General features: G+C 41.3%; 3 protein-coding genes, 1 long non-coding RNA gene and 1 pseudogene across 4 annotated transcripts; 4 read left to right on the top strand and 1 right to left on the bottom strand.

Annotated features, from left to right (window-relative positions):
- Positions 1–7396, top strand: part of LOC143121420 (succinate receptor 1-like) — a 24524-nt pseudogene extending 17128 nt beyond the window's left edge.
- An 836-nt stretch (positions 7397–8232) lies between these two features.
- On the top strand, positions 8233–19637 carry LOC143121419 (succinate receptor 1-like). Its single transcript, XM_076281779.1, has 2 exons — positions 8233–8265; positions 18687–19637. Exons 1-2 carry the CDS (start codon positions 8233–8235, stop codon positions 19635–19637), a joined length of 984 nt encoding a protein of 327 aa, XP_076137894.1.
- Positions 19638–31719: 12082 nt separating this feature from the next.
- On the bottom strand, positions 31720–33596 carry LOC143121288 (uncharacterized). Its single transcript, XR_012986465.1, has 6 exons — positions 33089–33596; positions 32809–32996; positions 32602–32663; positions 32402–32497; positions 32181–32299; positions 31720–32094 (listed from the first exon to the last, which is right to left on the bottom strand). It is a non-coding gene; the product is annotated as an uncharacterized LOC143121288 (long non-coding RNA).
- A 1108-nt stretch (positions 33597–34704) lies between these two features.
- On the top strand, positions 34705–45379 carry LOC143122145 (succinate receptor 1-like). Its single transcript, XM_076282966.1, has 2 exons — positions 34705–34742; positions 43291–45379. The coding sequence occupies exons 1-2, from the start codon at positions 34740–34742 to the stop codon at positions 44242–44244; spliced, it is 957 nt and encodes a 318-aa protein (XP_076139081.1). The 5' UTR covers positions 34705–34739; the 3' UTR covers positions 44245–45379.
- A 12543-nt stretch (positions 45380–57922) lies between these two features.
- Positions 57923–59325, top strand: LOC143121287 (succinate receptor 1-like). Its single transcript, XM_076281648.1, has one exon. It carries the CDS (start codon positions 57934–57936, stop codon positions 58852–58854), a length of 921 nt encoding a protein of 306 aa, XP_076137763.1. The 5' UTR covers positions 57923–57933; the 3' UTR covers positions 58855–59325.
- Positions 59326–72089: the final 12764 nt, after the last annotated feature.

Raw genomic sequence — 72089 nt, 5'->3', positions numbered from 1 at the left:
TGTTTCTTTAGTTAAGGAAAAACGTTAAGAGATACTGCATTGAAAAGGATTTAGCCTACCGTCACGACAATTCTATTGAGATTGTTCAACAGCTGTAACTAGCTGGCTAGTAGGTGATGTCGTTAGTTAGCAACCCACCGAACACAGTGAAGTTTAATTATCATTCATCTCACCTTAAGAATATTCGCTGAAATTATCCAGGTAGCAAGTAAAGCATGTTATAGAGGTGCACTGAGCAATACTAACTGGCTAGTTAGAAATGATCCTGACTGTCATCAGTGCACCAAAACTAACGTTTTTGTTAATGTTTTGCCTAGCGAACCGAACCGAAGCTCATGGCAGGCTAACAAGACATCCATCCACATGAAGTTAACGTTAGCCTACCACTAACGTCATGTTATCCACACAATAACAATACATTTCTGATAGGCCTATTTGACAGAGTAAGCATATTAACAGAGAGGTTTTATTTTAAATTGTATCATTTTCAAAAAAGTATAATTATTGCAAGTTGCACTACTTTTTGTATTGGTTTTATACAAGATGTTTGTGAAATTTGCACAGTAAAAGTTCTGTATTTTGACTGCAATTGTCTTTGCATTCTGATTAGATTCTTCATTAGAATCATGAGTGGCTCTTTGTAAACAGCATCATTTTCTGGGGCCATGCAAAACTGCATTACCACTAGTGTGGAGTTATTCTACATCATGACAGTAAAATAGACCATCCTTAGTCAATGTACTGCAGCAATTCCTCTCTCAACCTGTAGAAAATGCTGTGAACATCTGATTATGCATGGTAAAAAAATACCATCATATACCATGAAACCGTAAGAATTTAGAAAAATAACGTGATATACATTTTTGGTCATACCGCCCAGCACTATGTTAGGACAATTCTAAGAGCCCAGCACTGACAGGGGGCCCCCAGACAGCCCCCCTGATAATACTATATATATGCCCCTGATAATACTATATATATGGGGGGGGACAGCCCCCCTGATAATACTATATATATGGGGGGGGGGGGGGATGTATAATGTTATTGCTATCTTACTGTAGACTATCCTCCATAGTCAACTGTACATATCTGTCTATACGGTTTATACTGCACAAACACTTATTATTTGTACTACTATTATCATGACTTATACAACTAACTACTCTTACTATTAATACTACTGTAACTACTCTTACTGTTAATAATACTGTAACTATTAATATTACTGTAACTACTCTTACTTTTAATGCTACTGTACTCTTACTGTTAATACACTGTAACTGTAAAAAAAAAAAAAAACTTGAATTTCCCTTGGGGATCAATAAAGTATCTATCTATCTATCTATCTATCTATCTGTAACTACTCTTACTGTTATTATTGTGCAAAAATAACACCAATGTAGAATGGCATTAAAGGGAATTAGCTCTTGTAGCTGTACTGTTCTAAAATGTACCAGCAATGTAGGTAGGTAGCCTATAGGAATACAAAAATACTTCCACCAATAGGCAACAAAGTTGCCCTGTTTATTTTCTGTTCTTTCAGTTGCCCTATAGCGATGATAACTGATATAAATTGCAATAAGGTCTACCACTATGTAGGTAACTTAGTTCTTTACACAGGCTTCAGTAATGTTTTGGTAATGCTCTCAATTGAACATTGTATAATTTAAATGTAGCCTATTGAATAATTTGAAATGACACTTTGAATTCAAGCAGAAACTCTTCTTTGATAATTGCTTGTTAGCCTACTTGAATATGGAGATCATGTGCTCCATGGCTACCTCTGATCAGTCAGAGTGATAGTGTAGGCTACACAGAGGACAAAAGGTCAAGATTGTACTTTCTGTAGAGAAGGGCCATCTGAACACAGCAAGTGTTTGTGGTCAGAGAAACGTTAGCCTGTCCATCAGCTATTTATTCTTCATAACTCAGGTTTTTAATAACCTCAGTCTGTCAGTCAGCTCTTCATTTGGCTGATTGCAATCTGCCATCTGAAGAATATGGAAGTTGCAGACAGTTATTGGGGTGTGACCATAGCTTTACGTGTATACTTGGTTAACAAGACAATTAAAAGGAAAGTAAAAGGACAAAAGGTTATCTGAGGATAGAAAAGTTTCCCCCCCAAAAATGCTTTGTAAGGTGGATTGATGTCATATCCCTTATTGGTTTGCCAAGACTTCAGTAATCTACTGAGAAGGTGGACACCAAATTCTGATTGGATTGTTGCATATAGGAAATAGGAGGACCTTTGACCCCTTTGTGAGCATAAAGTATGGAGCACAGCTGATCCAGACTCAGATTTGGCTCAGATCTCAAATTGGGTTAAATATTCTGCAGAATATACATTCACTCTACTGCTCAGTGTTGCATGGGCTTAGACTTAGTCAGGCTGTGTCACTTTGTATTATTGTGATTAAAATGTTGACAGTTCAACGGCTACTTTTGTCTCAGTGGATCGAGGTTTACCTGAGTGCTAATTTGGTCTTGAATTGAACGGGTTTTTTCCACCACACAGGCCTACATTTGTCCATTTTCAGTGATCAACGACACTTAGTTTTAAATAATATGCATATTTAACGGCAATGCAAGGATTTTGTATCTAATTAGGTGTTCCTGACCGATCTGAGGGCCACTTGGGCCAAATATGCCAGGGCCGTTTTTTTGTCCCAGTCTGCCCCTGTATATGTCCATAGTGTTCATGCTGCATATGCATATTTATTCTGCTCTTATAATGTTACTGTTAATACACTGCACATATCCCTGATGTAAACAATACCACTTGCTTAACTGCATAGTTACTACTGTCTGCACTATATTGCATAAACTGTTTATACTGTACTGTCTATCTATACTGTTCACATTGCACTTTTCTGCCTTTTTGCACTTCTGGTTAGACGCTAACTGCATTTTGTTGACTCAACCTCTCTGTACTTGTACTTTGCACAGTGACAATAAAGTTGAATCTAATCTAATCTCATCTAATGTAATGTATGTGGATGATGTTATGCTCATACCCTGAATGTGAACCTACCCATTTCCTGGTTTGCATAGGAAAAACCCATTTTGGGTTGGGGTAGTATGACGATGTATATAGGAAGTCTTAGAAGTCGTCTCTTCTAGCCACAGCCTAACACAGGAATAAAACAGCCTTCAAAATAACCTCACAGCATACATCCACAGTACAATGGTAAGAACACATTTCTTTCAGAAACGAGTCCAATGTGAAAGCTCATTGACTGATTCACTGTTGCAAATGTAAGATGACTGCATGGATATAGAAATACAAAAAATGAATACAGTATGTGTATATAGTTGTATAAAACATGTCATTGACTAAACATAAATTGAGATGAGATGTGTAATTGTTTTGGGCTAACAATGCTCTGTGATAGAATGTCCTGGTAACCAAATTATGGCATCCTATTCTCTCAACAGCAGTTAGGACCAATTGAAATGTCATAGGCATACAAGTACAATAATACACTCTTTTGATTTACTTCATGCAGGTTTTATTGCTCTTTGAGTTCTTGGTTAGTGGACTCAGTTTGCCAACACTCCTTTTTAGCTTGTTACATGAGTAACACGTAGTAGGACTGTCAAATTATTATTACTTTCTTAATCACGATTAATCACTGAATTTCTATAGTTAATCGCAATTAATCTATTATATTAATATATTAATTCTATTATTCTGCATTTCTGAACTTTTTATAAGTCCATATTAAGAATGTAAAGTCTTTCTTACCAGTGTGTCTTGATTGGGAATCAAACGAAAGCAAAGAAAATTACTTTATGAAGTTCAAGTTCAATAATTTATTGCCATGTCAACAAAGTTGATTGGAATTTGTCTTGGTGCCATTCCAGTTAAAAAAAATACAAGACAATACACAGGACAAACACAGGAACATACAGAACATGAAAGACAATCACATAGACAAGCATTCAAATCAGTAAAAAGCAGTAAAAAAAAACTTCCCATAAGGTGTCGAGCAGTAGGCCTAGGCTACATCCATTGCGATACATTGAGATAGCAGAGTTCTATCGAAATGGCTGGCATCATATGTTATGGGTCATCCTAAAAAATTTTTTTAGGATTTTGGTTACTTAAGACATTTCTGTATTACACCTTTCCTACTGTATCTGAAGTTACGAGAACACTGACTTAGGAGCGGCTATTCTGTAATGAATTTCTAAACATACTAAGGTTAACAAACAGATAAGATATGATTTGCGAGTTAGGAAGTTTGTATAATACGCCCCGCAGTAAGTATTAGCATTCTTTTTAGCAGTAAATAATCAGATAATGCATTGGGATTTGGGTAAATATAAAGAAAACACTTTATAAGAACATATTATGACAATTATATACTGTCCTGAGAATGACCAATCTGTCTCTAAAATATATCTCCATACGATACGGGAGGTCACTGCCGCTTATCATCAACCCACTCCGTAGAGTTGAATAGCCTTGTGTGGCGAAGTACAATACTGCCATCTGACCTCCTGCTAGTCTTTTTCGTTTCCTACCAAGTTAGCCTCTCTATCCTCTTCTGCCGTGTTATCCCAATTAAGCTAATTAGCCGGAACTAGCCAACTGGAAGTTTGCGCACAAGGCGGAAGAACATATATTTCAAAATGGGCGTGGCGAAATAAGGAAGTGTATGCTGCCCTCGTACTGTGTTGCCAGCAGGCACAACTAGACAGCTAACTAACTCTGTTGGTCAGAAGTTTCCAATAAATCGAAGGCTTGACTTTTCTTGTCTTTACTGAAGTTACCAACAATACTTCACTTTCAGTCACTCAAAGTACAGACACTCATTGTAAAACTGTAAAAGAATGCAGAAAACATATCTAAGAAATCAACATTACACGTGAAATACAACACAATTAGCTATGCTGCAAACCACATAACTTCAAAGAACAGAGGTAGCTACTAATTAGCATTTTAAACCTGACTTGGAATATCTACGAGAGCTAGCATAGCTTAGCTAACTAAAGTATGCACAAAAGACATAAGTAGTACGAAACTCAAAGATATTTTGTGAGAAATATTCCTCCAACACACATGGTCTACTTACAGATAAGTATAAGTATATAGTATAAGTATAATTATACCATGGTCTAGGTTGAAAAGGGTGTCGTTTAAAAAGTGATATACTACATCTATAAAAAGACATTCCGTTGCTTGACAACACCTGAGTTAGTCTGCTCAGCCGTGACTTCAACATTACACAGCGTTGTGATAAACAGCTGAAAAAACTAACTATTTTAGCTCTAAAACTCATTTAGTATTAATAATTGATTTCATATTTATTTATTATACAGTGACCATGGTATAAACGGGATAATGCCCTTCGATGCGTCCCTTATCAGAAATAAATAGACTTTGCGGTTCACGCCTCCGCGTCGTCCATTTATTTCTGATAATGGACACCTCGTCGGGCATTATCCCTTACGTATATATACTCTTTTGATCCTGTGAGGGAAATTTGGTCTCTGCATTTATCCCAATCCGTGAATTAGTGAAACACACTCAGCACACAGTGAAGTGAAGCACACACTAATCCTGGCGCAGTGAGCTGCCTGCAACAACAGCGGCGCTCGGGGAGTAGTGAGGGGTTAGGTTTTCGTATATGTGTATGTATGTACTGTGCGCATGCATATATGTGTCTCTGTATATATATATATGTGGATATGTAGATGTATGCTTGTTGTATATACGTGTATATGTATGTATTATTAGGGAATGGGAGCTGTTGGGTTGGGGTTGGGGGAAGGGGGCTGTATGTGAGTGAATGTGTATGTTGTACTGTACTGTACTGTAGTATCTTGTCCCTTTGTCTTTGTCCAGTCCTATCGAGGACCCTCTCGAAAATGAGATGCCACATCTCAAGAGGCATTCCTCTTTAAATAAATAAATAAAAAAAAAAAAAGGTGCCTTGCTCAAGGGCACTTCAGCCGTGCCTACTGGTCAGGGTTCGAACCGGCAACCCTCCGGTTACAAGTCCGAAGCGCTAACCAGTAGGCCACGGCTGCCCCAAAATTTTAAAGATAAAATAAAAAATAATATTCAAGGCTTGAAGGTAATAATAAGGTAATTTCTGAAACCGTGTTTATCCAAATTAACCCATGGTAAACTGAACCATAGATATTAGAAAGCTAGATAACGCATTGTCCGTCGAGTTCTATTAGGTGGCATACGTGAATGCGGCCGCCATATTGCTGGGGGCAAACAACTTACTGTCTATGGGCGATACTTGCTGGCAATCAGAGACACTTGTCTGATTTCCAATCAGAGACACCTGTTTCTCCATTGACCTCTAGTGACCAAGAGTAGACCAAGACAGACCAAGATATGTGAAATAAGGCAATAAGAGAAATACAAATAAGATGCATTCCAGTAAGATCTACATTCCAATGCAATAATTCGCTAAGCCTGAAAGAAGTCTCCTGTTCTATGCTGACACAGTTCAAATCCTGGCTTTTGTGTTTTTTGCCTTCTAGGTTGATAGTTGCACTGAACTTACCGTCACCCTCAGGAAGTACTACCTCTGCCCTATGTACGCCCTGGAGTTTACCTTGGGTTTCCTGGGCAACCTAGTGGTCGTCCTGGGTTACCCGCTGTGCCTGCAGGAATGGCGGAGTACCAACGTCTACCTGTACAACCTGGCGGTGTCCGACATCATCTGTGTGTGCGCTCTGCCGCGCCTCTCCTACCTGTACGCCAACGACATGACGGAGACATCGCCGGTCAACTGCGCGCTTAACCGCTACATCCTCTTCGTCAACATGTACGCCAGCGTCCTCTTCATGGCTCTGGTCAGCCTGGACCGCTACCTGCTGCTCCTCCATCCGCAGCGCACCAACACACTGCTCTCTCTCCGAGGAGCTGTCTCGGCCTGTCTGGTCACCTGGGTCGCCGTCCATCTCATGATTAGCCCCCTTCTCCACTACACGGTCAAGAGCCTGGCAGACAACAACTACACGGTGTGCACAGACTTCGCGAGCATGTCGAAGACCTGGGGGTTCCTGGGCTACAGTCTGAGTCTGACGTGTTGTGGGTACGTCCTGCCCCTGGTGTCTCTCTTTGTGTCTACGCACAAGATCGCCTCGTTGCTGAGGACGCAGGAGGGGGTGTTTGCGCAACGAGTGACGTCTTTCAGGAGGCCCTTGCGTATCGTGCAGGTGGCAGCGTATATGTTCCTGCTGCTAAACCTGCCCTACTACGTCATGAAGAATGTGAGGATTTGTGACGAGGCCAATGGCTTACATGCACACTGTCATCGACCCTGTGTTCTACTTTCTTATGACGGAGCGTTTCCGTGAGCTGTTGCTGGCCAGGTTTCACCTGCTGAGAAGAATCATAAGGTCATCCATCCAGACCACGGAACAGTAGAGAATGTACAGAAAGATCTGTGATTCTATATCCTGAACATCAACACATCAACATCAACAATTATTTTAAAGTTTCATAATAGGTGCTACAAATACTTGAACTGCGCATTCTGACACCAAAGTCCAGCCTTGAAAGGGGTTGTGTGGAGTACTGGGAAGTCACGGAATACATGTGACAGGATTACATATTTAAAATACATCATTTAAGTTACTGTATTTGAATACATTTACAAATGAAATGGGTGGTATTCTGAATACAATTTCATACGAATCAATTTAAGGGAATGCATTTTAAATTGTCATAACATCTCGGCCAAGGCTTTTCAAACTCAAATGAAAATACTTCTAAAACAAACCATGTAGCCTAAGTATATCCCAGGTGGTTCTTTTCTCTTTCTCTTTCTGTTTGAGAGTCTAAATGAAAAACCTTGCAGGGAATGCGAAATTAGTTTTGTAGTAGGCCAATCCAGCCAGCATGTTTTAGGCCTGTATAAGTTCTGATTTCTTGACCGAGAATTGAGCAAAAAAAAATCATATAACTCCCATTGTGCTGTTAAAATTAATTAAAAAAATATCTGTTTATACCTTGTTTGGGTTTGGGTCTTTTAGCCTATACTCAGAAAAAACGAATCTGTTAGGCTCTTTGACATGATGACATTAACTAACTAATCTGTTAGGCTCTTTGACATGATGACATTAAATCTGTTAGGCTCTTTGATATAATGACATTAACTAACTAATCTGTTTGGCTCTTTGACATAATTACATTAAGGGCCCTTTCGTGCACCTGGCGATGCGAGTTTTATTCATATCGTACACAGTCAGTGATTTGTCGCCATGCGCTCCACTTTTATGAAACCCTGCGCCCAGGTGTGTGCTAATTAACAACATAAAGTGTGGTCTGGGGCATGATCCAAAAATTACTATCTTACATCTCCTAAAAATCATTACGCCAGTGACCAAGTCTATATAGTGAAATGCACATATAAAGCACAGCTGAAGACGCACTGTCGCAAGATGTAAGCAGCCCATAGCAACCTGTCCCAAACCACACCTCTGCAGGACAAATATCCTTAGGATTTTTATTCAGTCATTCGAACATTATTGGGGTAAGTCTTGATTTTTTCAGGGTACGTTTTCATAACCCCTTGTCAGTCGATAAAGTAAATAACTGTGTAGAACTGTTATGCTGTTGACTATGAGACGTTAGTTTCACTTTGCCTAAGAACAACCCTTTAAACCCAGCACCCAGCGTTTGATCACAAAATCACACCACTAAATTAGCAAATGTGAACTGGACACGCTTTAAATGTCTTAAAACTTTGCACCTCTGACCAGACGTTTCAGAACGGCAAAATAGGGCCCGAAGTGTTTCATAGCACATAGTCTTATATATCAATCCATCCTCACTGTAAACCAGGTTGTGGGCTGCTGTTAATATTAACTAACGTCACATAAGCTTACATGTCTCATCCAATTCTTTTTTTTAAGTATATTTTTGGGGCTTTTTATGCCTTTAATCAGACAGGACAGTGGAGAATGACAGGAAGTGAGTGGGAGAGAGAGTGGGGGTGGGATTCCAGACTATACATTTCAATGATATAGGATGGCCCGCCAGGCTAGAGAATGACAGGAAGTGAGTGGGAGAGAGAGTGGGGGTGGACAGGAAGTGAGTGGGAGAGAGAGTGGGGGTGGGATCCGGAAAGCACCACGGGGTGGGAATGCCCAGCCAGTCGTGCCATTGGCCGGGGCCGTCTCATCCAATTCTAATCAAATATAACACAATGCTGATGTATTCCAAAGAATTCAGAATATGTTACTCACTTTGGGTAATCTATTGGAATACATTACAAAATACATTTTAGGGTATGTATTCTGTAATCTGTAGTGGAATACATTTTAAAAGTAACCTACTCAACACTGGATGTGTGTAAAATATGATATAGTGTTGTCAAGGTAAGAATTTCAATGGATCAAAAAATAAATTATATCTTATATTAAATAAATTATATCTTATCTAATCTTAATGATGGCCATAGCGGTGGCTTTATTAATATATTTAAATAAATTCATTAACATTTGTAAGACATTAGTATATTTTTTTACACTACAGGAATCACATACTACAACATATATTCATACCAACACGATCAATTTGTGACTGGGATGTTTACATATCAGTTCAGATAGTTACCACTTGGGGTCGCTATTTACATGACATGGAATTCCGTATGTGGTGATCAGAGCCAGGAAGTCTGCACGAATGTAACTTTAGTAGTTGAATGCAATTGAGTCTGGGCATTTTTGATGACATTGTGTCAGAAGTGGCCCATTGAACTCACTGTCTGCAAACAGAAGTTGTTGAAACAACGACATGGCGTAGTTTCATGCGCCAGAGCAGTTTGACTTCACCCAGCCGTCAACATGGCCGGTCTGGAAGCAACGTTTTTCTCGTTATCGAATTGGTATGAAGCTCGACAAAGAACAGGGTGCACATTTACCTTTGTTGAGGATGAGGAGGATTGCTATGGAAAAGTTATAAAGAAGTTCGATTAACATTTTGTGCCGAAGCGGAATATTATCCACGATCTTGCTGCTTTCACAGACACTCGCAACGACGGGGAGACTGTTGTATGAAAGAATATTAGACTTAAATGTTTTGTACGTGTGTATCACGTTTTGAAACTGTAGAAATTATTTGTAACTGAAAAAATTATCTGTATAAGTAATTGTCAATATTACAAATATTCCAAAAAGCGGTCCTTACAAATATTTTCTGCAGGTGCACAGACTTTTGCACCACCTTAGGGATGACAAGCGTCTCATATGTATTGTGTGTGTGTATCAGGATTTGTAACTGTACAGTAAAACTGATTTGTGATTTAACAAAAAAAAACATTTTAAGTATTACTCATACTGTATGTCCTTTACTTACAAATATATTCCACAGGTACTATTGTTAAAAATCTAGGAGTTTCCTTATATTTCAAAGATAAGGAAGTCCTTATCCTTACCAGACGCTGATAAATTAATCCATGCTTTTGTCACCTCAAGGATTGATTATTGCAATGCTCTATATGCTGGTTGCAATAACACCTGTCTAAAGAGCTTACAGCTTATACAAAATGCAGCTGCTCGCACACTCACTAGAACTAAAAAAATATGAACATATTTCCCCTATCCTGGCTGCCTGTTAAAAGTCGCATTGACTTCAAAATATTGGGACCACCTATATTCATACCACAAATAAGGTTTCTAACATACAAAGCCAATAATGGCCAGGCACCAGAATATTGTGACGTTCTAAGGTTCAGAGTCAGAGCTTTGTTCAACGCAAGCTTTATTCGTCAGGAAACGAGGGCAGGGACTGTGTAAATGTTAATGATGATTCGAGAAATGCTCCAAAGCAACTGAGAAAAACTGTACACTTTTGTGCAAAAAACTTTATATTTTGACCAAGGCTCAAAGAAAACATGCCAGAGAGGTAGCCCACCCCTCCCTTCAGTATTCCCAGAGAGGTGACTCAGCCCCTCCCTTCAGTATTCCCAGAGAGGTAGCCCACCCCTCCCTTCAGTATTCCCAGAGAGGTAGCTACCCCTCCCTTCAGTATTCCCAGAGAAACTCCATGCAGGGTTTTGTTTTTGTTTGGGGGACAGGCTGCCCCCACTTTGATTGTTTCCAGATTTCGGAGCCTGGACTGTCTACAGAGGGGGGGTTTTTTCACAGTGACTTGGATTGAAGCTGTATGTAAAACAGGAACATCATATTACTAGACTACTATATTTAGCAGCGCTAAGCTATCACTAAAGATGACCTGCAGCACCATCTTGATTTTTTTTTGTGAGCAAAAGGGATAATGGATTTTTCATAGTGAAGCACATTTATTTGGGGGTCTACAGCTCTCAAGATCACGTCGCATCACTCCGAACCCATTTGTATAGTCCGATTTGTGTGAATGACACCAGGTGCTTCAAGCTCGTAATTGTATTTGAGTTAAAGTATAACCTGCCTCATAAATCCCCAGATCGTAAAAACTCAAGAAGTAAAAGACAAAGCAGCTTTTACCATGGCCACCAATCACAAAGCTCCTGCTTTTACCATGGCCACCAATCACAAAGCACCATGGCGCCAGACTGGCTAGAACAATAGCAACAAACAATGTTTATTGGGGGAGCCGTTGGAAATCCCCAAACCTGTATATCAAGGAATTTAACATCTGTGCATAAATACAGTTGAAACTGTTATCAGAGCAAACAAGCTGCAAGAAGAGGAAAAAATGGAAGAAAAAATGGATGTCTCTCCCTCCATGCAGCATGTTTTGTCAACCCAGCAAGTTATGAGTGCCCGCGTGTAGCCTTGCCTTCCACTACTGCGGTCTCCTTCTCTACTCCAGCTAATCAACCCTCCCCTATGGCAAGCCGATTGAGCATTTATTCAGATATCTTGATATCAGGCATAATTGTCATGGACATGCAAGCCATTTCTGTCCACTAGTTAACTAGTGTGCATATTTTGGCCCTCACTAGTTAAAGGAAAATTCCGTTTTTTAGCACTTTAAGGCCCTTTTCTGGTTTGTTTTGGATGAACTAGAGTGGTGGACACCGAGATTTTGACGTTTGGTCCTGTCTCGACTTTTCTTCAACACTTACATCTCGACGGGCACTGCACTTGATATCATTGGTCCAGCCTTCACTTGTTATCATTGGTCCAACCAATCACATTGATAAGAGATTCCTAGCATTACTTCCTACTTCGCCTAAACATTACAAACTGACAATAAACAGCATCAACAGTCAGGAAATAATGTATGTGGGTCTACCTTTGTTATAAATACATTTCAGCATTTTTCCAACTGCATTTTTTGACGTTTGCATGTGTTGCTGCTACTGTTTCATGTTTGAGGGAAACGGTTAGAACTATGGTATTAGAACTATGGAATTCCAGACTAGATCTTTCAGGAAACGGTTAGAACTATGGTGTTCCAGACTAGATCTCCCAGAAAGAAGATGTAGGTGGGCGGGGCCAGGCTAGACAGGATGACATTACAGATTAGATATGAAAAGTGGCAGTGGAAGCAATAAAACGGTAGTAACGGCTCCCACACACAGCTGCGTGCATCGCGTTGCTGGAGACGCATCCCATTCACTTTACATGGGCTCACGTCATCCGTTGCCCAACTGAATTGTGGGTCCGTTGGGTCGCGTTTCTCCCGCCGCTCGCGTTGAGGAGTTCAGCTGTTGCTGCACCGACAGACGGCACCGGCCAGTCAAGCCAATCTACGGACGGCACCAACCACATTACGGTTTTACTTCAAGTCATTTGCATAGCTACCGTCGGGAACACCCACTGGTATGCGTTGACGGAACGCAGCTGTGTGTGGGAGCCGTAACGCCAGCAAGCATTAAACAAGTGCAGCTGGAGGAATGTGCAAATTTATACAGCAATATATATATATATATATATATATATATAAATATATCTGTGTATAGTGGTAGGCCTTTGTGTTTCCTGGTTCATATGCAAACAGACCCGGGGCCAGACCATGGTGTGACTGAAATGTGAGGAGGGGGCGTTGCCAAAAACCCAATAACTTAGGCATGCAGCGTACATTTGTAGCCTACAAGCAATACCTGATGTAGTGCTATCAAAACACACGCCCACAGAGCCGACATAACCCAATGAACCGCTATGATTCTAGCTCCCCTGTACCTCAAATGAAATGGACTGTCACGTTGGATCCAAGAACTTGTGTTAAATTGAGTAGGGCCATTAATGTTTTGAAATAAGATAAATTGTTATTTTGTACATAAAATAACTAAGGGGGCGTGGTTGTTTTTAACTAATTGAGCGCCAAAAACATAATATTACGTTTTTCCTTCCCATGTGTTGAGTGCCAAAAACGTAATATTACGTTTTTAGCTTTTTTTAAAAAAATTACGAAACTAGACACTCTAACACACCTTATATGTGATTTTGGGAACTCTGTGATGAAATATATGACGATCGAAAACTCATGAAAATGCACAATCTGGACATTTTATCTGGACATTTTATCATAACTCGGTTGCCGCTTTGGGTCGAATCAGTGACACATGCACGTCAGGTCAAAACCAGGCCATTTTCGTGGGTCTATCACTAGGTGGCAGTCTCGCCAGGTCTCGCTAGGTCACTTCCCGGAAACTTTACAGGCAACAAAATCAGCGATTTTGATGAAAACTAGCCACTGTTTAGCTTGCGATTTCTCAGGAACAGAAGCATGTAGAAATACACGGTTTTCACCCACTGAGAGCTTAAAGTCTCACCTTTCAAACGAGCCATTGTATGTGTTCATTGCTATAACACAGAATATGCTGTGGCTGTACAAAAATCATCAACAATGGTCTATATTGCTGGCACTCAAAGCTTCCAAAAACAGCTTGGCATTCAATGAGTTAAGGGGGCGACGCCCCCTCGTGATGTCGGGCCTGTATGCAAACTAACTGCTTCATGATGCAGGAGGACTACAAAGCAAGAGACACAGGACACTCACTGGGAGCAATACACAACATTTGAGAGCAATGGTAAGAACACATTTCAGAGATATGCTTGATGATATTAGCCTACTTTTAATTCTGCTGTTTATGTAAAGGTGAATGAATGACAGAGTACTATTTTCGTAGTATTTTATTGTCATATGGTCATCTGGCCCAGGCTCTGAAAAGTGAAAACCCATAAAATATCAGATTACAGGTAATTGCATTGTGGCAAAATGTGTGATAATTCATCAAGGACTGTGCGATGGTCTCATAGCTAAGAACAGCTGGAATGCCATGATATCCGCAATTAATGTGCAAGCTAGGCTTACCCCTTCTAATGCGTCAAAAATTGGTCATTCATTTCCTATGGTAACTCATGCATAGTTGTCTGTTTATTTGCAATATTTTAGCAAATATATGTATTTCATCCTTCAATATGTCAGATATCCATTAAATAACTTGTTTGTGAACACTGCAAATCATTTTTTTTCCCTCTTTAACATTATAAGCAAACATTTGTATAAACGTTTTTGCATTATTATATCCAGTTTTCAGACATGGGTCAAACAAATCCTATGCTATTTCATACTGTACATTTTTGTGTGTTCCTTTCCTATATTTATTGAAAGTAATTTATTTTATCATTCAATAGTGCTTGTATTTATCATATAGCTGATTTTTTATTGCTACATGTAGTTATTTTTACTTTTCCTGTCTTATTTTCTGAATAAACATAGTTGTTCTATTACTACATCAAGTGTGTGGGCGAAAAAGACCCATTCAAGTATGTTTTGTTTTTAATAAAAACAAACTATAACAAAATTGTTTTGTTAAAACAATAATCTTAGAATAATATTCTTAGACTTGATCTAGTGTTTTAATCCAAATAGTAATATTTCACAAATTTACTTGCACCTACTAATGAAAGCAGGGATAGAGATGGCCCATGCCAGGGCTCGAATTATCTTTATCAAATTATCTATCTCATAAAAAGTTGGCACACCCCGTGCATAGCCTAACAAGGCGATACAATTAAATAGCCTAGGCACAAGTGGTGCTTTTGTGCAGTAGGCCTATATGCGCACAGTAGGACTAGGCTTTACCTTGACACACGCACACAACAGACAGAGATTTTTCCATAGAAATGGATTCCTTTTAATTAATTTCAACATATTATTGATTGTAATAGTCCACATGTCAGTTAGTTGCCTTGCTCAAGCTCTGAATGGCAGAGGATAGCTACAGAACAGTTCACACAATCATTGAAGTAGGCTGCATTATGGGCCATAATGTATGGCTTTGTCAATCAGCATAGAAGAGGTGAAGTGCAAGTTCAACAGCAAACAGGACTTTTCAGCACATATCAAACCATGTAGGCTAGCCCAATGAACGCCTATGTAAATAGACAAAACACTCGCATCAAAGCAGGGTGACTCCTTCAGACTTGCAAGTGCTGTCAAATCGATCGTATACGGTTTGCTCATATAGTCTAGTGGTGTGGTGGTGAAGTGCAGTCATGCTGCGTTCAAAAACGTAGGGTAGACTAGGTCTATGTCCCGTAGTAGCCTATATTTTAATTTAAAGCAACACCAAAGAGTTTTTTGTACCTTAAAATAATGTTTCCAAAATCGTTTCAGTGGTTAATCAACTCGTAACAGGGTGAACGGCACTTCTGCATTCGCTTCGCGGCCCTCTATCGGCTATAACCGAACTATGTAAGTTTGCCAGATCAGGTAGCGGATCTGTAGTTCCATGGAATGAGACATAAGAAACTACAAATTTGACTTGCATCTGATGTCGCAATACATCGTACTTTCATAAAATCATGCAGCATATTCTACCTTGTCTGACATTGTTATTTGCAAAGCCAGTGCTGGACAAACAAATAGCGTGCGTTAGAGATGCGCGGTTCGCGGTTACAGCCGCGGACTCCGCGGTTAAACTGCGGATTGGGCGGATGACGTGAAGAAATATAATATTTTAATTAAATTCGGGTGGCGGTTGAACCAATCAAATGAAAAAAATATAGCCTATACATTGTTAAATTGTGTTACCTACATCCGAAAAAAACGAGCACACTTTGAAATAGTCAAATTTCCATCAGGCAGTTTGGCCTAGTTGCTTCTATGCATGCTGCTTTGTTTATCTATCAGAGACGGTGTTGCGGAATTGGTGTATTCCGATGTTTTACTGAGCAACCCCTCACGCACGCACACACACACACACACACACACACACACTAAAGGTAACAAAGTTTAAATTAAGTAGCCTATCGTAGCCTACCAGCATGTTTTTCTCTCCAGTGTGCAATAAGAAAGTAGAATAGGCTACAGTGCAAGTTGACAGATGATTCATCTCCCATGTCGCGTCTCGTTGCAGAGCCTTGGTAGGCCACTAAGCAAATCTGCAACCTAGCTGCCAGTATTGGAGGAGGCCTAAACATCTCGTAGATGAGACTGACTGGGTTATTTTGTTTCGATATTATATATAAAACACATAGTCATTTTAGCCTACCATTCAGGGAATAGGCATTTAAAAGGGAGACAGATTATGGTGTGATATGACTCAGAACTGACATCGGGCAATGGCAGTGCGAGATGTTCAGAACGTAAGAGCTAAAACTTCTACAAGCTCAGTAACATCCACAGCGGAAAAAAGAAGGTAAGAAAAATAGTCGGAAAACTTAGATGTGTAAGGCAAGGAAGCAAGTTGTTACTAAAAATGTAAACATGCACGTTGCACTGCTGTGCGGTGGGTTACAGTGCGTAAAGTAGCCTATAATGTGAATGACTTGTTATTTTATTAAGGATTTCTTTCTTTTTGCAAAAAATAAAGTACAATAGGCATTAATTAGTAGGCTAAATAGCAGCATGTTGAAATGATGTGCTAAATTGCTTTTTTTATTACAATGATACAATTGTAGGCTACAGGCTGCGTTTTATTTGGAGACTTTTGCGAGACAGAGACTGAGTTTGCTGCTGATATTCTGGGGATAGGCTACAACATAGCCAATGTAGGACTTCAGCCTTTTAATATATTTGCTGCATTGGATCAGTCTTTCTAGAACAGGCAAGAGCTTTCTAGCCTCACGTCAGCAGCACCGCATCACCCATATACATTAAAACAACCAGCGGATGGCGGGCGGGTGCGGATTTGAAAATTGGTCAAAAAACGTTGGTGCGGATGGATGGCGGATGGATGATAAGTTTTGCTATGCGGTTACGGTTGAAATAATAGCCCATCCGCGCATCTCTAGCGTGCGTGCGACAGAGGAAACCTTCTTTGGTGTTGCTTTAACGTCTTTAATGGTTAGAGATCGCACAGGGATGGATAATGATCGGTTGTTTAAGATTAAATGCCAGACACCTTCAGATATGAGAGACCCCCTCAGGTTTTTGACTTTGTTGCTTTCATGGGAGCCAGTCCTCACTCTATGGGAGCTCGGCTCCCTCTGGCTCCCACGTAATTCGAGCCCTGGCCCATGCGTCCATAGGGCTCTTGTCCAATGTACTGGATGTTACTACCTTTGATGCCTACACTAACTGCACAATACATTGATAATGAGCTGGGAAAATAACTTGTCATGCCACACAGGAAGAGCAGTATGGAGGTCACTTCCTTCTTCCAAACCCATATAGGCTAAATCCCAAGACTCCCTAAGCCGTGAACCCTCAAAAACAGAACTGACATTAAATCAATTTCATGTTTGGCCTGATGACAGTTAAGTCTTTGAGGGTTCAGGGCTGAGGTGGGAATATTGAGATTCAGCCATTATTATATTGAAATATGTGGAAAAAGGAAACCAAACAGTCACAAAAGGGCATCAGAGAGGAAGGACAAGTGAAGTGGAGGAGGAGCTGGAGCTGCACAGAAACCAAGAATACTAAAAGTTGGAAGCTGTGTTTCCAATGCACTAAGGCTGTGTACAAGGGCAAACATGTAATGGTAATTTGCATGTGTCATGTAGTACTAAAATGGCTATTTATTGTACTTAATCAGCTTCAATTTATTTAGACCAAATTCCTTGTATACACAAGTATACTTGGCCTAGAAACCTGATTTACGATTTACATTTACATTAAAGGGTTGTCAACAGAGATCACGTTTTTTTACAGTGTGTTGAGGACACAGGCAGCTAGCCGATGGTGAAGTGACGTTTGCTGTAAGTGACAAAAAATGTTTCAGCCTAAAAAATTTATGCCATCGCTTAGAGTACCTTTAAAGGAACCGTATGTAAGAAAAATATTTCAATTAATCATAAAATGGCCCTGATATGTCACTAGACATTAAGAAATCATGTTCATTTCAAATACTTATATCACTGACAACAGTTGTCCGGCCAGGATATTGCCTTTTAAAAAGTGAAGTTGCAGCCCTCAACTGATGTCGATGTTGTGTTTTGTCATGTCATGTTGTGTTTTGGCCTGATGCGCCACCCTCCACCTATCTACTAATCACGAAGTCAGTAGTGTTTCGCCATCAGGGTTGGCAACCTCGAGTCGAGGGGGAGGGGATACACCGCTCTTCAGTATTTTGAAAGTGATTGCAGTACCAGTTTTGGCCACAATCTTACATATGGTTCCTTTAATGTAAATGTAAACTAACCTGGAGTGAGCTGCCTTGCTACAACGGCGCTTTGGGAGCAGTGAGGGGTTGCCTTGCTCAAGGGCACTTCAGCCGATCCCACTGGTCAGGGATTGAACCGGCAACCCTTCGGTTACAAGTCCGTTGAAGCCTCTGTCCAAATTCTGACTTTTGTCTTTTTTTGCCTTCTAGGATGATAGTTACACTGAACTGACCTTCACCCTCAGGAAGTACTACCTCTGTCCTATGTACGCCCTGGAGTTTACCTTGGGTTTCCTGGGTAACCTAGTGGTCGTCCTGGGTTACCCGCTCTGCCTGCAGGAATGGCGGAGTACCAACGTCTACCTGTACAACCTGGCGGTGTCCGACATCATCTGTGTGTGCGCTCTGCCGCGCCTCTCCTACCTGTACGCCAACGACATGACGGAGACATCGCCAGTCAGCTGTGTGCTCAACCGCTACATCCTCTTCGTCAACATGTACGCCAGCGTCCTCTTCATGGCTCTGGTCAGTCTGGACCGCTACATGCTGCTGCGTTACCCATTCCACAACCACATCCTCCTGAGGGCACGTGTTGCTGTCCTCGCCTCCATCTTCACCTGGGTCCTTGTCAACATCGAGATGACCCCTCTGGTCTACTACGCCATCAGGGACAGCATCCGCATGAACGGCACCGTGTGCCATGACTTTGCCAGCCTCTCGAGGTCCTGGGACTTCCTGGGCTACAGCTTGGGTCTGACGGTCGTGGGGTACATCCTGCCCCTGGTGGTCCTTTTCTGGAGCTCTCAGAAGATCGCCGCCATGCTGAAGACTCAGGAGGAGGCCTTCCAGCAGCAGTTGGCAACCTCATTCAGGAGGCCACTGCGTGTCGTGAGGGCAGCTGCATACATGTTTCTGCTCCTCTACTTGCCATACCACATCATGAGGAACGTGGAGATCCTGTCACCAATGTTGGCTGGACTGTCAGACTGCACCCGCATCCATATTGAGGCGGTGTACATCGTGACGAGGCCAATGGCTTACGCGCACAGCGTCATCAACCCCATCTTCTATGTTCTTATGACGGTGCGTTTCCGTGACCTCCTGTTGGCCAGGTTTCAACAGTTGAAAAGAGTCACAAGGTCATTCATCCAGACATCATGACAGTAGAAATCATTAACAATGTATGTGACCTGTACTTGCATCCATAATTCTGCTTTGGGATCTTTCTAAGAAAAAACAAATATATGTATACTGTACTTTTATAAATCTGTTTATTGATGGAAATTACACAGTAAATACATAATAATACTGATAATAATAACCTTAGTAAATCATAGTTATCATTTGTAATTGCCCCAAGTTGCCCCAAGGCTCTCGAACTCTATCCCACCACACATCAAGTCCTGTCCCACAGTTTTAAATCCAATTTAAAGAGCTACCTCTTCTCTCTCGCTTTTACTTCCTCCTGAGACTTCCTCTCTCTCATGTACTTTACTTGCTTTTTTAAGTTATTTTATTACTTTTATGTTTTTCATTTGCATGTTTTACTGTTTTTATTGTATTTTTTTATTATCATTATTACTTTTATGTTTTTCATTTGCACGCAGGGACAGACTGGCCATCTGGGATACGGGGTATTTTCCCGGTGGGCCGACGCACCTTTTGGGCCCATAAAATAGTATAGGTATCGAAGCCCGTTTCCGCCACAAAAAACCTGCCAGATACTAAGTCAAAATTATGAGATTTAAAGTCATAATTATGAGATTTAAAGTCATAATTATGAGATTTAATGCAGTTTGGGAGGGAAAGAGCAAGCAGCGCCTCTCATCTGTGTGGCTCATGTGACATGTAGGCCTACATGATCTACCTGCTATCACTTCACTGCTTGACACTACCCTATATGGAGACATATCTCATGTTATCAATGAAGAAAACATTTCAGAAATTATGTTTTGTGCAAATTTGTTAGCAGGCTACAATAAATTCCCTAACAGACAACAGCCTAATTTCGAGGTATCACTGGACTATTAAAGACAGATTCAGAATTTGTTACTCAGTGCAGTTAGGAGAAGGCATCTGAGAACAGTTTTAAGTCTAAATTTAAAACTGGTTTAGTTTAGTTCTAACAGCAGGTTTTACTTACAGGTTCTTCTCCTATAAATAAGCATTGCTTTAAAGTCAATTCTGTTACTTACTGGAAGCCAATGCAGGGACTTAAGAATTGGAGTAATGTGGTCAGTTCTTTTAGTTTTCGTGAGAATCCTAGCTGCTATGTTTTGTATCACCTGATGCTGTTTGATAGTCTTTTTAGGAAGGCCTGAAAAGCCTATTGCAGTAATCAACCCTGCTGGAGATAAAGGCATCACTTAGTTTTTCTAAATCATGTTTTGACATTCAGCCCTCTAAGCCTCCTTCTTTTTACCAGATATATGATAACTAGATGTACCGCAGAGCGGTACAAAATATGACCGCCGCCCAGTCCAGCACATTTTTTCCACAAAAATAAATCACGCTGAAAGGCCTATATGATTCTAACTGTCTCACTAAATTGCATTATCCACACTCAATTCTCACTGGTATCTGCTAGACAACAAGTACCAAAACATGATTAGTTCATAGATTTCACATGTAAAATTCATTTTATACAACCCCACCCCCATCTTGCCTGTTCATAATTCTGAGAAATTCTTGAATTGTGTGCATGTGTGCGTGTACACGTTTATGTTTATGTGTGTGGGTGTGTGTGTGTGTGTGTGCGTGCTTGTGTGTTTGCCTGCGTATGTGTGTTTGTGCATGTGCATCTTGCCTGTTCATAATTCTGAGAAATTCTTGAATTGTGTGCATGTGTGCGTGTACACGTTTATGTTTATGTGTGTGGGTGTGGGTGTGTGTGTGTGTGTGTGTGTGTGTGCGTGCGTGTTTGCCTGCGTATGTGTGTTTGTGCATGTGCATGCATGCGTACATATGTCTACTGTGTGAGTATGTGTCATACGTATGATTACTGTGAATGTATGTGTGTGCGTGTGTATCTGTTTATGCACATGTGTGCACAAGGAATGGGTTAACATGACCCCTGGAGGCAAACATACGGAAAAAATTGGTCATCCTAGGCCCTACGGTTCTCAAGATATTCACAGAAAACTGTGTCTGCCCTACCCTCCTTTCGGGGGGTCCAGTACAGCGGGGGGACTACAGATCAAAACGAAAAACGACAGTTCCATGCTATCCATGTGGGGTTACATGCCCACCAAGTTTCATGTACCCCGGTCTTTCAGTGTCCCGGGAATCCTTGTTGGTGTACGGTCACTAAATGTACACATAAATTATTTTATTGTAAGGCCCCCCATGAACGAAAGTTCACAAAACTTGGCATGCATTTGGAGGGTGTCATAATGATCCTACACTTTCAATTTCGTGCAGTTTTGACCATGTCAGCCAGAGATATTGTGATGAAAACACCTAATTTTTGCTTTTTAATTTTTAACTAGGTGGCGCTATACATGAAATAAGTGGTAATGGGATGGGTTGACATGCCCCCTTAAGACCAACATACAAAAAAAAGGTGGACCTCCTAGGCCCTACGGTTCTCGAGATATTCACAGAAAACTGTCTCCGGCCACCTACAGGCCAGTTGGTGTATAGTAACATAAATTAATTTATTGTGTGGTCCCCCATGAACGGAATTCCACGAAACTTGGCGTGCATTCAGAGGGTGTCATAATGATCCTACACTTCCAATTTCGTGCAGTTTTGACTATGTAAGGTCACAGATACCTGCGATTACAACACCTCATTTTTACTTTTTTGTGTTTAACTAGGTGGCGCTATACATGAAATGAGTGGTTATGGAATGGGTTGACATGGCCCCTTGAGATCAACATACAAAAAAAAATGGTCCTCCTAAACCTTACGGTTCTCGAGATATTCACAGAAAACTGTGTCTGCCCTACCCTCCTTTCGGGGGGTGCAGTCCAGCGGGGGGGCTACAGATCAAAACGAAAAACGATGGTTCCATGCTATCCATATGGGTTTACATGCCCACCAAGTTTCCCCGGTCTTTCAGTGTCCCGGGAATCATTGACGGAAATTTGGACATGCGAAAAAATCTGACTAAACCTATATGACCGCCGCTTCGCTGCGCGGCGGTCATAATTACTTCATTTTCTTCTTTGTTCAGCTGAAGACAATTTTGAGACATCCAGTTCTTGATTTGGACAATACACTGACAATGGGGACCATAGTCATTTGATGACAGAGCTAAGTAAATTTGGGTGTCATCTGCAAAGCTATGATATGAAATCAAATTATTTTTGATTTGTCCAGCATATAGAGGTTGAAAAATAACTTATAGAGGTTTAATAATAGTGGCCCTAAGATCGACCCCCGGTGCCTATGGCAACAAAGAAGCTCCTTTCTTGTAGATATGATTTGAGCCAGTTGATAACTATACTGTAAATCCAACCCCATGAGCTAATCTGTGTAGTAATATGATTTGAGCAAGTTGATAACTATACTGTAAATCCAACCCAGTGTTCTAGTATGAGTAGTAATATGCTGTGATCAGTAGTGTCAAATGCTGCTCTAAGGTCCAGTAGCACTAGGACTGATGTTTTGCCTGCATCTGTATTGAGGTGTATGTCATTTAAAACCTTAATAAGAGCTGTTGCAGTGCTGTGATTTGTCTGAAAACCAGACTGAAAGTAATCAAAAGTACCCATTGATGATAGGTAGGTGGTTAGTTGATTAAATACTACTTTTTCAATAATTTTGCCAATGAAAGGTAGATTGCATATGGGCCTGTAATTGTTTAGCATGGAGGCATCCAGGTTATTTTTCTTGAGAAGGGGCTTTGCAACAGCTGTTTTCAGAGACTTAGGAAAAGTGTCAGACAGCAGCGACACATTCACAATGTGAAGAACATCTGCCGCTATATGGTGAAAATGTGAAGACATTGGTGTTATTTGTACTTCTACTGATGATGTTAGAGAAGAAAGTCTGTCTTGCTTTGCATATTTCAGAGTGCAGATGTATACTTATAGAGTGCAGAGTAGAGTGTGCAAATCATCTCTTTATGGATTTCATAGTGGATCTGAAGTTTTATTTGCACCATTTTCTTTCGCCCTTCCTACACTCTCTTTTTAGGATGTTAACCGCTGGATTTTGCATCCATGGTGCTTTCTGTTTGTCCTTAACTTTCTTGAATTTTAATGGAGCAATTTAGGTCTGAAATATTCCATACGATTCCAAAAAAGTTCATCCCAGCTGAAAAGCATATTTTTGTGGGCCAAGTGTTTAAACCAAATTGTCTGGTAAATACAAAGTTTACCTCTGCTGGGAGTGGACCACTGATGAAAATGTCTATTCCAAGCTCATATAGGCCCGAGAAAAGTTCCTGAAATTTTTTTGGACATACAGCTGTTCTTTGTAAATGTAATTTGCTCCAACCTGCACAATGATTCAAAGTTTGTTTTTTGTGTCAGACACTAAAGCATTTGGAAGACAGCATACAATCATCCTTTCCCCATTTAAATGTCTCACAGCAGAGTCGCCTAGAACGTGGGTTGTGGGATGAACAGGTGCCGAGTGCTGCTTCTTGTCTGTGCCCATCTTTCTGTTGTTGTGGTTTGATTGCTGCCTGCTTTGGGTCTGTTCCCTGGGAAATTCCTCTCTCACGTCCCAGAGGCATTCAAATCTGTTCCATAGTGTTAGGGGCTGTGGGCTTCCCTTAGGACCACAAGCTCTGTAGTAGTTTGCTGATCTGTCTGTGTTTCTGATACAAAAAATACATTTGTATGTGTGTATGTTGAATAAACATACGCACATACAAATAAGGGATACATACGCACATACAAATAAGGGATACATACGCACATACAAGTAAGGGATACATACGCACATACAAGTAAGGGGAAATGATTGCATGGGGAGTGCATCGAGTGGTGTTCAGATTGTTCTTTCTCTCAAAGAAATCTTCATTGAATTAATCTGGCATGTGTGCAGCTTCTCAATGTTGAAGTTAGAATGCAACATGAGTGTTAGTCATTTTGGATCAATTAAATAAGATGACTTGAAAGTATATTTGATCACATTTTGTGTATTCTAAACAACACAATCATGCCCCACAGTATTGGGAAATGCATTTTAAAGATTGCCATTTTCCTTTGCAAGCAATAGCCACAGGGTGGTGACAAAGCACGCTTTATTTAAATATATGTCTTCCTTAATCTCGTATCCTTCCTGCACAGACGGCATTCTCCTCTACGGTGCTATTCTTTTATACTGCAGTTTATATTCAGTTCTCTCTTTATTCATCAGGTCAGGGGCGCCTGCAGGAATTAATGCTATGGTACGCACGTTCTGACAAGCACACCGATTGCCTACCTTGTTCTTGTCCATCTGGAATAACTCCTAGCTTTGCTGCCTCCATCCTTTCTGTTTTCGTTGTTTAAAACTTGTGATATCCATGATGAGTATTGAGTTAGTGAATTAGCTCAACATTGTCTGCTGATAACCATATATAGATAGCCGAGTAAAAGAAAACTAGTAGCCTATTGCGTGCCTGCGTGCGTATTCTCTCTCCTGAAAACAAAATGTGTGCACGTTAATTTTGATAACGTGTTCACTAACTTTATGTAATAGAAAATGGTAAATAGCCTGATGGCATGCAGCTAATGGGATACTGTGCATAGTTGGGAAGGTATGGTAGGCCAATTTGGTGTCAATACACACACACACAAGGGAAATTTTCTCTCGCTGTTGAGCCTGATGGTACGCACAGTGCGTACGGACAGCTGCAGGCCCGCCTGCATCAGGTTAATAAAGGCACTTGTTATTATGTAGACTATTAATCCTTTATGGGCAATTATGCATTTTAAGAATTCTAAATGAAAAACAATTCAGCAAATAATTATCCTGCCGAGGCTACGAGCCCACAATAACGACTGAGTACAATAAGAGTGAGTGAGCACTGTTGAGGAAAGAAATTGGCTCGTGTAGATGTCCGATATTCATGGATAGACGAGCATGGAATCTCACTTTCAGTTTCACTTTGCAGCTCAACGTCAATCGCATGTAAATATGAACAGCAACACCTGTTCAGACGTATGCAAATAATTGCGGCGGCGATGCTAGCAAGCGTGTCCCGAGGTGACCTTTTTCCACCAGGCCTGCTGGCACCAGCTTTACCTCCGGTGGGCGTGGGCCACAGCATTTTCTATTTAGGGAGGCAGGTAGCTGTGTTTAGCACAGCCTCAGGGGGATTTTGTAATGCTTTTGAAACCCAAAATGTTCAAATAAATCATATATGTGTTTGTTAGTAATACATTGTGCAAAGCAAACGAACCAAATATGCAGAGGTAGCATTACCTAGAAACTTGCAGTGATGTTTGTAGAACAATTCTACAGTGTGTTGTGCTCTTTGGTCATGTGTGTCTTTGAAATTGAGGTTGGACGTCAAGCAAAGCATGAGTTTCCATGGTTACAGACAGTACACTATTTTTGACAGTGGCTTGGGAAGAGAGACAGAAGCCCATCAAAAGACAACTCTGATCAGTTATTGGTTAGTAGGTTTGTATACCCTGGTACAGCACAGCGGGCAAAGATATAAGTATAAGTATATATATTCTTTTGATCCCGTGAGGGAAATTTGGTCTAGCATTTATCCCAATCCGTGAATTAGTGAAACACACTCAGCACACAGTGAGGTGAAGCACACACTAATCCCGGCACAGTGAGCTGCCTGCAACAACAGCGGCACTCAGGGAGCAGTGAGGGGTTAGGTGCCTTGCTCAAGGGCACTTCAGCCGTGCCTACTGGTCGGAGTTCAAACCGGCAACCCTCCGGTTCCAAGTCTGAAGCGCTAACCAGTAGGCCACGGCTGCCCCGGTTACAAGTCCGAAGCGCTAACCAGTAGGCCACGGCTGCAACTTGACCTCCTACTTTAGAGCATAACTCACACTATCTCAGCTCATGGCTCATATGATTCGCTGGCATTAACTTGAACAGGTTTTACACCAACATAAGGGTGAAAAGACAGTTATCAACAGAAATCATCCCGTGCCTATTTGCACAGAATTCTGGTTATGTTACATCAAGAGTCACTCGGCTGGCATGTTACAGTATCGAGGTGGGCCAAGCAAGGCCTGGTTCTCATTCACTCTCGGAAAGAAACACCTGAGAGAGGCAGTTCAATTTACTTTAGTGTGTTTCTCCTCATTTGGTACACCTCCTGTGGCCTCACAAGCAAATTTATAAAAGATCAGATAAACAAAGACTGATCCTGACAGTAAAACAACTGCAGAATACCATCTCATCGCTTGGGCGACTGCAACTTTCCCATGAGTGCGCAATATCCTGTATTACATGACATTTCATTGATAAAATCTGTGACATGAGTAGAAGCGTCAGATAAAACATTGTGAAATGCTTCAGTGACCTTGTTGCCATACAACCTCTCAAAAACAGCCCTGGACTTTGTCCCTGAGATTGTTTTCTTTTTTTTCTTTCTTGTACTGTATATCGGGAGAATGTTCACTCACTTTTTTTAAATTGTGCACTCATTTCACTAAACTGTGCACTCGTTTTCCTAAATCATGCTCTCATTTTAATAGATTGTGTGCTCATTTCAGTCATTTTAATCAAGGCAGTAATCATAATATAGTTTGATGGGGACATGTCCCCCCGATCAAAAATGCTCAAAATGCCCCCCAAAATCAAAATATAAATTGTTAGGCTACAATAGTATCACTCACTGTTGTACAAAAATGGTATGCTAAATGGTTAAATAGGCTAAACCCAGAAATGACATGTAATGTTGCACAACCAAGTTCACAACCATATTTGCTACTTTGACCACAATATCTGCACATGGAACCATGGTAACAAAGCCACACAAAGGCATACCCAGAAAGGACATGCAGATGTTGCTCAAAGTTTTTGAATATTTGCTACTTATTTTCTATGCCAATGCACAGATTTATGTTCATATGATTGCAGTTTTGGTTGTTATTTGTTCAACCCTCAATAGCTTAAAATAGAATGGAGCACAACATCAGAAAAACAGTATTATTATTATTGTTTAAAAGAGAACATGTAAACATATCACCCCATGTGTTTGTGAATTTGTACATATACTAGGGACATGGCAGGAACTGATTTAACCCACCATGCACATTTCCTCCCCCCAATATTGACTCCATGGATACAGCTTTGGTGTTGGTGAAGTAAGACAAGCTCACGATTTTGTAAAATAAGCGCACACTCTAAATATATATAAATATCTTGAAATAGATTATGCTTTATTTCTGGAAACAAAATGGTGTCATCACTGATAGTTTCTCTGCATCCTCCCACAGCCTACTTCGTTTGTGTCCTTTTCTTTCCAACTTGACTGAAGTCATACAGTTGCGCAGACGCCTCCCATATTGTGGAACAGACATTATCGTTTATATTGTCCTGTCTCTGATTAGTTTCTAATGGTGGCTGGTATGTTATGCCAGTCTCTCTACTGTATTCAAAACTGCAGGTGTCAGTTTACAGCTTTGTTAGCATAACATAAATTAATATTATGAGAAGCAGCAGCTTTGCGATGACACATCATTTCACTGTAGGCCGTTCAGTCCACATTCAACGTTTTCATATCAAGTTGGTTGATCAGTCTGGTTCTATTTTAATTAAATCACCCCTCTTTCATAAGGCCGCCTTGATTTCAAACTTGCACGGATGTGACAGAAAGGGGAATGGGAGAATGCGCGTAACTGAAAGGTGCATAAAAAAGGACTTACGCGCTTCTGGGAGAATTTGGTCCTAAGTGCCTTGCACAATAGTTGGGTCATCTATAGCAGTTCTGTGACCGTGGAGAGCGAAGGTTCGTTTCTCACTAGATTTGTCATCTATAAAGGTTAAAGAAAAAAATTAGCCAGGGTGCCCCTTACAAAAATGTGGGGAAATTTTGTGAGAGCTCTATATCCAAAATGGCTGCCGTAAGCCAAGCTGGATATTAACTTTTTAATGGTTTTGCCCACAGTGCTGCATAACGCATGGTTTCTGAGACTATTTGGGTCAAGAAATTCATAAATTATGTAGATTTATTGATTTGACCTATTTCTGACCTTCAAATTCAAGATGGCCGCCAATTTTTGGCTCTTTAAATGTCAATTTTTCAAAATCGTCATAGAGCTGTAATATTAGGCTCAAATGGAAGCTCTGCTCAAACTAATTATTTATTTGAATTAACTAAAAAGACTCTCCATCTGAATCTGTTGAATCTCCACATTGACTCACTACATTACATTACATTACATTTGGCAGACGCTTTTTTACCCAAAGCGCCTTACAACATGGTAAACAGTTTAAAGCTTTAGAACAATTCTCTCAACAATACTAGAACAATTTAAAAGAATGTAAAAAGGTAGAGCACAATAAGAAAAAGTGCATCAGTGAGTGCTGTTTTTATACAGTCAAGTGTCAGTTCTAGTCCAGTGGTAAGTGCTATAATTAGCTAGTTGTAAGTAGTGCTACGAGAGGAGATATTCTCTGAAGAACTGGGTCTTCAGGAGTTTTTTAAAGATGGAGAGGGATATCCCTGCTCTTGTAGGAACTGGTAGTGCGTTCCACCAACAAGGAACAACAAATGAAAAAAGTTTGGATTGACCTGAGCGTACTGGTGGCAGAGCTAGACGTCGTAAGTCTGAGGAGTACAGCGGTCGGGAGGTAGCATATGCCTATATGAGGGCATTCAAGTAGGTGGAAGCAGAACCGGAGACTACTTTGTAGAGACGAATTTGATGTGGGCGGTCATAGGTAGCCAGTGTAGCTGGATGAGCAGCGGGAAACATGTGCCCTTTTGGGATGTTTGTAGACCAGGCGCGCCGCCGCGTTCTGGATCATCTGAAGTGGTTTCACTATGCAGGCTGGGAGACCTGTCAGGAGGGCGTTACAGTAGTCGAGTCGTGAGATGACTAGCTACCCAACGAGAGTTGGGTAGCATCTTGAGTCAAGTAAGTCTTGACTTTCCGTATGTTGTAGAGTGCGAAACGGCTAATTGGTTGTTGAGAACGACTCCTACATTTCTTGCAGCCCTGGTAGGTGTAACAGACAGGGAGTCAATTTTGATGTTGATGCCATGGTTTAGCTGGGAGGACCAGTAGTTTGGTTTTTGAGAGGTTTAGCTGGAGGTGGTTTGCCTTCATCCATGTAGATATGTCTGAGAGGCAATCCAAGATCCATGCCGAGACCAAGGGGTCATATGCACTGCATGAAAAGTGTGATTTTCGTCCCCGTAAACGACCGGAGATCTCCTCATTTTCGGTAGTTGACGACAATTTGCAACCCGCGCTTGTCGCCGTTTGTCTGTGCCACAAATTGTCGGAACCGAACAATGACGTATGTGGAGAGCTCGCAGAGTGCTAATGGCCCTAATTAGCATATGAATGCAGCGAAACCGCGGCTGGCCAGGTCTGGCTTGAATATCCTTACTCAGTATTGGATGAAACCACTACTTTCAAACAAGTAAAATCACTCCTGATTGGCAGCAAAACCAAACCTGGCCAGGCTTGAATTTCCTTACTCAGTATTGGATGAAACCACAACTTTCAAACAAGTAAAATCACTCGTGATTGGTTGGCAGATCTGTCACTATTCGTCACCCTGCCTCATAATAAATGTATATATATATATATATAAATATATATTAATTTATTGGTAACGCTTTAGAATAACATGTGCTTATTAGGTATTAACAGTGCATAATAAGCAGTTAACAATTCATTACTAACAGTTAGTTAACTGTTGTTATCCTTTAATAACATTAACTAACTGTTAACATGCAGCTTGTAAGTGAAAATAAGCAGCCTTTTAAGTTACTTACAAGCATATTTGTTAACAGTTGTAAGTGTGTATAAGCAGCTTGTTAATGCTTGTTAATGGTGTATAAGACAAACAGGTGGATAACTAATACGCTTATAAGACCTTTCTTACCTATTTGTAGTAAATTTTGCAGCCCCCCAATCTAAAGCGAGGACCATGTAGCCTAAAGTTCCACAAGCCCAACCTTCTATCTCTCTTTAGGCCTACTGTATCTCTCTATCTAGCTTGGTTTAGCTGTGAGAAATACACCTTCAAAATTGTTGCAGTGAGCAGGAATAGAACCCCGGTCTCCCGCGTCAAAGAGTGCATTGCTACTTATTGAGCTACACTACTGTTCCTAATTGACTGATGGAAAATATTCTGATGTTCTATATCATACTAGCTATGCTTTTTAGAAATATGTTTCTGATGGAAAAGTGGTGTTTAATTTCCATAATCTTTGTTCAGCGAACGCATAAAACAGTTTGTCAGTTTGTCAGCAGTCTAAAGATATGCCAGCTTTGTATATAGTTTGGTTACCTAGCAACCGAGGCTTAAAGACGATAAGTGGGTGCGTTCAAAGCTCTGGTTTAAAGTTGCAAACATAGGTGAACGTTCGTGATCGATTTGAAACATGTTTCAGTTTGCCTTGAACAGAGGCGAACATTCGTGGTCTGTTTCTGCATTAATTAAACACCACTTTTCCATCAGAAACATATTTGTAAAAAGCATAGCTAGTGTGATATAGCACTTCGGAATATAGAATCAAAATAAACAATTTCATCAGCTGTACAAAAAAAGTAGTGTAGCTCAATAAGTAGCGATGCACTCTTTGATGCAGGAGACTGGGGTTCAATTCCTGTTCACTGCAACAATTTTAAAGGTGCATTTCTCACAGCTAAACCAAGCTAGATAGCGAGATATAGTATAGAGAGATAGAAGGTTGGGCTTGTGGAACTTTAGGCTACATGGTCCTCGCTTTAGATTGGGGGGCTGCAAAATTTACTACAAATAGGTAAGAAAGCTCTTAGAAGCGTATTAGTTATCCACCTCTTTGTCTTATACACCATTAACAAGCATTAACAAGCTGCTTGTTAACACTTACAACTGTTAACAAATATGCTTGTAAGTAACCTAAAAGGCTGCTTATTAACACTTACAAGATGCATGTTAACAGTTAGTTAATGTTATTAAAGGATAACAACAGTTAACTAACTGTTAGTAATGAATTGTTAACTGCTTATTATGCACTGTTAATACCTAATAAGCACATGTTATTCTAAAGCGTTACCAATTTATTTATTCATATTAAGCTGTATATTCATGTCATTGTTATCCTATGTAGGCTACCATCAAGGACATGAATGAATTTATAGAGGAAATGAACATTTGCCAGGAACATGTTTATGCAAAGAAAGAGCTTTATTAAAACAAACACAACTATATACAAAGCGAGGATCTGCCCACACATGGGTGGAGGATGATCCAAAAACTACAACTCAGTGAACTGTCCGTTTGCCTCCTCTGGGTTGTCGGTAACTGGCGCTGTTCTTTCCGAGGCAGGTCCGTTGTGCAGACGCCTATTGTGCGTGGCTCTGTACTTCGGAGTCGCCTCTTACCGGGACTGCAGCTTCGCACAGAGTTCAGAGAGCTCCAGCCTACGAAATGACGGCGACCGTACAATCCATCCAGAGACCCCACCAACAACGCCATCTTCTTCGTCAGACAGTTCCACCTCGTCATCTGCTAGCACACTCTGTCTCCATTCCAGCAGCTGTAAAAAAAAAACAATGAATCAGTACTGTGCGATGATGCACTGCGTATGGACACAACACTATCAATGCACCAATAAAGTCTTACCCTCTTTCTTCTCGCTCGACTCCGAGCTGAACTCTTCGCAGCTTCCGCCCGCAATGAGTTTTCTGGCTGGGTATACCTAAAACTCCTGCGTACCGTCTCGTAATATGTCTTACAGGCGGCTGGAAAACAATTAAATGAGAGTGGTATGAATAAAAATCAAACGCAAGTCACAGTAACATTAAACAAGGAAGGAGAAACAGTAAAAAAAAAAAGTCACTTACACACAATGTCGTCTTTCAACATCGTGTAAATCTGGACTTGCAGATATTGCTCCGAGCAAATAGGAGGCCACCGCCTCATTGTGAGGCGAGATTAGTCTGTGAAAAAAAAATGTACAGTTATGATCGATATTGATCCTATGGTATCTATACGTATCTATTTCCTTATACCGCAGAATGAAAGCATATTCTTTAAATCTTACCCTTGCTCCGGTTCGTAGCGCCTGCAATTTGTCTCCGAGTTGTGAAGACGGCGTACTGCTTCCTGTAAATGACGACACAAAAAAATACACTTTAATAAAGCTGGTTCTGCTCACTTGTTCTTTTGCAAGGCTACTAGGCTACTCTTAGCTTTGGTTTTAGGCTAGGGTACTTTTAGCTTAGCTAGCAGTCATCGAACATATTCTTACCGCAAGCTTGGGATTGTACACCAGTCTTCTCTTCTTAAAGTTTGTCTCTCCCGCACAGTTTTTCGACTCCAGAGCAGCCAACCGGTCCTCTATGGACAGCAACCTAGAGTTTACCTAATTGCTTGAATGACTTGCAGACAGCTCCGAGCAAAGAGGAAGTCACGACCCCATTAGGAGGCAAAGTTAGTCTGTGAAAACAAAATGTACACTTAAGATCGGTATCTATCAATTTCATTCTAGCCTACAGCAGAATGAAAGCATAGTATTCTTTAAATCTTACCATTGCTCCGGTAGCGCCTATGTGTCTCCGAGTGAACCCTGGTAGGCTACGGCTGGCTGATTTCCCGAAAGCAGATGTCCATTCTCCTGGCGAGACAAGTAACCACTCATCTGGCACTAGATCCAATGCTCTCCATTCTTCCAAGCAAAAAGGGAAGTGCTCGTTTAAAGGTCCCCTCTTCTAGAAGGAATGAGCGCAGACGATCGCGGGCGCATTGTTTATGATTCACATCCACATACATCCAAATAACGTGAAGTAGTAGCCTAATGAAACTGTAGGCTAGCCTTTCTGTTCTGCTGAACCCAAGTACAGCTCGCTGCAGCCTGTGGGAAGGCGAGGCTTGGAGATGCTCCTCTCTGAATTTGCCGCCGCACACTGACTGTTGTTTATCCTATCAGCTGTTCTGGTGGAAGCGCGACCACAGTGCAACCACTGCTCACTAGAGGAAGTGTCTCCCCTGCTGGCGTGGGGGCGTAACGGTTGGACTTAGTGGTTTATTGAAGTGACCCTGCTGTGGCGTAGAGACTGAGAATGTTTTGGACTGTGTAAATAGTCTACTACCAGGGAAACAGCCAATCTATTTCCCTGGTAGTAGACTATTTACACAGTCCAAAACATTGCCTATTTCCCTGGTAGACTATTTACACAGTCCAAAACATTCTCAGTCTATACGCCACAGCAGGGTCACTTATATAGGTATATATTTTTTATTCAACAAAAATATATGCCATTGGTGGGATCTAGTGAACGGAAAGTGTCGACCAGTGCGTCACACCCCCTTGCCCCAGCAGCTCACACCTCATGAAAGCTCAGATGAGAGTAGCAGTGATTATGAGAGGAGTCAGTGTGGAGATTCAACAGATTCAGATGGAGAGTGTTTTTAGTTAATTCAATAAATAAATCATAATAAATAAATAATAAAAAAATGACAGACATCTGATGACCTATGTGTATGTTGTAATTTTGCTGCCCATAACTGAACTCAGTTTGAGCAGAGCTTCCATTTGAGCCTAATATTACAACTCTATGACTATTTTGAAACATCAACATTTAAAGAGCCAAAAATTGGCGGCCATCTTGAATTTGAAGGTCAGAAATAGGTCAAATCAATAAATTTACATCATTTATGAATTTCTTGACCCAAATAGTCTCAGAAACCATGTGTTATGCAGCACTGTGGGCAAGGCCATTAAAAAGTTTATATCCAGCTTGGCTTACGGCAGCCATTTTGGATATAGGGCTCTCACAAAATTTCCCCACATTTTTGTAAGGGGCACCCCGGCTATTTTTTTTCTTTAACCTTTATAGATGACAAATCTAGTGAGAAACGAACCTTCGCTCTCCACGGTCACAGAACTGCTATAGATGACCCAACTACAAGGGCACAACAGTGAGAGCCAGAAATTGAACCCACAATTCTTCAGAGAACTGCATGCTAGCCCAGATCCTTAGCCACTAGCTACCACCAACCCCATTTAATCTGTCTCTGCCTTCTGATAGTCTGGCTTTAGGATCTGCCTTCTGCTAGTCTGGCCTTTGGACACATTCCTAAACACTGCAACTTTCACCCAATGACAACCAGCATATTTCTCACTCTTGAGTATGTTTGCAGAAAACATTACCTTCCATTGCAACACCAACGACAAGCGCAATGGTAAGATCAGTTTCTCTGAGACTAAAGATATGTTTGAAAAAAACCAACAACAAAATCAGTCACATTCAATGTTGTTTGTTAACTGAACTTGATTTAATTTAGATTTAGACTACTTTACTTAGACTGGATCTTAACATATGTTTACAACACAGTAAGCAGACAATCAAGCTTTTAAGTCATAACAATGATTGGTTTTCTATGGAAATACACTTGTCTCTGTGTGGTAGTCAGTCATGTGAACTGTTTTCACTGTATCATCATATATTTTCATTCATTCAAAGATTTATATCATAGACAATATTCATGCTGATTATTGAACGTGTTATTGCAATGTTTCAAAGATGTCCAGATAATGTACACAAATTAAACATGGTTTAGATGTCTGTGAGGACAATTCCTACAAAATTGTGTTTTAGTATTGTTAAAGTATATAAAAACACATACAGTACAAACTACTAAATCAAGACTTTACTAATATACTTTTACTCATGGAGTAAAATTAAAAAAGGAAACAGTTTTCTTCTATGCTGGTATTGACAAAGTCAGTAGGAAGGGCCAGTTGCAAGTGGACAAGACAGTAAAGTAGGCTCCAGGGCCTCATGTTGATGATAATTATTAAGTACAAATGGCCAGCTATGTGCAGACATCCCAACCTGCAAAAAGTCATTTCAGGGAGGTATCACAAAGCCCGCCTACACTGAAAACTGATCGGTTGATTTAGCGAGACAGGCCCAGGATGCTCTATCTTGGATGCGCTCAGGCACACACGCACCACCCCTCTCTCTCTCCTGTTGTCTACCATAACTTCCCAATTCTGCACTGTATCCTATAAACTGCATGACCAGTGTTGGGCAAGTTACTTCAAAATCGTAATGTACTATGCATTACTTATTATTGTCATTTCAAAGTAATTTGTTACATTATAATATTACTGTCTCTGAATTGTAAGGCATTACACTACTATTGCATTACTTTTAAGTTACTTTCACCAAAATATCTAGAAATATGGATTTGCCATTCTAAATGCAGTTTATTACGCTCAATGCAGCTCATTGCTCTTCCAATGGAGGGAGATGTGGTATAGCATAATGACTGAGCTAGGCTTAAGGCTAACAACATACAGTAAGAATGCAATAGGCGCAGTGCTCATGATTCAAAACAAGGAACAATCATAGTCAGAATTTTGTTAAAAACCAACAAAAGGTCAAAGTCTGGTAAATTGTGATATAAATAAGGCCTAGGCCTGCTCAATAGAGAGCCTATTGTAAATCAAAGCTTAATAAAGACATGTCAAGATGGTGGCCTACTGGCCATTTCGGTGCCCTAAGTGAGTGGCTTTGAGTGAGTGACATTTCAATGATAACTCAAACACCTAAAGTAAAATAAAAGGCCTATTATACAGACCATTACTGTGTGTTTTTTAACATTAATTTCTGAAGAAATGCTGTTTTCTTATAAATGGTGCACGGTCACTTTAAGAGCATTGATCTTTACGTTCTCATAATGCCCTTTTGCCAGCTCTTGTTTACAAGCCTTGTTTGTTGAGTTACATTGATAGCACAATATTAACAATAATATGCACAATGTTAAGTTGTTTTAAGCAGCCTTCATTGCTTTGGAAAGTATGCAATGACATGTTGCTTCACATTTCGTTTTGCAAATAAAAATGAATTATGAGCCTGGTATCCACCTAGCTATCTGAATGGATTTTTTTGTCGACTTGGCATATCATGTGCTTCATGTAGCCTAAATGCTTGGAAAACGAATTATTGAAGACCCACCAATTCCATTCTACTACGTGGTGGAGATTGAGAGAACCCAAAAAGTATCAAACTTCCATGTACCATGGTGTTAGTGCATTCTGACATTGTAAACGTTATTGATGAAGAGTGAAACGCAGTTTGCAGTAAAGCTACCATTCATTGGTACATTTGGGTGCCCCCTCTGTCCTTTGGTGCCCTCCGCAAAGTGCGTGATGCGCGTGGTGGGAGCGGTGGCACTGCCAGGCAACACAATCTTTTTCTGCATTTCTATCCCTTTATTCTCTTTAATTCAAGTTCACAGCTCAAAGCTGACATGCACTGGAAGAACATAGTTTGTGTTTTATCAAGAATAAAAAAGATTAGCGTGGCACCACTTTAGATGTTTCATTAAATGACTTGTGCTATTTCGCGAGGTGAGATCTTTCGGTTTCGCACACAAAGTGCACTAACTATTATGTTCTTCATATCCTTGTCTCTGACAAGCTGAAAATAATGAGCGTAGGCTTATGTCCATCCCGCAAATAGAGTCCGACTTTGAGTCTGCTGCAGCCACAGTCATCTTCAACCAGTATCAGGAGATACGTTCTACTATTTTGCGCCGATTTTTTCTCGTCTGTTGTTCTCGCGGTGGTGTTTGCGAATATGTATCAAAACAAAACAAGCGCTTCATTTTGGCTTAAAATGCATTGTAACGCGCGTTACTGAAGTTTGTACCGAGTAAATATTACCCAATTTTCTTTTTGTAATGCCTTACATTACCGCGTTACCGCAAACAGCAATATATTACAGTAATTACATTACTTTTGTAACGCATTACTCCCAACACTGTGCATGACAGTAGGCTAATTTCATACTGTATTTCTGTAAAATACCCAAATGGATTTGATCAACTTTATAAAGCAGAATTATGCACTAGGCTACTTGGAACACACACATTTTGTTAGCGCAGGATAGAGAATGGCAGTGCACATAGGCAGCAATTACAGAACTTGTAGCCTACTTGTTGCTGCTTACTAGCAAACAATGTTAGGCAATTCCAAGGAATTACCAGTGCATGAAAATGCAAAGCATATAATGTAAAATATAGTGTTAACAGATAACTTAGCTAATGTTTACTAGCAGTTATGCTAACAATGTTAACAATGTTAACCATGTTACCTAGCTAACTTAGCTAATGTTTGCTAGCAATTATGTTAACTAGATGTACCGCAGAGCGGTACAAAAATAAATCACGCTGAAAGGCCTATGATTCTAACTGTCTCACTAAATTGCATTATCCACACTCAATTCTCACTGATATCTGCTAGACAACAAGTACCAAAACATGATTAGTTCATAGATTTCACATGTAAAATTCATTTTATACAACCCCACCTCCATCTTGCCTGTTCATAATTCTGAGAAATTCTTGAATTGTGTGCATGTACATGTTTATGTTATGTGTGTGTGTGTGTGTGTGTGTGTGTGCGTGCGTGCTTGTGTGTGTGCCTGCGTATGTGCCTGTGCATGCAAGCATACATATGCCTACTGTGTGAGTATGTGTCATACGTATGATTACTGTGAATGTATGTGTGTGTGTATACTGTATCTGTTTGTGCATATGTGTGCACATGAAATGGGTTAACCCTTAGAACCCTAAGCTGTTTTTAGGGCATTTTCACTACCTTTATTCATAAGGATTTATTCTGGTCATTGTAAGTGCCACACACATATATTATATATTGTTTTTTTCAGGAGAGTTTAGGCTATTCAGATCTGCCATCATTTCATGTATTAATACTAGCATTGATTTTATTTTGATTTTTAAAGAATTAAAATATAAAAAGTGTATTATAAAAATTCTTATATTTCGACATGTATCTCACCACTGCAAGCTCACAGCTCTACATGCATTTCATGTGTGTGTAGGGCAGACTGTCCTGAATCGGGCAATATAATTGCCATGTTGGAGGGATACTCTGGGGCTGAGCAATTTACAGAAATATTTGCTATGTGATTTACGGAAATAAATGCCATTTTTTATTTAGTGATGAAAAATGACCTTTCTGCGCTCCATATCTGTGACACGAACTGATCTGACCTGACTTGACCCGAGGTTGCGTGTTAGCCTGCATGCCTGTGTGTATGCAGTCATAATAATTCTCAAGTCTTAACTGCATTGCCATGAACAAAGTAAAGGCAAAAAAGGTGTTTATTTGTTGAACAAATTGGGATGCAATGTGAGCCTTGAATTGGATGCCATGCAGGAATTTGCTAGGATCTCAAAACCGGAATATGAACATGCTTTGCCATAGAGAAACACATGATAGCATTGGATTATAAACATGCTTTGCCACAAGAACAGACACAAACATGGGGTAAGTCCAGCTATATGAAGTTATTATTTTGCTGTCACTTCGTCTGTTTTATAACCCAGAAGGATGTACTTGGTATCAAATGATAGCTCTGAGTCTCCTCTTTCATCTGACATGCGTGGCATATCTATGCGATCACGGGTCCGCGAGTAATTCAAACGAGAGTAATGAGTGTGCAGCGTTGGTTTGTGTACATGACGTTATTATTTTGCAGTCACTTCGTCTGGTTTTATAAGCCAGAAGGATCGATAAACATGGTACCAATGGATAGCCCTGTGCCCCCTCTTTCATCTGATATGCTTGCCATATCGATGCGATCACGGGTTCGCGAGTAATTCAAACTAGAGTAATGTGTGTGCAGGTGAATGCAGAGAAGTATAGACTGTAAATATGATGCAATTTGATTTAATTTCATGATTTTTTTTAATTTTCATACTTGATCGTACAGACAAGTGTGTAGTCTCGTTGGAAAGCCCCACTTCTGCTCTGTCGTGCAATAAAGGTTTCATCTCGCTGCAATGAACCGTTCCGGAGCAATGTAACAGAGAAGAAAGGGTGTGTTTTTTGACGCACTTTGCGTCAATCGGGTTCTAAGGGTTAACATGACCCCTGGAAGCAAACATACGGAAAAAAATGGTCATCCTAGTCCCTACAGTTCTCAAGATATTCACAGAGAACTGTGTCTGCCCTACCCTCCTTTCGGGGGGTCCAGTCCAGCGGGGGGGCTACAGATCAAAACGAAAAACGACGGTTCCATGCTATCCATGTGGGGTTACATGCCCACCAAGTTTTGTGTACCCCGGTCTTTCAGTGTCCCGGGAATCCTTGTTTGTGTACGTCACTAAATGTACACATACATTATTTTATTGTAAATTTTATTTGTGCAGTTTTGACCTTGTCAGCCAGAGAGATATTGTGATGAAAACACCTAATTTTTTGCTTTTTAATTTTTAACTAGGTGGCGCTATACATGAAATAAGTGGTAATGGGATGGGTTGACATGCCCCCTTAAGACCAACATACATAAAAAAGGTGGACCTCCTAGGCCCTACGGTTCTCGAGATATTCACAGAAAACTGTCTCTGGCCACCTACAGGCCAGTTGGTGTATAGTAACATAAATTAATTTATTGTGTGGCCCCCCATGAACGGAATTCCACGAAACTTGGCGTGCATACAGAGGGTGTCATAATGATCCTACACTTCCAATTTCGTGCAGTTTTGACTATGTTAGGTCACAGATACCTGCGATTACAACACCTCATTTTTACTTTTTTGTGTTTAACTAGGTGGCGCTATACATGAAATGAGTGGTTATGGAATGGGTTGACATGGCCCCTTGAGATCAACAACAAAAAAAATGGTCCTCCTAAACCCTACGGTTCTCGAGATATTCACAGAAAACTGTGTCTGCCCTACCCTCCTTTCGGGGGTCCAGTCCAGCGGGGGGGCTACAGATCAAAACGAAAAACGATGGTTCCATGCTATACATTTGGGGTTACATGCCCACCAAGTTCCGTGTACCCCGGTCTTTCAGTGTCCCGGGAATCATTGACGGAAATTTGGGCATGCGAAAAAGAACTGACTAAACCTAAACCTATATGACCGCCGCTTCGCTGCGCTATGTTAGCAATGTTAATGATGCTAACTATGCTAACCATGTTACTTAGCCAACCTAGTTAATATTTTCTAGCAGTTATGCTAACCATGTTAACTATGCTAACCATGTTACTTAGCTAACTCAGCTAATGTTTGCTAGCAGTTATATTAACAATGTTAATTATGTTAACAATGCTAACTATGCTTACCATGTTACTTAGCTAGGTTGCTAGGCTGTTGCTATGGTGTTTGAGGTGGTTGCTAGGCTGTTGCTAGTGTAGTTATGCCATTGCTATGCTGGTTGCTAGGTTAATCATGTTGATTACTATGTTGGTTGCTAGGTTGTCATTATAAAAGTGGTTGCTAGGCTGCTGTTAGGGTATTTAACATGGTTACTATGCTGTTGCTAGGTTAGTTGTGGTGGTTGCTATGCTGGTTGCTAGGTTAAACTCATTGGTTGCTATATTGGTTGCTAGGTTGTAACTGTGGAAGTGGTTACTAGGCTGTTGTTAGGGTATTTTACATGGTTGCTAGGCTGTTGCTTGGGTACTTGAGGTGGTTGCTAGGCTGTTGCTAGGGTAGTTATGGTGGTTGCTATGCTGTTGCTAGGGTACTTGAGGTGGTTGCTAGGCTGTTGCTAGGTTAGTTGTGGTGGTTGCTATGTTAAACTCATGCTATATTGGTTGCTAGGTTGGAACTGTGGAAGTGGTTGCTAGGCTGTTGCTAGGGTACTTGAGGTGGTTGCTATGTTGGTTGCTAGGTAGTTGGTGGTTAAGTATAGTTGGAATGGCTGAACAGTTAAATAGGTGGATTGTTTAAATGGTTAAATTATTTAATAGGGAATTATTGTAGTGAAGACTTTTATTTTTAAACAGTTGTGGGCAGAGGAAACTATGGTGGCCCTGTAGGACAGGGGTTCCCAAAGTGTGGGTCGCGAGGGGTAGGTCGCGAAATGATTTCCATAAATCAAATAAATTTGGAAAAAATAAAATTCTGAAAAATGATGACTGGATGAGATCACCATTCACTGTAACCACCGCAAGTCATCTGTCAGCCGGCATGGAGGACGCACTGGTTGAGCTGTCATGTGACCGCACTTTAAAGACAGAGTTTAATTCCAAGACGGTTGCTGAGTTCTGGATTTTAGTCGAGAGGGAATATCCACAGCTATCCAAGGCCGCGATGGACGTACTGACGCCGTTCTTTGCACTGAAATATATTAAAAACAAATACAGATCGCGTCTAAATGTGGAGGATGATCTCCGTGTGGCCGTCTCCACAATTAAACCAAGAATGGACTTGCTGTGTTCCGCGCATAGCGCGCATCCATCTCATTAGATGAGATTAACGCTGAAACGTCAAAAACCATCAACTCGTAACAGGGTGAACGGCACTTCTGCATTCTCTTCACGACCCTCTATCGGCTATAACCGCAAGTTTGCCAGATCGGGTAGCGGATCTGTAGTTCGATGGAATGAGACATAAGAAACTACAAATTTGACTTGCTTCTGATGTCGCAATACATTATACTTTCATAAAATCATGCAACGTACTCTACCTTGTCTGTAGACATCGTTATTTCCAAAGCCAGTGCTGGATAAACAAGCGTGCGTGCGACAGGAAAAGTGCTTTGGTGTTGCTTTAAAATGGAAATTAAAGTAATGTTTCAAAGTTACGTTTGCACATGACAGCAATAATGTGCACTCATGGATATTATTTTTTGACTAAGGTATTCTGCTTTTATCATATAGTAAAGTTCTATATGTAAAATCATAACAGGCTGCTCTGTTCTTTTGTGTTGTCGTTAAGCCCGTGTTTGGATAAGCCAGTGGGTATGGCCAGTGCGCACATTTTATTTTATTTTTTGAGTCACATCCAGGGATAGTGGGGGTCGCCAGTCTCTGGCACGGTTATTTTGGGGGTCGCGGGTTGAAAAGTTTGGGAACCCCTGCTGTAGGAAACAGTTGAGCAGGATGTGTAGTCTTGAGAGAGCCAGATTGTATGTTTAAAGCCTGAGACTGGCAGTTGCTGCAGGTGGCCTGAACACCTGGCACAAGATTCGAATTGCTTAATGGCCCTATTGTGATGTCATCAGCCCAATGTTAAGTCTATGGGGAAATTTTGAATAGTTTTTAATTAATAGTTTAAAAAGTATAAAAGTTACAGAGATGAAGAATACAAAGCACACATGTCCTAAGTAAGACCTACGTAACATAGTTTGAATTAAGTTTTTACGTTAAACGGTTGAAGCTGCATTAACTGCGTTAGAAGATAATAAGAAGAGGCCTAGAAAGAACAGTACAGTGCATTTTTATGCACTGTAATAAAATGGTATAATAACTGGATGCTTATTTACTTTCCTACCTAAAAATTATGTCGGTCAAGGTCTTCACTCTGAGTGTATTTATCTGTTATGAAATTTACAGTTAAATGTATTTACCAGTTACCAGTTTTGGCTACCTGTTACCTCTACGTTGATGTGCCTATAAGGTGAGATGTTCACCTGGCCTATGCCTGAGAGGAGGAAGCTTTAAAAGGGTAGTGGGAAGGCCGGAGGGGTAATGCTATCTGGATGCTACACTGCATGCATATGTTACTCTTAGGACAATGCGTGCGCAAAATGGATTAACGCTTCTCCCGCTGGAGTGGCTACTGTCTAATAAAGTACTTTGTAGGCTGCATTATTAGCTGAGCAATGCACAAACTTGCTCTTGGGAAATGGGCAAATAATTGAGATTGGGGGAGAGGGGGTGGGATTGATGGGTGTGCATTTATTCACATTTATTCCTGCAGGCGCCCTTGCCCAGATACTGTTTTTTTTTTCTTGTGACAGGCGGATAGCTGTACGGAACTGGACGACGTCCTCATGAAGTACTACCTCTGTCCTATGTACGCCCTGGAGTTTACCTTGGGTTTCCTGGGTAACCTAGTGGTCGTCCTGGGTTACCCGCTGTGCCTGCAGGAATGGCGGAGTACCAACGTCTACCTGTACAACCTGGCGGTGTCCGACATCATCTGTGTGTGCGCTCTGCCGCGCCTCTCCTACCTGTACGCCAACAACATGGAAGAAACATCTATGGTCAGCTGTGTTCTCAACCGCTACATCCTCTTCGTCAACATGTACGCCAGTGTCCTCTTCATGGCGCTGGTCAGTCTGGACCGCTACCTGCTGCTCTGCCACCCTGCTCGCGGCCACGTCCTCCTGACACCACGCATGGCCGTCCGCATCTCCATCCTCACCTGGCTCCTTGTCAACCTCGAGATGACCCCTCTGGTCTACTACGCCATCAAGGACAACGCCCGCTGGAACGGCACCGTGTGCCATGACTTTGCCAGCCTCTCGAGGTCCTGGGACTTCCTGGGCTACAGCTTGGGTCTGACGGTCGTGGGGTACATCCTGCCCCTGGTGGTCCTCTTCTGGAGCTCTCAGAAGATCGCCTCCATGCTGAAGACTCAGGGGGAGGCCTTTCAGCGGCGGGCAACCTCATTTAGGAGGCCACTGCGTGTAGTGAGGGCAGCGGCATACATGTTCCTGCTCCTTTACTTGCCATACCACATGATGAGGAACATACGCATCCTTACACGACTGCAGGTTGGCAGTATGTCCACATGCACCATCGTGAAAATCGAGGTGGTGTACATCATAACAAGGCCGATGGCTTACGCACACAGCGTCATCAACCCCATCTTTTACTTCTTGATGACAGAACGTTTCCGTGAGCAGCTCCTGGCCAGGGGTCAGCAGATGAGAACTAGACTCACTGGCTTCTGCTGCAAAACATCATGAATGGACAAGACAAGCAAACGGGACCCAATGCCCACCACCCTTGTCAAGGCATGTCTCCCCACCTCATGCCATACAATGGCCAACATAATTAATACCTCACTGGAGAGTGGAGTGGTGCCTACCAGCTTTACAATGACTGCAGTCATCCCAACCCTCAAAAAACCTGGTCTTGACCGGGATGACCCCAACAACTACCGCCCAATCTCCTCAGTCCCATCACGATCTCTTCGAACCCCTCCAATCTGGCTTCAGAGCACACCACAGCAGAGAGACCTCCCTCATTGAAATCACAAATGACCTCATCGCCACTGACAACAGTCTTGTCAGCATCCTCATCCTCCTGTACCTCTCTGCATCCTTTGACACCGTCTCTCACATCATCCTCCTCCACCGCCTCTCTGAATTCATCAGCCTCACTGACACACTCACCTGGTTCCGGTCTTATCTTTCAAGCAGGAAACGATTCATCTCCAAGAACCTCCCGTCTGGACTAATGATAGTAATTGATCCCCTTGGGGATCAATAAAGTATCTATCTATCTATCTATCTATCTATCTATCTATCTATCAATGATGTCCTGTCTGGTCTGCCCAGAAAGGCCCTTGACAGGCTACAATATGTCCAGAACTCAGCTGCCAGGGTCTTAACACGCACAAAACCCTGGCAGCACATCATTCCCCATCCTTATACAGCTTTGCTGGCTGCCAGTCAAGTCACAAATCAATTTCAAAATCCTTCTCACCTACAAATCCCTCCATGCACTTGCCAGTCAAGTCACAAATCAATTTCAAAATCCTTCTCACCTACAAATCCCTCCACGCACTTGCACCCCAGTATCTTACTGATCTCCTCCACCCTTACAGTCAATCACAGTCCCTGCGGTCCTCTGACAAGAATCAGCTTGCCATTCCCCGCGCCCTTTGGGGACAGAGCCTTCTGCGCTGCTGCCCCCAGTCTATGGAAGATTCTACCCCTCCACATACACACTGCCCCCACCCTACTGTAGTAGGTGTGTTCAAAAACATCTAATTTGTTCTCCAAGGACTTCCCAACTCCTTCATTTTGTTTGTTAAGCGACCTTGGGTATCCTGAAAGGCGCTATACAAATTTAAGCCATTATTATTATTATTATTATTAAAACAACACCCTTGTGTAACATAACATAGTAATATTATGTCTCTATGATTATGTAGTTATCTAGTAAATTATTAAAACAAAGTAAATTATGTAAGTAATTTATTAAACAATTACAATAACATTCAAACTACTGTATTATCTAAAGCTTTTTGTTATTATGGTATATGACCATAGTTTGTGCAAGCTATGTTTGTACAAGGAAGAAAAAAGGCCGCACTTTGCATACAAAATGTGTTTATTGCACAGACATGATTCGGCGAAGCGCCTTCTTCAGTGTGCTTCTTTTTCTTTTGCGAGCACTCGTGCCACCCTCAGCAAGATGCCGCCCTGGCGGCTGCCCGCTTCGCCTATGCCTAAACCGCTACTGTCAAGATCAATATGTTCAATGTTGACTTTATAGCAGGTGCACATAGCTTAGACTGGTTCAAATTTAGGTCATATAATACGCATTTTGTGATGAGGCAGGTGTGTCAGTCAACAAGACAAGTCTCCATTGTGTTGCCAGATGAAACTGCATTACACACAATCTTGTTTACAACAGCCATTTGAATAATTACAGGTATGATATTTAATTATTAATCTTGGTTATATAATGATGGCTGTTTAATGCTGTCAGTTGTGCTCTTTGCTGTGGGACTTCAGGAGAAAAACACCTGAGACAGGCACTTCAATTTACTTTAGTGTGTTTCTCCTCACTTAGTATACCTCCTGTGGCCTCACAAGCAAATGTATAAAAGATCAGATAAACAAAGACTGATACGGTCTCATCGCTTAGGCGACTGCAACTTTCTCATCAGTGTGCAATATCCTGTATTATGTCATTTCATTGATCAAATCTATGACATGAGTAGAAGAATCAGATAAAATGTTGTCGCAATAGCAATTCTTCTCCTAGGGTGCATCCGAATAGTCAGTACATACTAACGTCGGTTAGAACGTACTACTCAACCGTCAATTTAGTACGTTATTTATGTATGCGAGCGAGTAGTAGGCATACAATTCGGACGTACTGGGCAGCCATCTTGCCTGTCCTTTGACCCCGGATGTTTACATGTGACGCCGACACACATGACGCACGCCGCGAAAAACTACAGTAACCTCGAAGAACTACAGAGCCCGGTCCTCCTATCTTTAGTGTTATTATAGCGATACTACGATTGAATGTAATTGGAGATATCCTGCGCATCGAGAATGGCACTCGACATTGCCGTAGTAGGCCTAGATCATCGCGAAAGCAGCTTTTTATGCATTTCTGTAGGAGCTGGGGAAGACATTTGTATGCCCCCGTTAAATTCTCCCCCACTGTTGAACTTGCTTAACGCAAGCTGACCGAGCTAAAGATACAACAAAAACCACGTTACTTGACAGAACAAAATCATCTGATAATCAAACAAGTCTGAAGAATAACGTAGAGCAGGGGTCTCAAACACCCGGCCCGCGTCCGGCCCAATTCCGGCCCGCGACGTATGTCAAAATAATAATGTAATCCGGCCCTTGAGACTATTTTTAATTGCGACAAACAACGATACTGATTAAAATAGACGATAGTTCCAAGTACGGTGACAAATCTCATTAGTACTCTGCTCCACTATGTAGACATCCAGAGCTTCATTCAAACCCAAAATCGCTGCGCAAAGTTTTCAGGAAGGCTACAGGCGAGAAACACAAAGACGTGCATTTGTAATGACGCGGAAGCGATGCAGGCCATAGTGTTGCATAAATTGAAGCAGAAATTAAGCAGAAATAGGCCTAGGCTACAACAAATGTTGAAAAACGTTTACGTGTGATGAAGTCTTAGGTAGGCTATGTTATTCACCTATTCTAAATCTGAAGGAGAATATCCTTTTGGAGATTATGATCCATCGTCTATTGAATGGAGGTGCGTCTGCGTGTAGCCTATACGACGGTGTCCATTAAGCATACCATGCTTATTTCGACCCTCTGCCCAACATAGCTTGGAGGTTGCAGTGGTAATCGTGATGATAGTGTCCGTAATGGACGTGATACAGACAGCAGGGCTAGTAGAAATAGGGCTCTAAACTACAAAGTCACCCGCAATATGATGCGAACTTCTGGGTACTCAGATTACCCGCGATAGGAACTGATTTGACCAGAATACTTTATTGTAGGCCTTGTGGTTTAGAAACCATAAACATCTTAGGTGTTGGTATACATCTTAGATGTTTTCCTGTTAATTTGTTATGTGGGTAGGCCTAATATGAAAAAAGGAAAGTAAACCTGCTCAAATATGTTCATCCAGTATTTACTGAAAGGTGCATATAATTTGAGGTGCTTGCCATCCAGTGGCAAATTAGATGGGTAAATTTACCCCCTTCATAAAATTTTGTTTTAGGCTACTCAAAGATTTTTACATTTACAGTAGGACTTTATCTCTGACCACTTTCAAGCCATGGCCTTTTGAAATTTTGATATAAAAATCCAATGGTGTTGCTTTCTTATATTTTATTTGGTGTGAAACACACACATACCTGTTTTTATGCTTTTCGTTTGTTTTATAATTTGTATTAATATTTATTTTATCATTATTTTATTTATAAGCTAAGGTTGCTAGCACAGGTGTCTAAAACTAGATAAAAACACTTGCACTTTCTGTTTGCAGTTTTGTATGGTATTTGAAAAAAAGAACATTGCATTTTCAGAAATAGCCGGCCCTCCAATCAGATGACTTTGGCAGAATTGGCCCCCAGCTCATTTGAGTTTGAGACCCCTGACATAGAGCTTATTGTTTGCACAACAACTACACTATACAACTAGTTGAACAGCTTAGCCTAGGCTACATAGGCTATCGTGAATCTCTTTGGACAAAAGCATCTGCCAAACAAACATCTCACCCCTTCGACTGAAAACTTTAGTTCAGGTGATACAGGTAGCTGCTTGATATAATAGTTGACAGCTACAGTTTAAGAACAAGTTAACCAAGAACAGGATCAGCCCTAATCGAAAATCACATGTTATAGGACAATTAATTAATTATTTGTCTTGGCTTTAATCATATGAAGGCAGTTGGCTACTTTTCCTACAGCTCTCTCTCCTCAAACTCCCTGGACATTAATTTCAAACTGAGCTAGTTCAGACAAAGACCACTGGACTGCCTATGCTCATTTAAACAATTGAGCAAAACCTTCTTGCAGTCGTTTTTAAATAAATTTGAAACAGATTCAAAAACATTTTACAGTAGAAAAGGAATGGTCACATTTATATATTAATGTTTATTATATAAACATAAAATGGGCACGCACAGTAGGGGTGTAAAGGTAAACCTATTCATACCTTACCATTTAGGTACAGGATGTTCAATACAGATGCAAATGCAGCCTTTAACAGTAATCAACAGTAGAATGTTATGCCATGAACATTATAAGTGGTGACCATTATGTCAGTTTACTCAACTAACATCAAAAAACAATTGACGCTTTTTAAAAATACTACTTCCATTGAGAACATATATTGTTAATGAACTTTAGGTTAGCAGTGGCAAAAATGAACCTAATGACAAAACTGAGGTACAAGCCAGTTTTGTGTATCATTACACCCCTAGTACTCAGGCACTGGTGTGTGTGTGTGTGTTTATGTGTTATTGAGTGTCTCTTCTGGTCGTTTGGTTTCCTCTACACATGTTGGGGGTGATGCAATCTGTAAAACATAAATAAGAGAAGAACACAGTCAGAAAAATACTACAGAAACAAACTATTCTAAATACTTTGAATTGTCTGTTTATTAAATTAAGATATAAACAGATCTGGAACTGTGGAGCGAAATAAACCAGTCTCCACTTCCTCAAAGATCAATATTTATAATGTTTCCTTCATAGATAAATGCAGTTTCCTACAAAGTTAGAGCAGACTAGCCTATTAATAACACTATTTATGATATTAATGCCAGAGACTTTCTAATGTGGAGACACAGCACTCAAAAAATACTCCATAGAAATGCATGGGGCTAGTTTGTCACGTCAATATGGCCGTTGTCTACACATATCCCACCCCTTCCTCGGCAAAACGTTGACATGTGAATACATTGAGCCAATCATGTGGTGTGATGTGAATACATTGAGCCAATCATATGGTGTGTTGTGAAGTCATCGTGCCAATCATGTGTTGTGATCTAGCCGCTGGAGCAAGATTGGTGTCGTGAAGCCTTGCGCACGCGCATTTCTGCCGAAATGGATGCCCGACGAGTGCCCAAAAAATCGTTGTCAAATGGCCGCCGAGTGGAGGGACTTGCCTAAAAGGACTTTGTTAATGCCCAACCATTGCTTCATATTTATGTTTTAGGCACTCCTATTCCTCAGTACTAGTATTGACAGATGCAGTCCTAGCTTCTCCTCTGCACTGTAGTTTTGCTGTAGCTCTGTAGCTACAATGTTAAAATGGTTAAATGTTAATAGATCAAATGTAATTCTACTGCTGTAAATCACTTTGGATGTGTCTGACAAATAAATGAATGAATACATGTAAATGTTAGGTTGTCACAGAAGCATAATCAAGGGAAAAATATGAAGATATGAAACAACAAATACAGCCATTGGCTTTGGAAACCATTCATGATATGGACAGGTTGAACAAAATCTGAGATTGTGTAGCTACCACCTTGTCAGATTTGACACAAAATTACCCTATAACATTTTAAACTTGACATAGGCTACTCACTTATGATGTCAGATGTTTTCACAGGATTAAGCTGCAGGTCAGGCTGTCATCCAGGGAAGACAGATCTTTGGGGCCGTTCTTGCATCTGCTCTCTTGATGTCAGCATATTGGGATGCTGTAACACATGTTGTAGTTGCTACTTAAACCTAAAAATGATAGAGAAACAATAATGACAACAAGCACTACAGCAAAGTTGCACAAGCATGTTACAAGGGCTAAGGCCTCATGGGAATGCAAGTTAATTTTAACTGGGTTGATGAGGGTAGTAATATTGCTAGTGAAATTATTAAATTAAATAGCACAGTGTGTCTGCCTTAGCTGCAACAGAATATAAGACAGTATTAACTTAGCATGCATTACTTGTCCATGTCAATAGCTTTCTTATAAGGTTATATAACATAATACATGAGGCAGACATCACACAACATAAAATTCTGATAGCAAAACGTTTAACTTATTGTATTCATACGTAGTCGTTAGTTAGGCTACACTAGCCCATTGTATTTACAGTAGATAGTGAATAAAAACCGCAGAAGGCAAAAGTAAGGTAGACTGATAACGCTAATGTTAAATACTTTTATGAAGCAAACACTGTTTACATTTACCTCAGCGCACGTTAAGGTAACGTAACGTTAACTTTAAGATAATCAAGCCCAAGATAGCGCCAGCTTCATACATTTAACGTACACGACAGATTTAACGTACATGACGAATTCTTCTTTAAAGTTGATAGTAAAATAAAACGTACACCAAAATAAAAACAGACATAACGAGATAGCCTACCGACGAACATTTACCTGAATTAATTTCTTCTCCTGATAATACAATAGCAAATACAACTTATTAGCCCGGTTGAAACCAGACCCTCACAACTTACCTCAACTCAACTGATATACATAACGTATTTTCGAAACACCCAACATTTAAATTCAACATTTCTCCTAATATACTTACATTTATAAACATCGGCAGAAGTAGCTGCCGTGACCTCCATCATGTCAGCCATTTTGTCCGATTTGATTTTCCCGGCGGCTCGTCTTCTTCTACGGTTATCGGGCTCCCGCTGCATTGTGGGATAGCGTAGTGACCATCCGTTGTATACTGTGGAGGTAGTAGGCCATCCGGGTACTTTTCGCCTACTAGTCGATGTCTACTAAGAATTCGGACGTACTACTACTGTGGCGTACTGGGTCTCGCCTACTGTACAGTACGCTAGTATGGGTATTCGGATGCACCCCTAGACAATTAATCCGATTCATGTCAAAGTTGGTAAAAATTATGTTGAGATGTTGGTGATTCTAAATTGAGAAGCTTTTTTGATATGTTTTTCCGGTGTGATATTGACCTAAAGTGTGTTGAAACATGATACAGAGTGTGAACGTATGTCTCATAGCCCATCTCGGCTTGTCCCCTGCACTCCAAAATCTGGCGCTAGTTAGCCGATGCTACCAACAGCTGGTGGTGCTTCGGCATCGGGCTAGCCATGCAAATAAATCACTGTTTTACACCATTTACGAGGCTCAATGTATCTCCACACTTCATTGGTAGACTTCCGAGGGCCCTGAGATTTAAAACGAGACATTGAGAACTTTGAAAAAGCACTGGTAGTTTACTTACAAGACGATTTATACAGACAGTATCTTCACGAAGTTTAGCGTTTGCAGCCATCTTGAATTTAGTCACGATAAGTCGAGTAAGAATGAACAGGTATGATAAGGGATCAGATTCCAAAAATAATTCTGTGGAAATGCATGGATTCCAGTTGCTGCTACTGGAAGAAATGATCCCATATCATACCATTCTTACTCGTCGCTCGACTTAATTCAACATGGTGCCAGTGCCCGATGCCGAAGCACCACCATTGAAAAAGCTGTTGGTAGCATTGGCTAACTAGCGCCAGATTTTGGAGTGCAGGGGACAAGCCGAGATGGGCTATGAGACATACGTTTACACTCGGTATCATGTTTCAACACACTTTAGGTCAATATCACACCGGAATTCTCCTTTAATGTAATGTGCTGAAATAGCGATATGATGAATTTGCATACCTCGCCACCTACAATAATTACAGTTACAGTGGCTATTGCAGTCGTGACACATGATCGGTTTTGACAAACTTCTCCAGGTGGGTCATCAGAACCATATCAAGTTAAAAGATTTTTGCATTATGTAAGGGATCATGTATACGCTGGTCATTATCAGGAAAATAAGTCCCGACAGGGTGAACCGGACCCCAATGCGCTACTGGAGGGGTCTTGCTTCGCCGTTAAAGCGTAACTCAACCTAGAGTGCAAAAGTGCAACCTAGGGTCTTTTTGTGAATGTACCTGAGTTTAAAAGCATAATTAGGATGGAAGCATCACTTTTAAGATTGAGCTCGAGCATTGACAAACATTTTGTGTACACAGAATTTCCTTAAAAGAAGGTTTTCAACAATTCACTTTAGCAGTTGGTTTTTCCGCTTGCCGCCATCTTGACAGTCAAGAAGTGAGTTTTTCAAAACCTTTCTTTTTAGTAAACTCTGTGTGCACAAGCAATGTTCTCAATGCTCGAGGTCATGTGTAGAGACCGTGGTGATACTTAGAGCAAAGTTTCATGTTGTGTCTTAGTGTTTTAAAAATAGCGATTTTGATGCGATCATCGTTTGATCGCATGAAAATAGTGTACCTCTAGCACTCCCATTCAAAAGACCATTTGACCCGAAAATGACAATACGGTCATTACAGAAGACTGTTAAGAACACTTTCCAACTGTTCCCCTCCTAGCTCCTCTCAAAGGAAAGTCCATATAAGTCATTACCTTCCGGCAATAGACGTCATGCTCAGTGTGAGATCTCAGTGTTCTGTGAGATTAACAGTCTGCTCTAATAAACTCCGGCTAACTACGTTGCTGTTGCTTCGTTTTATGCTTAGGGACCCTGCGCAAGCTACTCACGAGTACTACTTTTTTTTGTTACTGTTATGTTATGTTGTTGATGTTAAATAGTGAAGGGATTGTTGATATGTTAAAATATGTCGAAATGGTGATGGAATTAATAATAAACACAAAATGAATAAACGCAAAATGTGTCATTAAGTCACAAAGCATTGGTTGATTTGGCTAAAACTTCACAGTTTATTGATTATCATGGTAATTATGATATTCATATGTCCAAAATAAATGTCTGGCATAGCATCACCATCTGGCAACAGATATAATGGCTATTTCAGTGGTCTTACCTCTTCCAAGTAGGCTGAAATAAATGGTTGACACGGGCGACAAATTATGAAATTTGGCAACCATAGTCTCTAATCTGGGACAGAGATTTGGCCACAAGTGTGGCCCAGGGACTCTATAGCGCCCTCTTATGTCATGGAGTCTTGTGGTCAGCAGAGTTGGTTGGGATATGGACCTCCCTAAGACAAATACATGGGGAGGTCTTAGGGAGGTCCCCCCCTCCCCCAGTGGGTAGACTGAAAGGAGTTTTTAAACTTGTCAATTGTTGCACTGTATATCACAAAATGTATGTCATAAATTGGTTACCTGGAAGCACATCATTGTACCCCACATATTTGTGGTGTAACGCCACCTAGTGAATATCATTGAGGTAAAATGTCACATCCAACAGGAAGTGAGTAAGTGCTTCCAATGCAAAAACAAATAGCACACACATCAGAAACGTGCATTTGACGAATGGGTGCATGCTGGATTCCGAAATGTCATGGGTCTCGGACCGCAGGTGCTTGGGCCCGGCTTTGCCGCTTGCAGCTATATTTTACTTTGTATTTTCTGTTAATATGTTTGTTGTCTGTCTTGGTGTCATGGGTATGCAGGCTATTACGCTGCACCTTTTGTCTCTGTTTGTTTTCACTTAACCCCACTCCCCCAATCTCCTTTTCTCTGTTATTACATAATCACATGGAACCATGGTAACACAGCCACACAAGGGCATACACAGAAAGGGCATGCAGATGTTGCTCTTATTTTCTATGCCAATGCACAGATTTATGTTCATATGATTTGCAGTTATGGTTGTTATTTGTTCAACCCTCAATGGCCTAAAATAGAACGGAGCACAAAATCAGAAAAACAGTATTATTATTATTGATTATTATTTATTATTATTGTTTAAAAGAAAACATGTAAACATATAACCACATGTGTTTGTAAATGTGTACAATTCCCATAGAGACAGGCAGATTTTTATTTTTAAAGGCCAGTTATTTCATGGATCCAGAATACTGTGCATCCTGACAAAGTTACCTTGGCCTTTGGAATTAAAATAGCCCCACATCATCACATACCCTTCACCATACCTAGAGATTGGCATGGATGTTATTTCAGTTAGCCTATTAGCTGGTTTGATTTGCATTGAGCTCAATGAGCATCAAACACATAAAGGTTAGATATAAAAATATGCCTGTCTCTATGGGAATTTAACATAGGGGTGTCAATACTTATGACCCCTGTATTTTAAGGAAGAACATTTATTTATTTATGATACATTATTCATTCACTAAGACAATTGATGTCCTTAAAGGTTAGATATTTCCTCATTTTTCACTTAAGGCATTAAGATCAATTTCCAAAAGATGATTTTATATTCCTCTTTTCAGTCAACTTTAGCATGGGTGCCAACACTTTTGGCCATCACTGTAATTCTTTCACACAAACATACGGGTATTTGTGGGCGTTTGAGGTCGTTTTTGGGAGGTAACCAGGTACGCCATGCTGTTGGAGGTGCAAACAAATGCTGCATCGCCATTGAGATCAAATAGTAAGGAGCTGGCTCAAGGGTTATAAAAGTATGTTCTCATGTTTAGTTATATAATGAAGGCATAGTTTTTATAGCCATCCATATTTTATAGCGTGTTCACTTTTGTGGTTGAAATACTCCCGAAACACAAAGAAAACAAACCAAAATATATCTATGCAAGAACATGGGATGTTGTTGTATTTCAAACAATAAGCCAACAGTCGTGGAAGGGCATTACTACGGTTGAATCTCACTATAATCTCCTAGCTGTGCGATATGTCCCATTACAACCCATTGATTTGATTCGTGTTCTTGCCGTCCACTAGGCTATTTTGCTGTGGCGCGAACAAAACGTGACGTCACATGCAAGGGGTCAATAGGCAGCAGTTGTTGTGTAGGCCATTTTTAGCTTGTTCATGAATGGCTTCAGCAGCTAAAATATAGTACAACATAAAGTTAATGATTAGTTGATTAGTTACTGTGGGCCGGCGGGCCGACGGCCTCAGTGTCAGGAAGTATAACGAGTGTAACAAATTGCTTTACTGCATTCAAATAAACATATACGCCAGGCACCGGCTAGAAAAAGGTAGCGATGGAGTTTCTCAGACATTCGTCATGACAGAGCCAGCGAAAAAGAAGCAAAAACCGAGAAAACAGTAAGGAAATTGCCAATACTGCATAGTTTACCTTTAATACTGGAAACATAATGATGTCATTGCTGATAGTTACTTTTGGAACGACATTGATAACAAGTGGCTTAGACATGTCGATGGCTCCAGTTAGGCCTAAGTAAAGCACATTTACTTTGGGGTCGGCTACATGCTATTCATGGGTTTCATCAGGTCCCTTTCCAGTTTCCACAGGTGGATTAATCAAGCATGCAGTCTGCATTCATAATCTACGTGCTTGATTTTATACAACTGTGGAAAGGGACCTGATGAAACCCATGAATAATAGCGCCTTTATGCTGTTCGTAAGCTCGGAGGAACCGACTTTACATGATTTTCATGAGATCAGCTCGGAAAACAAATACAGGAAATGCATAAATAAGTTATTTAATCTGCCTACTATGGTTTAGCAAGCGGAAAATGTCTCGGGTGAGTTTTTCTATCTGTAATGTTAATTTAGTGATAAATTACCTTGCCTATTTTTAATGAGAGTGAAATTCGCCAACGTTGTTGCAAGGGAGGCCGCCGTGGTTAAAAAATATGATAGTGACATCAAGCCGGATACCTCAGGGCACAAGACTTCCGCATGAGTCTCCGAGCAAAAATTCCGGCTCATCTTTGCGTTCAAGTCATTTTTCCTCTATCGAATTTCCTATAGGTCAATGAGGTGGACATGGCACCAGGCTAGCATGTCCAGATGGCCAGTGAGTAATAGTGAGATGAGCCATATCCATGCTGCTCAGACTTTGGCCAATAGAGTGTTGACGGTTTGTGGAACCCTTTGAACAAATGGGGCACCATATAATCAACTTCCTCCTTTGCAGATAATAATAAAAAAAAACATTCTTGCCACGTAAGGTAATGGTATGGAATCAACGTGGAGCAGGAACGTGGTGTGAGGATATGAGAGCTTCTCTCTCTCCAAAAGTACAGTGAGTGTCTCGAGTGAGTTGTGAGTGTAGCATGTCTTTAATGCAATGACCCTGTGACTTTGGCCTTTGTGTATATGGGAAAATGCATGACTATACTCTCATTAGCTTCCCTTCAAATTATCTTTGTATCAGCGGTTCTGAGTCACTGTCTCCAACCCCTAAACACGGCAACTTCCTCCCGATAACTACCAGCATCCTTGTTTGCAGAAAACATTACCTTCCATTGCAACACCAATGACAAGCACAATGGTAAGATCAGCTTGTCTCAGACTAAAGATATGTTTGGAAAAAAACTAAACAATGTCAGTCACATTCACTGTTGTCTGTTGACTGAACTTTTAATTTAATTTAAATGGATACTTACAGCGATTGATATGGTAATAGTGTGAAGATTTGTCAGACTGACTATTTTATTTAACACTGGATCTTAACATGTGTTTACAACATAGTAAGCAGACAATCAAGTGTTTAAGTCCTAACAATGATTGTTTTTAGATGGAAACACATTGTTTATGTGTGGTAGTCAGCCCAGTGAACTGTTTTGACTGTACTTGAAGAGAGGGAATGTCGGCACAATGGAGTTTAGCTCCAAACCTTTTAATTAAAACCAGTGTTTCGACGACGGTCCTGCACCTGGCCTAAAGAAAGGTGGGATGTACACATAAACTACTTCACTTAACTGTTTTCATGGTATCATCATTTATTGGCATTCATTCGAAGATTTAGGTCATAGAAGTATGTTTTCATGCTGAGTATTGAATGCTTCAAAGATGTCCAGATGTTCTACAAAAATGGAGTAAGGAATTCTGTGAGGAAAATTCCCACAAAATTGTGTTTTAGTATTGTGAAAGTAGGAAATGTCGTAGTCAGGAATTTCAATCACATACAAACTACTAAATCAAGATTTTACTAATGGATTAATGTCAAAAAGTTAAAAAAGGAAACTGTTGGCCCCAGCTGTGGCGCGACTGGCTGGGGCACCTGCACCGTACACCAGAGACCCGGGTTCGATTCCCGCCCCATGGTCCTTTCCGGATCCCACCCCGACTTTCTCTCCCACTTGCTTCCTGTCATTCTCTACTGTCCTATCAAAATTAAAGGCATAAAAAGCCCAAATATATATAACTGTTATAATAATATATATATATATATAACTGTTTGGTAGTATCGACATAAGAGTGACATGACGCTTCTGTTATTAAGTGACATTCGTTTTTTGTCACAAGTTAGGGTTAGGTGTAGGATTAGGGTTAGAGGTTAGGGTTCATGTGTCATGACAGTGTCATGTTACTCTTATGTTGATACTGTCAAGTAAAGTGTTACCAAATGTTTTCTTCTAGGCTTCTATTGACAAAGTCCTACTGAAGGGCCAGTTGCAAATGGACTCCTAGAGGCAGTAAAATAGGCTCCAGAGCGCGATAACTACAGTATTAGTGATAATTATGAAGTACAAACGGCCAGTGTGTGGCGTGTGGCCAGTCCCTGCCCAGATACAAATGCTGTTTTTCCTGACAGGCGGATAGCTGTACCGAACTGGACGACGTCCTCATGAAGTACTACCTCTGCCCGGTGTACGCCCTGGAGTTTACCTTGGGTTTCCTGGGCAACCTAGTGGTCGTCCTGGGTTACCCGCTGTGCCTGCAGGAATGGCGGAGTACCAACGTCTACCTGTACAACCTGGCGGTGTCCGACATCATCTGTGTGTGCGCTCTGCCGCGCCTCTCCTACCTGTACGCCAACGACATGACGGAGACATCGCCAGTCAGCTGTGTGCTCAACCGCTACATCCTCTTCGTCAACATGTACGCCAGCGTCCTCTTCATGGCGCTGGTCAGTCTGGACCGCTACCTGCTGCTCTGCCACCCTGCTCGCGGCCACGTCCTCCTGACACCACGCATGGCCGTCCGCATCTCCATCCTCACCTGGCTCCTTGTCAACCTCGAGATGACCCCTCTGGTCTACTACGCCATCAAGGACAACGCCCGCTGGAACGGCACCGTGTGCCATGACTTTGCCAGCCTCTCGAGGTCCTGGGACTTCCTGGGCTACAGCTTGGGTCTGACGGTCGTGGGGTACATCCTGCCCCTGGTGGTCCTCTTCTGGAGCTCTCAGAAGATCGCCTCCATGCTGAAGACTCAGGGGGAGGCCTTTCAGCGGCGGGCAACCTCATTCAGGGGACCGTTGCGTGTCGTGAGGGCAGCGGCATACATGTTCCTGTTCCTCTACTTGCCATACCACATCATGAGGAACATACGCATCCTTACACAACTGCCAGTGGGCAGAACATCCAAGTGCACCATTGTGAATATCAAGGCAGTGTACATCGTTACAAGGCCGATGGCTTACGCGCACAGTGTCATCAACCCCATCTTTTACTTCTTGATGACAGAACGTTTCCGTGAGCAGCTCCTGGCCAGGAGTCAGCAGATGAGAACTAGACTCACTGGCTTCTGCTGCAAAACATCATGAATGGACAAGACAACGTCCTTGGGTTACATAACATATTAAAGGCACACTATGCAAGATTTTCACCTTTATGAAGCCAGTTTGATGGTAAACGAACTTGTAATCGTTCACCTAGCATAGCTATACAGCATAGACTTAGCGAGTCCCTACCGAGAAAACCATCTTGTGAGAATCGTGAAACATTACCTTGTCAGTAGATATAGCTCTTTGGAGATAGTTTTTGCCTTTTGTTAATCCTTCACCTCCACAACAAAAGCATTTGCATTGTGTACAGGGGGGATTAGTCACGAGAAGTTTGCTATTTACAATAGCAGAGTAACATATAAATACATCGCAACTCTAGAGGGAGCTCTACACTCGCCAAAAATACCTAAACCTGCATAGTGTACCTTTAATGCTACTGCAACGCCATTTTCAGAGCTCTGCTTACTTATTTTGTTGTGTATAATATGCCATTATTCCACATTTTTTAAACCTGATATTAGGGGTGCACTTCATTCAAGAGAACTAAGTGTTGCCCTTTTTTTCATTGTTGCCATTGTTCAAGTGTTGGCAGAGATGACACCACAACATGTCTTGGGTAATTGTGTCTTTGTTTATGTATGTGCCAAGCTAACTTTCTTGGTTTCAATTTTGCAGCATTCTAATAACCATACAATTATGTGAAAGTAATTTATTAAACAATTACAATCCAACTATTATCTAAAGCGTTTTGTTATTATGGTATATGACCATTTAGTGTTTGTTTGTACAAGCCATGATACAAAACAATTGCTGTGTAGTGACAAAGCCCATCAGATTGTTTGGATACAGACATAGGCTGTCTCTAAACATAACAGTTAATCTAATGTTTAACTGTTTTTTTGGAAACAAATAAGATTGAACATATTGATTGGGATTTTTACAATGTTGACTTTATAGCAGATGCACTTTTACAGCTTAGACTGGTTCAAACTCAGGTCACATAATACACATTTTGTGATGAAGCAAGTGTGTCAGTCAACAAGACAAGTCTCCACTGCGTTGCCAGATCAAGCATTACACACAATCTTGTTAACAGTCATTTGAATAATTACAAGTATGATATTTAATTATTAATCTTGGTTATATAATGATGGCTGTTTAATGCTGTCAGTGCTCTTTGCTGTAGGTCATGCTTCAGAATTTGGCATTACCACCAACATTAGGGTGAAAAGACAGTTATTAAAGGAACCGTATGTAAAAAATGTATTTCAATTAATCATAAAATTGTCCTGATATGTCACTAGACATTAAGAAATCATGTTCATTTCAAATACTTATATCACTGACAACAGTAGTCTGGCCAGGATATTGTCATTTAAAAAGTGAAGTTGCAGCCCTCAACTGATGTTGATGTTGTCATGTTGTGTTTGTGCCTAATGCGCCACCCTCCACCTATCTACTAATCACAAAGTCAGTAGTGTTTCGTCATCCGGTTGCTAAGGGATACACCGCTCTACAGTAATTTGAAAGTGATTGTAGTACCTGTTTTGGCCACAATCTTACATACGGTTCCTTTAACAGAAATCATGAACATGCACGTTGCACTGTTGTGCGGTGGACTTTCAGAATGAATGGAGTCGGAGTTTCTTTAATATCGAGGTGTCATATTTGTCCGATGGCCTGCTATAAAATGAATTGCGATGTCTGTCTGAAAAAAACGCGCTCGTGCAGTCAAAATGTCAGAACAGGCTTGTCAGTCAACCTGACATAACAGTGTGTAAAGTAGCCTATAATGTGAATGACTTGTTATTTTATCAAAGATTTCTTTCTTTTTGCAAAAAATAAAGTACAATAGGCATTAATTAGTAGTCCAGGAGCATGCTGAAATTATGTGGCAAATTGCGTTTTTACAATGATAAAATTGTAAAAGGACGTGACCGAAGCTGAGGCAAGCCAGGCAATAGGCCTATAGGCCCGACGGTAATTGTAAAGCAATTTACAAAAGATTCACTGAACAAAAATGCTGATGTGGTACATGAAAATTTAGCTAAAAATGTGGAGAATGCAATGCAATCAAGCATTTTGGACGATATATTGTCACAAGCTGGCAGAATAGGCAACAGGCCGATGTGGGTTTTATTTGGAGACTGTTTTGCGCGACAGACTGAGTTTGCTGCTGATATTCTGGGGATAGGCCTAGCCAATGTACGACTTTAGCCTTTTAATATATTTGCTGCATTAGATCAGTCTTTCTAGAACAGGCAAGGGCTTTCTAGCCTCACGTCAGCAGCGCTGCATCACCCATATAGCCTACATTAAAACAACCAACGGATGGTGGGTGGGTGCGGTTTTGAAAATTGGTCAACAAACTTTGGTGCTGATGGATGATAAGTTTTGCTATGCAGTTATGGTTGAAATAATAGCCCATCTCTAGTGTGTGTGCCTCTCTCTCGCTCAGAGGGGAGGGAGAGGCTGAGGGTCGATCCAGCATGGATTCTAAACTCTGTGGTGGATAGGATCTACAATTAGGTGTTAATAATATTACCACGCTAGGTCGAAGTACTCCCAAGTGCTATTGCGCCACACATTGTAGTTCTCCTGTTTATTCGCTTGGAAAATCGCCACGTTTCATGTTGTGTGACGTACACATTTTTATCAACTACTCGTGCAACTGTATTTAAGTAGGGAAAATGTGGAGGTGTTTGATTACTGCTATGTTCCTCTCTCTACGGCCACGGCAGAGCCCGCTAGCATAGCAACATGCTAACACATTCACGCCGCGCCACAGAGCGTTTGAGTGCACCTACCGGCGCAGGAGAGGTATGACTCAACTCGTGAAAGTTAAGGTAAGAACATATATTACTACTGATTTTGGGTGGCGTGTTCCTTTAAGTACAATGGAGTATTATGCACTTTGGATATCTTACGTGATTGTATCCGTGTCTAAACAACAGAAAAGCTCATCAAAATGCGTCTAAGATGCAAAGGCATATAGGGCAGGACTTGGACCACAAGAAAATGCACGATATTTCGAGAAATTACGGTTTATTGGCAGCACAGATCCATATGAGTTGGGTGAGGGAGACGAAGTACCAAGTTCAACCACAAGCGCCCCCTTCCTCTGATAACTTCTGACATTATTCTCCTTTCTCCCTGGTTTTTTAATAACTTTTGGAAGTCGATACCTACACCAGATGTTTTTCTCAGTCGGACCTATTGGTACAACCTAAAAACACGGTGTTACGTGACCATAAATAATAAAGAATGGTTCAACATAACATAAGGAAAGCCATAGAGTCGGCGTAGTGAAAAATTAACAAATGTATTAAAGTAAAGCTCCCAGACAGACGAAATAACGTGGCAGCGAAAATAATACAAAATGTAAAAGAAAACCCTTGGACTTACTAACTTAGATGGAATTAACTTGATCTGCTCGCGTTGTAAAACAAAATACAGAAAAGTTTGTGATCTTCCTTCCCTACTCTCTAACTAAACCTAAAATACAAAAAGTGTAAACCCGTCACCAAGCCACCGCCAACGCAAGTACCATAAACTATAATATAAATTAAACAAATTAAGCCATGTAATTAACTATACGGATAAGTGTCAAAACAAATAACAAAATGCTGACGGTCTCGACAATGCGCCCCAGCAATGAGGAAGTGCGGCGAGGGGATGGGAGAGGCCGACAGGATGGATAGGAGGCAGCTTAAATAGCAGGAGGTCCAGCCCCCTGAATCAGCGCACGCAGCTACCTGCAGAGACAGAACACAGCACAAACACCGTTCCACTCCCCCTACAGGTGGAACAACGTAACACCCCCACCCATAAGAAAATGAATTGGGGGTTAAATATATAGTGATGTATATAGAAGTCATATATACAAAATATACACAAGTCCTACTGAGCAACTTATCTATCAGCAGCAACACCAACCAGCTGAACTGCAAAAAGTAGAAGAACAGGGTTAAAGGAACCATATGTAAGATTGTGGCCAAAACTGGTACTGCAATCACTTTCAAAATACTGAAGAGTGGTGTATCCCCTCCCCCTCCCCCCTGACTCGAGGTTGCACACGCAGATGGCGAAACACTACTGACCTCGTGATTAGTAGATAGCTGGAGGGTGGCGCATCAGGCCAAAACACAACATGACATGACAAAACACAACATCAACAACAGTTGAGGGCTGCAACTTCACTTTTTAAATGACAATATCCTGGCTGGACTACTGTTGTCAGTGATATAAGTATTTGAAATGAACATGATTTCTTAATGTCTAGTGACATATCAGGGCCATTTTATGATTAATTGAACTATTTTTCTTACATACGGTTCCTTTAATAGGACAAGTAAAACCACAATTCATTTTCAGGAAAACTGAAAACTAAATACGGGACAGAGCATCAGCTATAACGTTGTCACGCCCCCGTATGTGCTTAATTTCAATATTATAGCCCTGTAAAATCAGACTCCACCGCATTAAGCGTTGATTGCAGTTACGCATACGGTCCAGGAAGACGAGAGGATTGTGGTCGGTGTAAATTACCACAGGATGAACAGCACTTCCAACGTAAACTTCAAACTGCTGGACTGCCAGAACAAGAGCAAGAGCCTCTTTCTCGATCGTGGAGTATGCACGCTGATGGCGGTTGAACTTGCGTGAGTAGAAGCAGACAGGATGTTCAAATCCAGCACTGTCTCGCTGTAAAAGGACTGCACCAGCTCCAAGGTCACTAGCATCTACTGCAATAGAAAAGGGTAGTGAAAAATTTGGAGCAACCAACACAGGAGAAGTGGTGAGTAAAGCCTTCACAGCCTCAAATGCTGCCTGACTCCGCTGAGTCCAGATGAAGGGCACCTTTGAGCTGAGCAGGTCTGTGAGTGGTGAGGCAATGGCAGAAAAGTTCTTACAAAAAGAGTGGTTGGAGCAGGGTAATTCAGGATAGCTTCAACCTTAGCTTGAACAGGACGTACCTGCCCTACCACTTTTCCCAAATAAACCACCGTAGCCTGGCCGAACTCACACTTAGCCAGGTTTATGGTCAAATTCGCAGCAGATAGTCTGTTGAAGACAGTAGATAGATGAGCCATATGCTCAGGCCAAGAGGCACTATGTAGAATCAAATCATCCAAATACGCTTCACAGTTAGATATTCCATTTAGAACACCGTTTACAAGCCTTTGGAACGTGGCGGGAGCGTTTCGAAATCCAAAGGCCATAGCGGTGTACTGCAGGAAGTGATCCGGTGTAATAAATGCTGAAATCTCCTTGGCACGTTCAGATAGGGGAATTTGCCAATAGCCTTTTAGCAAGTCAATTTTAGTGACAAATACCGCAGAACCAAGGCGATCTACACAATCATCAATTCGCGGCAAGGGATAACTATCGGGCTTTGTCACGGCATTCACCCTACGAAAATCGGTACAAAATTGTAAAGTACCATCACTCTTAGGCACAAGCAGACATGGCGAACTCCAAGGACTACAACTCGGCTCAGCAATGGCATTTTCCAGCATAAACTTAACCTCGTTCTGGAACTGGAGACGTTTTTGTGGGTTAGTGCGATACGCATGTTGTTTAATTGGACTTGAGGCACCAACATCAATGTCATGAACAATAGCCGTAGAGCGACGAGGAACATCTGTAAACAGATCTTCATGCAATTTAATCAATGAGATCAAATCTTCACTTTGTGAACTAGAGAGATGTGATAAAAACGCATTCAGGTTAGAAAGAACCTCAGAGTTCTTTAATCTACCCTCGATAACCTCCACTGAAGGAGCATGACCCTCTTCCAGGGTAGAAATGGCATTTTGCTGTGTAGGTGAAGTTTGGGCCGCGACCAACGGTGAGGAAACAACTTCAGCACCTGAAGAAGTGGATAGCGCCACTTTCACTGTCACTCGGAGTTTTAAAGTCAGTCGAAACAGCCTCACGAGCACAATAACGCTTCAATCGGTTAATGTGACATAATCTCGACTTTTTCTTTCGATCAGGCGTGGCGATAACATAATTGAGGTCATTCACTCTCTCTTCCACGCGATATGGCCCACTATAGCGAGCCTGCAAAGCAGAGCCTATCACGTGTAACAAGACCATAACTTGATCACCAGGTTCGAATTTTCTCAATACAGCCTTTTGATCGTACCGCAGTTTCAACTCTCCTGCACGACTTCGCGCACAGCAAAAAGAGCAAGCGGTACACCCTCACCCCAATCTCGTTCGAATTCAAGGCAAAAACTCTTGAGTATGGATTTTAGAGTTTGGTGAAATCTTTCGAGGGCACCTTGAGTTTGCGGATGGTAAGAGCTAGATGTGACATGTTTAACAGCGAGCTGACGCATTGGTTGCTCAAACGCACGGGACATAAAATTCGTACCTTGATCTGTTTGCACGGTCTTCGGGAGACCAAACAAAGAAAAGAAAACCATCAGAGCCTTTATAATTACAGGAGCAGTGATCTTACGAAGCGGGATCGCCTCTGGAAATCGTGTCAAGCTGCACATAATTGTGAGTAAATACTGATGTCCAGATTTAGTTCGAGGCAGAGGGCCAACACAATCCAATATCACATGTTCGAACGGCTCAGTGGTAACAGGAATAGGCTGTAGCGGTGCTGGTGGAATCACCTGATTCGGTTTACCTGTGATCTGACATAAATGGCATGTACGACAGTATTTAACTACATCTCGTTTTATTCCTGGCCAGAAAAAATGGCGTAAAATTCGATCTGTAGTTTTTATTCACGCCAAGATGACCAGCAAAGTGATGGTCATGAGCCAGACTCAAGACTTCATCACGACAAGAGACAGGGACAACTATTTGAAATATTACTCGCCACTCATCTTGAGCAGAGGCCGTAAGAGGCCTCCACTTACGCATCAAGACCCCATCTCGTAGAAAATAACCATGAGGCGTATGCTCAATGTCTTCGTCGGACACGGCCTCAGTAAACAACGCAGCAAGAGAAGGGTCGTTTTTCTGTTCCTGAATAAGTTTCTCACGGCTTAGTGACAATTTAGGAACGCTCGGAGAAATCGACTGTGGAGCAGAATTTAAAGAAAAATCACTATCGTGACAGAGTGGAGATTGAGCAATAAAAGTATCACTGAGATCAAACTCATCTTGTTGTTCCTTAATTTGAGTCTCTTTTGTACGTTGTGCCATAGCACGAGTAACTACGCTAGATGAAAATGTTTCAGGGAATTGCGTAGATAGGTCATCAGAACATAATGAACGCGGAGTGACATGAGACACAATAGGGCCAGGTAAGACTTTTCCACCGGCTAAATCATTCCCAAGTAGCATTGATATGCCTTTAACAGGGAGAGATGGGCGTACACCCACTACAACATCGCCAGCAACTAAGTCAGAAAACAAATTAATCTCATGCAACGGGACATTAACAAACCCCATTTCAAAACCACGCACTAAAACGCTACCACCAGTGAAAGACTGATCATTGAATTGTAACACGTCTTGTAAAACAAAGCTCTGAGATGCACCAGTGTCGCGCAGGATTTTAATTGGAACGCGCACTGTTGGCTCACTTGGCAAAGCAACGTAGCCATCCATTATAAATGGTGCAAAACTCTGGTTACTCTGATCTTTCTGAGACAATGAAGGCAAACTAGAAACACACATATTCGATTCAGATTTCAGTGAACCTGCGTGATAAGGTGCTTTATTCTTGCGCTTCAGTGAGTAACATTCTGCAAGAACATGCCCCCGTTTTTTGCAATAGGCATAGGTCGGGATCGGTACTCTTGGCCCCGACGCACGCCTATCCTGCTGAACTGACTCAGACATCGGTTCTTTAAATGTCCTAAACATTTTCGGAGAGCCACTATTAATCTGGGAAAACAGAGTTAGTGTTGACGTTAGTTACACGCTTGTGCGTGAGCACATACTCATCGGCGAGCACGGCTGCATGGGGAGGTGTCAAGTCTTTGTGTTCACTAACATGAGTGGAGACTGATTGCGGAAGACAATTTTTGAAATCTTCAAGGATCATAAGATCACGAAGGGCCTGAAACGTAGTTACTTCTAGCGAAGCAAGCCAGCGGTCAAAGAGTAATTCCTTTTCTCTATTAAATTCGACATAAGTGAGGTTTTCAGGTTTTTGGTAACTTCGAAACTTTTGTCGATAGGCTTCAGGCACTAGTGAATAAATACGCAAGACAGCTTGTTTTACCTTTTCGTAATCAGCAGCATCTTCCAAAGACAGCGAAGAGTAAGCTTCTTGCGCTTTACCTGAAAAGACGCACTGAAGTGTCATTGTCCAAACTTCCCTAGGCCATTTAAGTGTTGTAGCGACTCGTTCGAAGTGAGCGAAAAACTTATCGACCTCATCCTCACTAAAAGGAGGAACTACACGAATGTTTCGCATTACATCAAACTGATCTGATTTAAAAGGAACCCCAGCCTCACAGGCTTTAATGTCTAACTCTTTGACACGCAATGCTTGTTCAAACTCCAATTCTTTTATTCGTAACTCGTGTTCCCTACGTTCTGTGTCTCGAATTGTCTGTCGGTCCGCTTCCAATTTTGTCCGCTCACGTTCCCTCTCAATTTCTTTTTCCCTTAGCTCTAATCTTTTCAATTCAATTTCGGCTTTACTAGGTGATACTGTAAGTTGAACAGGAGATTGTTTACCGGTATAGGGTGATGAAAGAACCTCAGGCCGCACTTTCTCGACTTCCCCAAATAATCCACGATCATGGAGCTCCCCAATAAGTTTTTGTTGTAGCTCAGCTTTTGAAGGACTACTACGAACTTCTATCTTGTAGTGGCCTGCAACTCTTAAGAGTTCGTCTCTTGTAATCGCCAACAAAGCCTCCTGATTTGGAGCTTGAATAAATTCCTCCAGATTAAACATGACGACGCAAAAAGAGAAGCCAAAACAGTAGCCTACAATATAGTACGAATAACACTGGGATCAACAAATCGCTCAATAAACTATGGCGTTTTCCTAATCACACACGAGGAACAAAGAAGAGTGCGCACCCTATAGGCAAACGGTGCGATAACAAAGGGAAAAGTTCCCATGACGGAAAAACCAAACTGGTCTTAAGGCCAATTCGACCGAAAAGACAGTAAGACGTTCATAACCGGAAAATCGAGCCCCCATTTATGTTACGTGACCATAAATAATAAAGAATGGTTCAACATAACATAAGGAAAGCCATAGAGTCGGCATAGTGAAAAATTAACAAATGTATTAAAGTAAAGCTCCCAGACAGACTAAATAACGTGGCAGCGAAAATAATACAAAATGTAAAAGAAAACCCTTGGACTTACTAACTTAGATGGAATTAACTTGATCTGCTCGCGTTGTAAAACAAAATACAGAAAAGTTTGTGAGTCTTCCGGTGTCTTCCTTCCCTACTCTAACTAAACCTAAAATACAAAAAGTGTAAACCCGTCACCAAGCCACCGCCAACGCAAGTACCATAAACTATAATATAAATTAAACAAATTAAGCCATGTAATTAACTATACGGATAAGTGTCAAAACAAATAACAAAATGCCGACGGTCTCGACAATGCGCCCCAGCAATGAGGAAGTGCGGCGAGGGGATGGGAGAGGCCGACAGGATGGATAGGAGGCAGCTTAAATAGCAGGAGGTCCAGCCCCCTGAATCAGCGCACGCAGCTACCTGCAGAGACAGAACACAGCACAAACACCGTTCCACTCCCCCTACAGGTGGAACAACGTAACACACGGCAATAATTAACCATTTTCCTTGACGATGTTTGGGATTTACTTCAGTGCCTAATGCTTTCTAATGAGGCGAGTATCTCCAATATGGCGACGTCCAGATCTGATGACACGCCGTGCAAACCCCTAATGCAGCAGTTTTGAACAAATTTGTGCAGCATGGTCATGATGCTAAGCGGATTTAATAGCAATTTAGCCAGACGTCTTCTATGCAATGCTTCTATGTGGCAACAACAATCCTTCAACAATCGTGAATATTTTGTTAAATGCACATGCAGAGGAGGGGCAGCGGGCTACGAGAGAGAGCGGGGCGGGGTAAGGAAAGGCTGCGTGCGTAAAAAGCGCAGCTCAATGGCAATGCAAGGATTTGATCTTATATTTAATTTAAATTAAATTAAACATAGAATATTTATGTGTGGCGGCCGATTTTTATTTTGTGGCGCCCCGCCACAGATTAGTCAATGTATGGGAAACACTGGCATGCTATCCCAGCTCCTTAGCCACTACACTACCACCACCTACTGCATGCTATCCCAGCTCCTTAGCCACTACGCTACCACCACCTACTGCATGCTAGCCCAGGTCCTTAGCCCCTACGCTACCACCACCTACTGCATGCTAGCCCAGCTCCTTAGCCACTACACTACTACAGACATCCCAAGTCTCCCGCATATTGATAAAGGCTCCCTAATGCCCGCAAGTTAGATAAAATCTCCCGGAATCTAGAGCAAGAGCGCGCACACGAGACTGAAACTTCAAATCGTGTGTGCATCTGAGTGTAGCGCGCACACGACGGGGATGGAGAGAGAGAGAGGTAGTGCGTGTGTGCCTGTTCAAGACAGAGAGCATCCTGATTGGCCTGTTTCAGTTCAGTTCAGTAGGAACAGGATTCATCATGGCAGAGGCAGAGTGCCCCCCAAAAAGGAACATTTAAGACCCATTTCACATCAGACTACAGGATGTGTACCCTTGTCTCCAGTGGCGTAGCAAGCCAATGGTGGGCCCAGGTGCGAGAGCGCTACACGGGCCCCATATCAACGAATTTTGGCCCAAGATGAATTAGCTCTGATACATGCAATACACATTAAGGGTGACTTCAATTGTTTATGCAAAGGGCCTGAGGCACCGAAGTAGTTTAGTAGTTACAGATTACAATTTCAAATAAAAAACACACGACTACATATCCATTACATGTCAAAACATTAAAAAATGATTTTATTAACAGCCTGCAGGCCAGGGTAATCTAATATTACTGCATTAACATCAACTCGCATGGAATTATGGGAACACTCAATGCGCCTCTTCAACCCTCTGCTGAAACTGCAAGCGTAGATTGCTTGCTTATAAACTCGCACTGCGCAGAAACAAAACTTAATGTAGCCTAACTTATTTAACCGTCCAGAAACCAAATACAATTATTCATATGCATACAATCCCCAATATGCGTGAATTAGGCCATTAGAAGAAGGCCATCTTACGAGCCTTTCGTTGTGCAAAATCGTCAACGATGTTCCCAATATTTAATGCTCTGGCTCTCGTATTTTCAATGGACAGGATAGCTAACCCGAGCCTCTCCTGCCCCATGCTGCTCCTTAGGTATAGGTCTTAATAAATTTGAGTTTGGAAAAAGATCGCTTAGCTGTTGCCACAGTCACAGGCAATGTCAGAAACAACATGAGTAGGCTACACACTTCCCCGAATGTGGATGTTACACTGTCATAATCTACCACCAGCATTTTGGCAAGTTGAAAAATAGATGACATCTGTGAAATCTCTGCTTTAAAGCAAGACCTGAATGAGAGGAGTTGTGTTGGGAATGTCGGTGCAATGCCCCTAATGGTCTGACAAACGTCTTGCCTTTTCAAGCAGTTCATCATCACCTGCGAGTTGAAGGGTCATACGTAAAGACTCAAACACATGACAAGTTTCCCGCATACTTGCAAATCTTTGGGAGAGCTGACTGATTATGATGTCCAGAGACAGAGTTGCATAAAATACCTGCACTTTGACTCTCTGCATCGGTTAAGCGCTCATCTTCCGATAGATCGTCAAAGTGACGCTTCACTCTCCGTGCTCTAAAGTTCTAAAAAAAAAAAAAAAAAAGGAGGCAGGGCGGGGGTAGCGACGGGCCCCGGGAGGTCACGGGCCCTGGTGCGACTGCACTTGCTGCACCTACTATAGTTACGCCACTGCTTGTCTCATAAGAGTTCAAAATAACGATAGTCTTGCATGCTGCACTGTTTGTAACAGTGACTTTAGCATTGCCCATGGCGGGTTAAATGATTGCAAAAGACATGTTGAGGTGAGTTTAACAAGTGTCATTTCATGTGCATATTATTCCAGACTAGCCTACTAGATGGCTATTTGCCAAGGCTACATAAAGACCAAACTACCAAAATCTACATATTTTATTATCACAATTTCTAACTATAGGCCTTCCTTATTTGGTGTGCTGAGTAGAGACAATTAATTAACAAACATAGGCTATTCATCACTATTGCAAGAAGGCTAAAGTATTTATATATATATATTTTTTTTTTTTTTTTTGGGGGGGTACCTCCCTGAAATGGCTTTTTGCAGGTTGGGATGTCTGCTACTAAGCTACCACCACCTACTGCATGCTAGCCCAGCTCCTTAGCCACTACGCTACCACCACCTACTGCATGCTAGCCCAGCTCCTTAGCCACTACGCTACCACCACCTACTGCATGCTAGCCCAGCTCCTTACAGTAGCCACTACACTACCACCACCTACTGCATGCTAGCCCAGCTCCTTAGCCACTACGCTACCACCACCTACTGCATGCTAGCCCAGCTGCTTACAGTAGCCACTACACTACCACCACCTACTGCATGCTAGCCCAGCTCCTTAGCCACTATGCTACTACCACGAACAGACCTCAAGTCTCACGCATTGAGCGTGAGACACACGCATTTCAATGACTTCACACGCCACACATAGCATTTCTCACTCCGAGAAATTATTAAATTGCCCGCACAGAAATGTCTAAGGTCTATATTTTACAAACGTCACACAACGTTGCTGTCTGTGCGCTCATTCAGCTCAGAGAGCTGCTGTTCAGTTACTAACCTATCGGCCAATCAGAAAATAGGATTTCTCAACCAATCAGGAAATAGTTTTGTTTTGATGTGGGTCCCAACGTGGAAACTGCTGGTCCGCGGAGTCGTGGAGTGAAATTAGGCCCGGTGCTTCGTCTGATAATTTGCTGCGCAGTTGATCAAGATACCGCGGACCGACGAAAAAAGAAAACAAACGTTTCTGCTATCGATGTCATTAAACATGGAGCCCTACAATAAAGTGGTGGTATGAGCGTTCATTCAATGCAGGCGTCTGCGCGAGAGAAACTGAAACTAATCGATAACGTTGGTATCAAAGCTCCGCTTCAACCTGTTGAATGCTATTTAATTGTTTAACGACACTTAATAGAACAACGTTGATTTTTGGAACTTCCATAGAAACAGAGCAGAGACTGTATAATACACTGTATAGCACTGAGTATTGTATAGTCAAATTTGAATATAACGAGGC

The sequence above is a fragment of the Alosa pseudoharengus genome, unplaced genomic scaffold, assembly GCF_046254945.1.
Source record: "Alosa pseudoharengus isolate Yale_2024_CS ecotype anadromous, Long Island Sound unplaced genomic scaffold, YU_APseudo_1.1 YU_APseudo_1.1_scf_13, whole genome shotgun sequence".
Taxonomy (NCBI): Eukaryota; Metazoa; Chordata; class Actinopteri; order Clupeiformes; family Clupeidae; genus Alosa; species Alosa pseudoharengus.
The sequence above is the reverse complement of the archived record's forward strand: the minus strand, read 5'-3'. Positions and strand labels throughout refer to the sequence as shown.

Coding starts and splice junctions, on each gene's coding strand:
- LOC143121419 (XM_076281779.1), top strand. CDS start 8,233: ATGCGCTCCACTTTTATGAAACCCTGCGCCCAG. Junction 8,266..18,686: donor TTATGAAACCCTGCGCCCAG/GTGTGTGCTAAT, acceptor TTTGCCTTCTAG/GATGATAGTTACACTGAACT.
- LOC143121287 (XM_076281648.1), top strand. CDS start 57,934: ATGAAGTACTACCTCTGCCCGGTGTACGCCCTGGAGTTTACCTTGGGT.